This window comes from Apus apus, chromosome 3 (genome assembly GCF_020740795.1).
Source record: "Apus apus isolate bApuApu2 chromosome 3, bApuApu2.pri.cur, whole genome shotgun sequence".
Lineage (NCBI taxonomy): Eukaryota > Metazoa > Chordata > Aves > Apodiformes > Apodidae > Apus > Apus apus.
The window spans coordinates 77,177,919-77,250,007 of NC_067284.1; the positions used below are offsets into that span (position 1 = coordinate 77,177,919).

A 72,089-nucleotide genomic window follows, 5' to 3' on the forward strand; every position below is an offset into this window, starting at 1 on the left:
TGGAGAGAGGGCTTCAGTGTGTGCTGGATTTGGACAACCTTCCACAACTCCCATGTCACCTTTCACTCAGGACCAAGCCATCACATGCATCCTGATAAAAATCACATGTTTAGTTCTGCTGGTCCTGGGTTGAATGTCATGCCTGAACAAATGATTCCCCATCCATGTGCAAAACCACCTGTTCTTTGAACAAGAGATTAAGAGTAACATCAATGCAATCAGATCCCAAGATCAATGCAAACCCATCACCAAGGAAGTTTAATTTTTAATAATTCAAAATTACATCAGGAAAATGTAAGCAGGGAAAAAGATGAGCAAGTAAAGCCAAAACAGATTAAGGCAGAGAGCTCCAGCTGTCTCATCAGCTGCCTCTGACCACTGACAGCTCAATCTAAATCTTAACAGAGGGGCAAAGGGTGGATGATGGCAGATCACGCTGCCTCCCTTGGTACCTTGCATGACCACAGTGGCAGTTTTGCTAAAGCATGGGAGGAAAAGTTGACGCAGAATATTAGCTGTTACCCTCCCCTTTTCCTCTCAGTGACATGCTTTGTGGTGCAGCCGTGTTGTGTTCTTAGGCCTGATATATATAGCCCTCCTGCAGCCATCTTTCAAGAGGGTGCTGGGCCAGGGGAGGGAGATGGAGGCAGAACTGGCCAGTGAAGGGTTTTGCTGACAGTTCCCTTTGGGTATTCATCAGAGATCTCTTTTTCTTCCATTTACTTCTTATTTCATAGAGCCTTTGTACTCTCCTGGGTCAGTAGCACATGGAAGGAAGGACAGGAGGAGAGGCAGAGCTGTACAGGGGACTGTACTGACTCACTCAGAATTGCAGACTAGAGAAAAGATATGGACTCATCTTTGGTCTTTGCCTTTTTGATTGCACGTGTACCACAAGGGCTATGGCACTTCAAGCACACTGCTTGGTTTGCTGCCATCTCAGGGAGGACTACAGGGATGAGTCCGCTCAAGAGACAACATCTGGAACACTTTGTCCAAGGAGACTCATGGAGCTTCAGCTGAGCCCCAGCCTGTTTCATGCAGTGCAGCTAAAGCAGTCTCAGATGTCACAGAAGTTAAGAGATTTGCCAAAGGTCAGAGAATAACCATGGCAGAAACAGAACCAAATGTAAGACCTTCACTGCAGGGCCACCCATGTCATGGGAGAGACAATAGCTGGGCAATTATTTCTAGGAAGGAGATATCAAACCTGGATGCCTAAAGAGCCTTTGTGAGACATCCCCTTACAGAGTCTTTTGGCCAGCCCTGGGAAGCCAGGACAGGGCAGGACAAAAACACATCAGTTGTCTCATTTATCAAACTAGACAGTGACTACACAGGCCAAGTCTTGTCCTGACCTAGTCAGGTTGTTTCAGATGTTGCTTAGGGAAAATCAGTGTTTCAGCTACCAGGATTGAACATCTTGGCCCAACAGACTGACAGGGAAAGGATGCACTTCTGGGCAAACCTAATAACTGTGCTGTGGTGACAATTTCTTTAGATTGTCTTGTAGGTATAAGTTGCTCATGTTCAGAGAGCTGGGTATGGTACTTGTCCTTCTGAAATCCACTTCTCCCAAACCTCTAGTGCTAGCTCCCATCTACAAACCTCAGTGCAAAATTGCTCAACCACAGCAGCATGCTGACATGCACGATTTTGCTGGTGAGCAAACAGCATTTTTTCCCAATGCTTCCATACGGTTGTTCTGCCAGTGGGAGGTATGATTTCAGGGACATTAGCATGAATAAACAACATCCTATGACATCTACATTTATTGGTCCTGCTTCCCTCCCTCATCTCCAAATTTCTGACATGACCTTTGATAAGAGAGTGGCTTGCTGGAATGATGCTAGATTGCTAGGAGCTCTTGTGAGACAACCCCTTATCAAGGGCTGAGCACAGCCATGACCAGTGTGGAGTGCCAGTACAAATTTACCCAGGCTGCTATGTTGGCATCTATCCCTAATTCTCAGCTTCATGGACTTTTATCTTCCCCTGCAAAGAGAGGGCATCGCAAACTCTCCTCTCAGCTGCTATTAGCCTGTTTGACACCACAGAAATATGCCCAAGTGCAAACACGCTCACCTTCCCAAAAACCTTAGGGAAGATATGTTTAAAATATGTGTTTCCCAGGTGCAGCTCTGTTTACTCGATAGTGATTGTTCCAGGAGGTGTTTTTGGCCTCTCCTCTCCCATTCTTTGGTTCTCAACCTAACAAGGGCTGTATTCTTGTCACTGTGTTTTTTGGGCAATGACAGAGAAGCAGCAATAGCTTCCTGGTGCCAGCTGGCACCATGCCATGTGATTGTTGTCAAATGGGGATATAATATTGTGTTTCTCACCCAATTCAAACCTCTCCTGAGGTCCTCTTCTAATTTGCAGGGAGGAGGGGGAAGGTTCTGAGACTCACTGTGTGCCTCAGTCTGCCACTCCAGCTGGGTCTCTTTATCCTTCCAACCTTCCCTGTGGCAAAATAGGTGCCTCTGGAAAGGCTGCAGCTAACTTCACCCTGACGTGCTTTTTGGCTGCAGGGAGAAGGCCTCCAAAATGGTCTCTGAGCACCAGAAGGGCTTCTGGATTCCCAACCTTCTTCCCGCAGCTCTCCATGCCGCCCGGTGTCTGGACTGTGGATGGCTCTGAGTCTGCAAGAAGGCGCTGGAGCACCAGGACAGTGTGTATGAGAGGAGTGGCTTGGTCTCAAGTCTTCCTCTCTAATTTTCCTGCCTGTCTGGCCGTTAGGAAGTAGAAGGAAACTCAGTCATTAATAACCCTTGCAGTTTTTTGGCCTCTGCACTGAGCCTGTCCATGAGAGACCAATTATAATTGTGTTGCAGCCAGAAATCTCAGCTAAATGGCCAACGTCCTCAGATTCTCAGAAATTCTGTGGAAGAATTTCTTTGTGGAGAGAAAGAGGATGAGAAAAAAGAGGATTTTCTTGGACACATGGCAGTCTGTGAACAGGGCCAGGATTTTATACAAAGCAGCTCGCTGTGGTAGCTCCCTGTGCAGAGAGCCCACAGGAGCCCGCCTGCCACTTCAGACCTAACATGTCCATCTTTCCCTACAGGGGATGGATTTCAACCTCCAGCCATCTCCACATCACCCCACTGCTGCCCTGCTCCTTCAACCACACACCTCTTGGGAGCAGATTCTTTGGGAGAGGCTGGGCAGAGCCTAGACTGATGCCAAGACCCTGGAGCAGGGAGGCTCTTCATCTCCTTTCTCCCTGAGCCTTTGGGACCCCACGGGAGGATCCTGTCCTAAGGGCAAATCTACACGGCAAGTTTATGCCCATTTAACCCATAAAAGAAATCAATGCATTACATGAAGATATGGATGTTCTCAGCACACTGAGATCTAAAATCTACATTTCCAAAGCAAAAATGCTGACTAAATTCATTACAAATTATATTAAAATAATGGGGGAAAAAAACCAGTAAAATCTCTGCATCAAGGGATTTATCCCTGAGCACATGACAAGTTTGTAGAATACTGCAGGGAGGGAGTGTGTGCAAAAGGCTTTATGACAGCTGAAGGTTTAAAGTGTATAACTGCTCTCCAGGAGTTAATTCCAGGTACAAGAGAGGAGTCTGGCTTCATTCAGGTGCTGATGCAGAAGGGGAGCAGTCTCCTGCCACAGTGCATGTTGCACTTAGGTTTGCCATGGAGTGGCAGGTTAGGAGAAAATGTCCTGCGTATTTAGTGAATCAGGGAACAGGTCGGGATGTGTTCTGTTCTCTGCCAGGGCGCTGCAGTACTGCCAGTATTTCCTTACCCAGCAGTCACATACAAAATGTGGGAGTTTTGACAGGTGTTTTAGACTTTTTTTCCCCTACCCATTCAGTGAGGTATACACCACCAAAAGCTGGGAATGGCCAGCATGCACACATCCGGGCTAGTGCAGCCACCTGAATTTAGAATTGCAGTAATGATAGGAAAGGGCTGACCCTCATACCATAAACTCTCCTGGGAAAGTGTGTGGAGATGTGTCAGCCTTGGCCATTCTCTGAGGGAGCAGCAACTACCCCTTGTCAGTTTTGACAAGGTGCTTTTGACTCCTTGTCAGGAGATTAAGAATAGGAACCTAGTAAGTGGTCCCAAAATGTCAGTGTTATTCCAGGCACAGGAATAGTTGGAGAAGAAATGTTGCTTTCACTGCTGCTAAACATGCCTCCTGTGCTGGCTGTGTACCAGTCACAGTACTAAAAGGTAAAGACTGACCATTTGAAAGCTGGTGGGACCTGAAAAACTGAAGTGCGAAGTTTAAAATAACAGGCACATGGCTTCAAACATGCTCAAGACTCACTGAGAATCCTGCACCCTACAGGTCCCACTGAGACAAGATTTTGTGAGAATCTGGTCCTTTTGTCCATAGGTCATCACTAATAACATTTTCCGGATAGGTCAGTGTGTTGCTGAATTGTAAGGGTAGATCTCAGACAGACAAAGTCATCTTTGTAGTACTTTTACTCACATAACTTTGGTAGTGTTAAAAATGCTGTGTTGGTGGCTCTGGAGCAAGAAACTTCTTTGTCTACAAAAGCTGTTCAGGAAGCTGATGTTCCTTGCAGTCTGCTCCACCTGCTTGCCTCAGATTTAGTCCGTCACTGTCTGTAACTGAGAAACACCTTCTACTGCCTGTCTGCATTAATGCGGATTCCTGTTTGCTGAGAATGTGGAGGAGGACATCAAGAACTCCAGTCCGTTGGAGAAGAAAGCCTTCAGATCTCTTCATATCCTATTGGAACAGCTGGGACTAAAGAGAAAAAGCCAGATTCCTGGAGCAACCTCTTTTAATACAGGAACAAAGGGCCAGGACTGAGTGCTGAGAGACACTCTGTAAGGTTTAACAAGGCCATTTCTTCTAGCTCTGCTGGATTGCAGCTTTGCTTAGTGTGAGTAGATACTGGGATCCTTCCACACCTCTCTGCCTCAGGCATTTGTACCTAGATAAAAAAGATCTCCACAAGCTTTGTAGTCTTGGCCACAATCCATGCTGGTGCCCACTCCTTTGTGATGATGGTCTGGATTATTTGCAGTTGGCCAGAGTGGAGCTGCACTCTCCAAGCCCCACAGCAAAGCACCAAAATCACAGAGTCATGGCAACCCTGAGAACACAACTCAATCTCTAATCCCATTATAACAGCTCAATGTACTTTGCGCAAACTTTTAATAAGGTAACATGTACCTGAATAACTAGATTTCATCCTCATGATCATGATCCTGTTCTTGGTGATGACTGGAGAACTCTGATAACATAATCTGATTTGAATGGCCTGTGCAGGCACCACCTGGCAGTTATTGATATCAAGTTAGGAGGATGAAGATGAACGGTCCAGAGGAATATTCAATTACATAGTTTCCTTTCCAAAAGTAATAACCTAATGAGTAACAAAGTTGCTTTCTCTCTCTCTTTTTTGCTGTCACCATCTCTATTTCCAGAGATTTTTATTTAGTTACTTTCATTTTTCTATTCAGCACCAGTGTGGAGATGGATGGGCACTCCCTCTGTTTCTGGAAGCCACCACTGCTGAATCAGAATCAGCTGGCTGTGTTGGAATAACAGCAGGAACACTCGGAATGAAACTCGGCGCTGCAGAGCCTGGCTTCCCAAGATGCTGGGAGCGGGAGTGCTGAGAGACAAGCTCTCAACAGCCCACCTTGTGCATTTGCAAACTGCTCTCTATGCCCAGCAAGGAGCTTCAGTGCAGAGATAAGGGAAGAGCTTTTTCCTGATAAGCAAAATAGAGATCTTTCTCATTCCACCCTTTCTAACTAGATGGGATGTTTAGGAAATGCTGGAGTTCACTGAGATATCCAAGGTGGTAAACACGCATAAAGACGCTTTTCCTACAGATCCTGGGAACCACACTTGCTTTACTCATCATCTCTTTTTGAAAGCTCTAGAGTACTCCCTGATTTGTAAAGTTGATCTAAAGACTATGAAGAAATGTTGACAAATGGTCTCCCTTGTTCGTGCACTGACAGACTGTTCTCCATAGCCCAGATTTCTCTCTCATGGGCTCAGATGATGCCTTGGGGATTGTGCTGAATTTTTCCGACTTGAGTCCAAACATAACCTGAGTTTGACTGGGACTCCTCTCCCCATCCTGAAATTTCTCCTCTGCTCTCCTGAATTCTCTTTATCCATCAGCCCCCCAAGGAAGATGTTGTGGTACTTACAGTCCACCTCTGCTCTGGGGACAAGAGTATTTCCTTTCTCTCTGTCATCATGACTGCACCACTTTGGGAGATGAAAGTACTAGGTTCATTCAAAGTCCTTTATGCATTTTGTAGATATTTTCATAGCTTTCTATGATTTAAGGCAGAACATTTCCATCTTCTCGGATATATGAAAGAATTCACTAGCAAATGGTAACTCACTACCCAAAAACTTTCCCTGAACCTCAATCTCTTTTCCAGAAGCAGTTTATGCTGGCATGTGAGACATCTGGTGTTTCTTGCTCCTGTAAATGTTCCAGTGAAGTGGTTTTCAATAGCGTTAGACAAAGGGGATTTTAACACCAATGCCATTCTTCTTCTCCAGTCTCATCCCATTTCTATTTTTCCCTCTCACTGGCTTCTAAGCAAACTTTTTTGCATGTGCAGTTCCTAGGCAATTGTATTATGGAATGACTGTCTGGTCTCCATACCTGCCAGCAAGAGTAAACCAGCTCTCAGCAATAAAGATAAGACAAGTAAATTGAAAATTTGAGTGAACCTGATCCAAGAGCTCATGGAAATGAATGGAAGAGCTCCCAATGATTTCCATGGCCTTGTAGCAAGCTTCTGCTTGAACATATAGCAAAATTAAATGAAATCACTTTGAGGCCAGAGGAACTCACATACTTATATCAAAATGACATAATCAGGGAAGAACAGATGATGCTGAGAGTGAAAAGTGGCCAAAAAGAGAAGAAAAAAGTTGTCTTTAGTGGACAACAGTCTGAGAGCTGGGCTTATTTGAAACTATAGGGGCCAATAGATTACAGAACAGATTGGCGTAACTATCTATCTTTGGTCTTAACTGAAAAGGCATAATAGAGGGAAATATAAACAGCACAGCAATAATCTTTCTGGCTCCACCAAAATCTCACGTAAGGCAACATGTTTTGCTTCCTGGATCGTGACTATACTCAGCAGACATGGAGTTACTGTTAGACATTTTTTAGAAAAAAAGTACAGAAGTTCAAAATGTACATTTCTTTGCCAGGCACTGCACAAACATACATGAAGAGTGACAATCCTTAGACTTGGGAATCCATAAAGCAGTGGGTAGGAGACAGGAAGCACAATTCTTCTCATTGCTAGAGAAGTCCAGGCATGGAGGAGGATACACACATAGTCACAGGATTAATGGCAAAGCTCAGAGCCAGGTATGATGCTCTCCATTACTGTTGCTTAACCATAAGAACTTCTTTTCTCCTTGAAGTTTCCTGGTTGGACCTGACTCTTCAATAGGCACACCCTGAAAGTGATGATAGTTATTGTTTATACATATAATTTTCTACATCTAATTCTGATCCCAGTAAAATGCAGTGTAAGAGCTGAGTCATCATCTCAAGGGATACAAAAGACCAGTGCATCATTCTCACCATGTGCACAGATTTCTAGAGAAGACAGCACAGGTATGATGAAATCACTGCCAGAAGATGTAAGGAAAAATCCATTGAATCTCCAGTTCTGGCTCCAGGATTGCCTGCATACCAGCCTTTATGCAACTTTGACGTTGTGGAGAAATCCCATCAAGGCTATTTCTCATTATCTGTCTCCTCAGAAGGAGTGTGGTCACTAGGCACTGCCAACAAAGGTTTTAGCTTTGATCAGGCACTGAGGAAGGAGACTCTCTGGACTCAGTCACAGCGGGTCAGCCCACCTCACTGGCCACTTATGAAAACCATTTTCAAAATCACAGATGGAAAATGCATTGCAAGATCTGACTCTTGCAGCCACAAGGACCTCAGTGGCTGATCTCGTCACATCACTTGCAAAACCCAACATGCAGAGCTCAGCCTGGCCAGCTGGCAGTTCAGACACTTTGTTCTTACCCACTACTTACCAAATCCAGTACGTTCTGGTAAGCTAGACCACATACTTTAGCAGTCATCCCAGACTGGACGTAAAGAGTCCAAGTGATGACAAATTCACCACTTCCCTCAGGAAATGCTTTCAAGTTATTATTTTCCTCAAATCTTAAAAAAAAACCCCAACACCCTTTCATCTTACTTCCTGTTTGAATTCTTGTGCTAGACAGGATCTTAAAATTTGGATATCATTCCTGTAGCTAATTTCTGAACCTTTCCCAGTTATTCTGCTTCCCTTTTGAGTGTGGTCTTCCTGTATCAGTGATGTGCCAGTAGGAAAATAATGTTAGTTCTGCTACTCCATATCTCTCTCATTAGCTACCAGGAGGAATAAGTTAGGCTTTCTTGCTCTGCCTGGAGTCAGCTTCCAGTAAGTTATCTGTGTAACCCATCAGAGCTTCCCAGAGTCACTGCTTTCCAGAATCCAACCTCATAAATATATAAAGCTTGTCTGTATGGACTAGTCTCTGCTGTATTCTTCTTGCTGCCATTTAACATTTCCAGTTTTCTACCCAGCTATTCTCCAGCATATGGAGCATAGAAATATTTTCCCTAGCATTCTCCTGTATTCCAGAATTGGAAACAGCCTGTGTTCCAGTCCATTTTCTTCCCTTGCCTCACCACATTCAGCTGAGACTAGCCAATCAGATTTTAATATATTTTCTTCCTTTATTTTTTTTCTTCCCAGTCTGCATTGTGCTAGTATCCTGGTCAGTCTGCCAAGTTTGGGAAACCCTAATCTGCATTATTATTAATTTATTTTTATTCAAATAGCAAGTGAAGGCTCCAGAGGAGCTTTGCACTGTACCTAAGCATGCTATGAGGCTGACCACAGCACTGGGCAATTATAACCTGAGTAGAATCTAGGAAAAAGATAGGCAGAAGCTAGGAAAAAAGGATTTCACAATAGCTTTACTTTGCATATGGGGGCACACGGACAAGTTCAGAATAAGGATGTGTGTGACTCTGGCTTAGCTGTCAAAACCAAAACTTTCCCAGCAACTGAGTAGCAGTAAAACACCCTCACCTGACCTTTTGACCTCACTATTGCTTGACATTCAGGTTTGATTTACAAATATCTTGCCTTTCTTTTTCCTTTTACCTTCCCTTTGCCATCCTTGCTCTAATTCTCAGCCAGCTGGTCTCATATCAAGCGCACACTTACCTATGTTGCCTTAGCCATGATAACTTATTCCACAATAGTTCATGTCCTCCGGGAAGATGTAATTTTGGCCAAGGACTTCCTTCCACATTTTAAGATTATTTCCTGCCACTAAGACATGAAACTGCTCTTTTCTGCCTTTCTAGTTCCCTTCCAGAGCTTTGAAGCCTTCTTTCTCATGAGACACCTCCAAAGAGGCCTCCAGATTATGCAAAAAGGTGAATTCTTCATACCTTAAGAGCTTTGCATCAGGTGTCCTGCATACTGTCTTACTATTGTAGTGTGCATAAAAATCTGCTCCTATTAGGAAGCAGAGGCAGGATCCCAACCCGTGCCTATGCACCTGCTCCTTTAAGCAGTCCTGGGGCAAGCCAGCTCTTCCACAGCTGGCTAGCAGATGGGGAAAGGTGAGAACAGACAGGCTGCTGTTCATGGTTTCTGTGGCAGAGTAGTAGGATTGCTTTAAGCTCCTCTTAACACATTATGCAGAATCCTAAGTCTTTATGAACCGGGACTACAATCCTCTTATGCGTCTTTGCTGAAATTCCGTGAGTTGCAGGCACGCACGCACACACACCAGCACAGAGGAGCCTTCAGGAGCAGCTTACCCCTCGCAGGTGACAAATTACACCAGGCAAGTTTGTGCTGGGAAGCCCCATAGCCATCAGTCACCCACAGACAAGAGACTGTTTTTGGCTCCCCACAAGCTTAAGGCATGTTGTGATTGCCTTCTTTTTATTTACGAGTAGCGGAATTGCTTGTTAAGATTGGCTTGTCCTTTCTTGCTGGGGATTTTTGTGTGTCTGTTTGTTTTCTGTTTCCAGCATATTCGAGTGAAGTCTTTACCTCCCCTGACCTCCAGCAACATGGCAACTCGTGTTTGGGTTTGACAGTCTGTGAGAGATGTCTGCAGTGAGTGAAGATCACCTCCATGCAGGACACCAGGAAAATGTAGGGGGGCACAGCTAGGGTCTGCAGGACTGCCAGCACTGTGTGTGTATCTCCTTCTTTGCAGTACTTCAATATCATCTGTATTAACTGGTTATTTATTTAGGTTGGGATTTTCAAAATTCACTTGAGATTTTCAGTGCCCTCCCTTCTAGGGACTGGACTTTCAACACTGGTTGAAAAAAGCCCAACAGTTCAGACCTATTTGAAGTGTTTTACATTGAGGTCCCAAGACACGTGGCCAAAAAAAAAAAATATCTATGGATAGAAACATGGATTCTCTCCTTGTGAGCTGGCATTCTCTGCTGCCCTGAGACCTCAAGGGTTGGATTAAATGCAGTCCCAGGTCTGATGCTGGACTAGGCTGCACAAGCAAGGTAGGAGTTGACCATGATGAAGTGAAGAAAATGAACCTGGGACTCTTGCTGATTGCCAGCATTGGTAGCTTTTTAATTTGTTTCAGCTTTTCTGCTCTCTGGTAGGGTCTCCCTACCTGTTCTCCCATTGATACAAGCTCTGGCCAGTGCCTGCATCCAGACTACTGTGAGCAGCCTTGTGTAGCAACTGAAATTGCAAAAGAAGCTGGCTTGCAAGCCAGCTGGCTAGGGAAGGGTCAGATAAGTGGCATCTTAAGAGCCAAATGCAGTTCTGAGGGTTTCTAAGGTTGGCTTCCAAGGCTTCTCAGCGGCTGCCCATGGCGCCAGGCCTGCAGGCACATGTCCTGGTGCTCAGCAGTGTTGTCTGCTCAAGCTCTGCCAGCTGAGGGGACCCCAGGTCCCATGGGGACAGTGGTACTGCTGGTGCCTGAGGCCATGGGCAAGCAGTGCCTTTCTTTATGAAAAGGCTTCTCCCTCCAGGGTGATACCAGATACCGCTTGCTGGGACTGTGCAGAGGCTCAGTGGCAGTTACGAGCAAGTTGTTGTGTGGGATGCCATAACCTAAGGAATTGCAGCTCTGCTGGTGTTGAGGCACCCTTGGTACATCAAAGCTTTTTTTTCATCTTGCCACCCATAGGATATTTTGAGTCTCCCCAGACAACTTTGAGATTGTCTCAGTGTCTCTGGATTTTTGTCAACAATAAGTGTGCTTAAAAAAAAATTTAAAAATAAAACCACAGCTCTGTCAAAAGTGGTGCAGTGCACTCAGCATGGTGGTTACAGTAAACATCTCCAGGCAGGATTGTACAGAGCATTTTTTACGTTTGTGTCTCCTTGACACATTGTGTTTCTTCACTCTGCAGAAGGAGAAGGTTGGCCACCCCTCAGGCAGAGCACTCAGTTCCCCATCACCAGGCCTGTCCTCCTGTGCTGTTACCTGAGTCTCAAACCAGTTGTGGGCAAAGCAGGTTTTCATGGAGAGACCACAGACCTGCTGCTCTCCCCAGAGCTGCTGCTGATTTGCAGGTAGCTCCAAGGCCTGCAGAAATGCTCCACTGCACCCTTACCATTACCTTCAGCAGGGTTAAGTGGTACCCGAGCATAATTTTGTACGTGCCAAGAACTGCCAGGAGGTGGTGGCTGTGGAGTTGGGGTGTGTGAAGCCTCACCTTAATATCTCATTCACTTAACAACTTATGGTGTCCATGCTCCTTGCATTTATCTGTGGTGGGTTTCACAATCTTGTCTGAGCTGCCTTGTCTTTCTATTTGTGGCCTTGCCAGCTTTTGACGGTGGTGAGAGGCTGATTGCAGCACTGCCTGGCTGGAGGCCAGTGTATGCAGCATTTGTGCCTGTGGCTCTGCCTCACAGCATCCCTTTTCTGTCAGTCCACGTTGCCTCACATGCAGCTCTGCTGCTGCTCTATTCAGATCTAGAACATCTCCACCATTCTTCCAGCTCTGTGCCTCTCACAGCTTTGTCATCTGGCCTCCTGTCCAAGCTGCAGTGGATGTCTTAGCTGGTCCAGAGCTTTCCCAACCCTGATTCCACTAGTACATCCTTCAGCTGACCTGAGTCCTTTCTGGCTCTGGACTTAGGCTGCTGTGCAGAGGTGGTGTTTGTCACTGTTTTTTGGAATCCATCAGAGAATTGTATAGTGGCTAGATATCTACAGTGCCCAAAATCAGATCAATGCTCATGAGCACTTGAGGACAGTGCTTTTAGGAAAGAAGTGCTCCACTGAAAGAAATGTCTCCTAAAGCTGACCCTAAATGTAATGATAGAAGTGAGACTCTATACTGGTGGCAAGAAAGAGGAAGAAACTCTTGTGGTTCCTGTGGTACTGCATTATGATACGCCCTCCTCTTCCTCCAGGAGATGCAAACCTGAAGAACGGTGAAGAATGGTGAGGAATGACACCAACCTGCTGAGTTGGTGGCAGATGCCAGCTATCAGCTTGAGGTCCAAAGCCATGTTCCCTGTCTCAGATACATCATGCTCTACACAGGCATTGCAATCCTGGCATTGTACCAGCTCTAATTTTTACTTAAAGAACAAATCAATCGGAGCTAACTTACCCATTCCTGTTTGAAGCTGGGCCAAGTCACAACTGAGCACCATTTATGAAATAGTAACTAGAGCTCTGGAAACTTAGCTACTATATTTATTCAGCCCGAGGTGAAGTCTGTCACCAGATAATTGCAAAGGTGAATGAACTTATTCCAGTAAGGTCAGTTTCATAGTTTCATCCCTTGTAGACTCAGTTCATAGTTCCTGTTTGTTAACTGCAGCTGAGCTGTACACGAAGGCTTTGTGCTGGGGGAGCTCTTTGAGAGGTAGGATGGAATGGTGTCTGTCCCAGAAAATGTATGTTTGTCTCATGCAGGTTTGTAGCAGGGCTTTTTGCAAACCAGTTTCCGATATTCACTGTGCCTCTATTAGCAAACACTCAGATTAGGGTCCTTTCTAGTGGACATATGAGCCTGAAGCAAAGGAGAAAGAGGAGTCCTTTTGTGGGGGGAAAGACCATGAAAGCAAAGAAGTGTTGGCAGAGAGGAGGTGTGTCAAGGCTTGGCAATAAAGAGCTGCTGAGGCAGAGGGGCATGAAAGGGGCTGACACTCCAGAATAATGCAATAGAGCAAATACAAAGTCAAGATCAAGTACTCTGGAGGGACATCTCTGGCAAAGAGGGATTGTTGTGCTTTTGGCTGCACGCAGCTGTGGTCTGCACGCTGTCTGTCCCAAATCTACCAGCAGTTTCTCCTGAAATGGAAACATCTACAGAGAGGCTGCCAAAACCACTTTCCTGGACACTATGCAGAGATGCTGGTTGACCTCCTGTTAGAGAATTGGCATTTGGGAACAGAGCTGTTTCAGTCACATCTCTTTCATGCTTGCTGCTCTTGGAGTGGCCAAACTATTGTTTGCAGGGCCTGAATTGCAGAGCTGCATGTGTGAAACTGAAACACAGTTCCCATACCCAAAGAGCTGGGAAGGAATTCCTCATGCCCTCAAACTTTCTGGGCATAGGAGGTCATCACCAGGTATGTGTGAAAGGATGGTCCTACTCACAAGGGCACACCTGTCTGGCACACCTAACTGCAGCAGCACCAGGATGCTTTAAATTCATCTTGCCATACAGCATCAGATCTGTCACCTGCAGGATATTAATCCCTCCATGCCCTCCATGAATCCCTGTCATACCCTTTTCTGTAATAAGTACCCCACTCTTTCAAAGGTTTTATATTCTCATATATCACAGCTAGGTCAGAAAAGTAAATATTCACAGATCAGGTGAACAGATGCTGTCCATTCTGGTCATAGCAGACATCTGAATCAGCCTAATGGCTCCATAGCTCTGTTGTCCATTCTGAGTCCAAATGTGATTATTATCAGTTCTTCCAGAGAAGTCCTGCACGATACTCTGCAGTGGTTGGTTCTGGACTAAGCAAGCTTAAGGGCAAATTCCTTCTCAACCCCATGGCCTTGAAATCAGTTTATCAGAAGCAATAAGCCACATTTATCTTTTGGAAGCTTGACATGTTTTAAATAGTTATTATTCCAACATAACATTTGGAGACCATAATAAATACTACCTACTTCTTAAAAACATATCTTGCTTAGCAACATAGCACCCTGAGACAGTGAGTTCTAGGTAATCTGATGGCAGTAAGGTCACATGCAGTGTTCTGGGATGTCTTCTTGTTGGTGGGTTGTAGAACTGAGGCTTCAGGATATCTCTCTTTTGTAGCTTGTTCAACACTTCTATGACAGCTCCTTCCTTCTGTCTTCCCTTCAAGTCAAACATTATTCACCGCTCTGCCTGGAGGTTAGTCCTAGAAGTTCTCTGGGTGGGTGCATTACATCAGGGCTATATACGACGAGTGTGCCAGGGAAATTCATCCCCTCCTTTCTCCCACTTCTCTCAGCTCACCAGTCCCATCACTTTTCCACAGTTCAGCAGGATGACATAGTTCCCAGAAGGAATCATGGTGATGGAAGAGTTTCTAGAGGGATGCACATTAACTGTCTCAGCGGGGTTTGTGGTTTTTTGTTTGTTTGTTGTTGTTTTTTTTTGTTGTTGTTTTTTTTTTGTACAAAGAAGCTCCTGCAGAACTTGGAAGATGGCAAAGGGAGGAATTCTAAAGACAGACTCTCACTGAGAACCCAAAAGTAGCAACTGCACCACCCAGGCTGTCCTGGTGCAGGTCTTCACTCCATTCCCCAAGGGATGCCAAAATAATGCCAGTGTGCTTGAAGGCAATGTGCCACTTGAGGTCCACAGTGCTGATGAGCCTTGGCCCAACACTGATTCAGTGGGAGTCCAGTTTGATCTCATTCATCTCTCTGATGGTAGCTGTTGCCCTAAGCAGCAGGACTCCTGCATCCATGAAGGAGAACTGACACCACCACATGTTCTCCTGGACTCAAAGATCACTGCTGACTCTCAAGAAACCCCAGTGTGTGCTGCAATGGAAGTGGAAATGGTGCCTTTTCATTAGCACACAGGAGTACTGGCATGTGCCTTCTTCTGTGCCAGCAGGTATTAATGCCCATCACAGTGTGCCAACCAGCAGGCACTGTCTAATCCTGCTGTTGTGTAATGAATAAGATTATTGAATGAGGGAACTGAAGGTCAGGGAATGAGACTGAAATTGTCTGGTGCAGAGCTGCTGTGCTCTGCTGAGAACCCAAGGGACAGTCCCCTCTGGTGCCCTCATCATTATTCCTCCTGGGGGCCTGACCAGTGCTCTTCTCTAGATTTAGATGCCTATGTTCAAGGGGGAGGCTGTGAAGACATTAGTTGTAACAGAAAGGGTAAGACCAATTGCAGCTCCAGATGCTTCTTCCCACTTCTGCTATATCTGGATGAAGCTGGATGTCAGAGTCCCATCACTGTTAGGCCATTATTGAAAGCTAAGGCTGGTGCCTGACAAAACAGATGGAGGCTCTCCAGGGGATGAACCTTCCTCCCCTTTAGGCTGTTACAAGGCTTGAAGTGGGACTGCAAGATGAAAAGAGTGGGCAGCACCCAAGAAAGAAGGACTATCTCTGATACTGTAGTGCTGCAGCACTGCAGGCATGGAAAATGGAAGTGGCAGGTGGATGTCCAGATTACTCACAGGTGAAAGATACAGGAATTGAAGGGAAAGTGGAAATGCAGGAGGAGGGTTTGAAGGAGACAATAAGCCAAAGTGATTTCCTTGTTTCAGCTCTTCATTATGAGCAAAAACTTCCATCCCCAGGTCTCATCTCTCTTTCCCATTGTATGAGGAACTGAGGACTCTGAGAACACAGAAGGAAGGGTTTGCTGCATTACTCTGTAGGCCCTGATGGAAAAGTTGGATGCTAAAGTTTTTTGGACTCTGAAGAGAGCTGCCTTTGGGCAGCCTTCAGCTGGAAGGAGTGATCTGTGTCCTAAGGCATTCAGGGAGGGAGAAAACAGGGTTCTCAGGATTGAATGAGATTCACAGAGAGCTGCATATATAATTACTTTCTCCAAATGCAGAATAATTCCCTATCATCTGCTTTTTTTTTTTTTTTTTTTAAATTATTCAGAAATAATGAGAAGGAACCAAAAGCTTGAGGCTAATGCACAATAGCCTTGTTAATCATTTATTAGTGTTTGGTTGGTGCCTGTAATGTGTGCACGGAGATGGCTCTGATGAGCTCTGAACTTCTAGTTCCCATCTGGAACCTCTGTCTCTGCCCAGACTTTGTTCAGACTTTGTTTACATTCAATTGGCCATCTGGCCTGTCACCAGGAAATACATCAGCACAGGTATTGATCTGAGAAATTGATTTTGTGTCACTCTCTCATCTGGGAGTGTGTTCACATGAGAACAAGTCAGAAAATACCAATTTCAGAATGCCACTGTGGACTCCCACAAGGGTCTTCTGCCATGAGGATCTCTTCTGTAAAGAGTTCAAATACAACAGAATATTTGGTACATTGACCAGCCAGGACTGAGAGGATTGGAGTCCTGAGATGTACAAACTCATTTCATTGTGTTTTGGTGAAATGATACATTTCTGTTGAGGAGACATACCTGGAGAGCACCATGATGGTATCTTGTAAGAGCCAGCCCACTGGAGTCCTTGCACAACATTGCTCAGCTTAGTTTATGGAAGCAGAAGGGACTTGAGAGAAGCAGCCTGGTCCCTAGACAGGCTGGTCAGTTCCTTTGCTCATGTCTCCGGGTTTTCATGAGAAGGCTGGCATCAAACCTCTGCCCTGGAGGAGGTTGTCTCCAGATGTTGGCGATGCCCCTGCCACCACAACTCCCTTGGGAAGTCTGCCATCCTGCTAGCCCTGGGGAAGTGTTGTTTACAAGGAGGGAGCTGGAAGGAGGGAAGCAAGGATTGGAATTTATTTTCTGGAATCTGCAGGCAAAGATCCTGAGCTGATTTTAGTTCATAAGGGCAATGCTGATGTGTGGTGCTTGCCCCAGTACGGCAGAAGGAGCGAGAGGCTCTCTCTGATGTGAACAGGTGGGATCATCAGCTGATCTGGGAGTGGCACTCACCTGCGTATGGCCCTGAACACCCACAGTCTACCTTCTCTCAGAGCCACTGTTTCATATGGCTTTGTCCACTTAGCAGCATCTGGGGGCTGTTCAGGCTGTAAGGTGGATCCCCATGGTATATGAAGGTCAGCATCTCGAAACATTCCCCTGGCCTTTCATGGAGGAGAACATAAACCAAGAGTTGTACAAACGTGATACAGGAAGAAAAGACTTCTCAGTTTTAAATGATCACTGAGAAGAAAAGCATTTGCTGGGACTCTTTATCCTAAGATTTAAAGGAACTCTTTCACCTTCCATGTCCACCATTCCTGAAAAGAAGGCATGTCTGATGGACAAAAAGAAGCACAGTCCTGTAGCCATTCCTGTTACCATTCAATCAGTGACACAATCCCTAGTCCAATGCCATAACTCATTCTATTCTAGGCCCTAACAGAGGTGTTTTGAATGTCTTGCTGCTGGGCCACAGAGCATGACCTTTCTTCAGTTTAGATTTCCTTTAAGAAAAGAATGTACTAGAGGGATTACAAAGAGAGACAAGGGATGAGGCAAAAATAATGGGAGAAGTATTTCCAGAAAGAATAAAAACAAACTGTGACATTAGAGAGATATTTATTTATGGGCTTACAAAAAGAATGAGTGGAAATCTGTTAACAGACCAATTTTCTGCCTCTATTGTCTTCCGCTGTAGCCATCCTAAATTTTGCTAGTCCCTTTTCTCCACTGGATATGAACTGGAGGACTTACTAACAAATGAAACCAAACTATTCCATCTTCCTCACCTCAAGTTTGGCTCCAAACCCCAGAGTTTGGCAGCTGGAATGCATTTTCAATAGCTCTGAGGACATCTGACGTTATTAATCCAGACACACTGAACTTCTGAAAAGGGCTGCTCCACACATATTTTGGAGCTTACATTTAGGCACCAACATGAGAAAGGCTGGGCTGCACTAAGCAGCTCTCCTGCTGCTGCACTATAAGGGAGGCAATCAGATCTCAGCTACTCTAAAGCAGTAGCTTTAGCCCTAATATTCACAGTCAGCACCTGCATTTGGCAACAGTTTTGTCTTCAGGCATTTTTTTGTACTACAGCCTTCATTTAAGTCTCTTGGACTTGCACTCCTGCCCTGAGCTCTCCATCAGCCATGTTGATATGCAAAGGAGAGTGGAAAGAGCTGATCTCATTGTTCTATTGGGTGTCATTTAGCTCTTTGGCTGCACCTCTCTTTCTTTCTCAGCTTTTCACACAAATGGCTTGCACACTCCAAGGGATAGCAGTACCTCAGTCCCTGCCAGCTGTGTGAAAGCAGGCATAGGCCTTGAGAGAGATGTTAACAAAGGCTCCTTGCTGACAACCCTGTTGGCATCTTTTTTCCTGCTGCTTACCTGGGGGTCATCCCTTTTCTCTGCCACATCCATCCCAGTGGCAGCAGGCAGGGGCTGCAGCCATGAAAGTGCAAGCCAAGCTAATTATTTTGAGCGAAACCACCAAAATCCAGGTGCAGGGAGGGAGAAAAATTCCCATTTACCGAGAGTCTCATTCCCAGGACTCATATGTGAATAATAAGACTAGACAAATTAGATTCTAATTTATATCAGGCATATTCAATGGGCCTTGCAGCTGATGGATGCTTTTCCACTGAATTCATTGCATCTGGATTAGGACCCATGGACAGAGGGTGCAAACAGAAACCAAAGCTGTGAAGTCTGACAGAGAAGCCCCCTGGGGAAGGAGCAGTCTTGCAGCACCACATGCAAGGAGAAGGCACTCCTTCAAGAGAAAGGGAGTAAGAGAGATGCTGGAGCTGATCCTCTGTCCTCCACAGTGGCATGGGGAGAGAGAACATGAGATTTGGGTGTTTGGGGGCAATTCCCACTAAGCAGGAGACGGCTCTGCAATGAGTTTCATTTCTCCCAGCCTCTGAACAAGTTCACAAAAAGAAATTTGTAGGCTTGAGGGGCTGAGTGGCAATGGTTCTGTAGCCAGCAGAGAGCAGGCAGGCAGGAGCCTGAGAGGTGACCAGCTCAGCTGGGGCCCGTGCCAGGGGTCAGAGGGGCTGGCATGAGCTGGCTGTCGCATGGGCGAAGCAGCACGTATGCACCGCCGCGCTCAGCCTTGTGCCTCCTGTTGCACAGCAACGCTGGGACACACGCCGGGGTCCCAGCCAGCTGCCAGGCCGGCCCTGCCAGCACCTGGTCCTCAGCACCCCTCCGAAAGCTGGAGGGCAGCAAGCATCCCTGATGTCAGGGAAAGACTCAGCTGATGGTGCTCGGCGTGAGGCTCAGGGAGCGCACAGCAAATGCTCCAAGTTCTTGGCAGGCCAAAACAGGGGCTGATGGGTTTATTTATTTATTTTTGGTGAGGAGGAGGAGGAGGGGTATGGGAGAGAGAAGGTTATGATTTAAATATCTATCCTGTTGCCAACCAAAAATGTCAGCAGGGTGTTAAATTACTATTGACTTTGCAGGCCAGCATTTGGCCCCCCTCGCCCCTCTAACCCAGCTCTCCCTGCAGTGTCTCTCACTCAGCCATCAGGGCTACTATAAAGGGAAAGCAAGCCTCACTGGCTGACACTGGAGACGTTTTATTTCCCCTTTCTCCAGCTGAACCAGCTGGCCTCCAAGAGCAGAGGAGGCCGGGGCGCCATGCTCCCCCCAGCCCTCCCTCCTGCCAGACCTGCTGGCCGCCTGAATGCTCCTTTTGATTCAAAGTTAATAGCCTGCCCTTTGCAAAGCCAGCTTCCTTCCCAGCAGGCCCGGCCGCGGGTACTCCAGGTGGTGGAGGGTGCCAAGAGGGGCTAAGGGGAGCATAGATGGGCTCTGGCTTTCCTCTGGCTTTAGCTTGGTTTTGGACACTTTTCTCTTCCATGCCCCCTTAGCATTTGGCCAATGCCAGATGCTTTTGCTTTCAGACTATTTCATGACTTTCAAGGGGCTCAAGGCTTTTAATCTCCTCCTCCCTCCCTTCACAGACATGCTGGTTGAGGTGTCTGCTCAGCTGGGCTCTTCACAGGGTGAAACGAGATGAAAAATTCCCTACCACTGCCCGGTGTTGCCTTTCATGGAGCTCTCTCCAGCGGGGCTCTTTCCAACAGTTGCAGGGCATACAGGGGCCACCTAAGGTAGGATGTGGGCTCAGATGTCACCCTTGAGTGATCTTGAGCTACCAGCATACAGAGATGAAGTACCCAGCTGGGATCATGTTGCCAAGGGGCTTAGCTGCAAGGAGGGGAAGGTTGTGTCGAAGGGGTCTCTTGGGACTAGCACATGGAGGGAAGTGGAAAAGGTGTGGTGAAGGGACCCTAAAAAAAAATGGAACAAAGGAGAGCAGAAGCCTATACAGAGGTAGCTCACTTCCACACACCCAGGGGAGGCCAGCTGAGATCAAGAGACCCAGGTCTTGTGCTGTAGTCAAGCCAGCTCTGGAGAACACACTGGGCAGCACTTAATCCTCTGAATAGGCTCATTTGTCCTGCAGGACTTGAAAGCAAAGCTCTGTGTACTCTGTGTTAGAAGTCAAAGGGGGCACACTGGGAAAAGGATGGGCTCTCTGCAAAATCAGGGGCTATATATTAGCAAGGTTTATGCCAAAGGAAAAAAAAAAGCAGCATGACCTTGCAATAACTTGGCTTTCTAAGCCTGCAGGCCCTGTTCAATTTGGCTTCTCATTAATAATATCAACTACTTTGCTAATGTCTCTTAAATGAGGCAACCTGCATGAGTATGAGCTATATAGCAAGACCTCATGAGTGTGGGATTAGCAGGCACCATGGACTAAAGCAGGGAGGGTGTTCAGGACTTGGCACTGACTGGGACCTGAGGTGGTGGTGGAGACTCCCAGGAATCTGCCCATTAGACTATGTGGAGTAAATAAAGAGTTGCAATTTGTTCGGTGCCTCCTCCAATCAGTCCATCAGGAAGTTCCAGTTGTTCCAGCCCCAAATCACCACTTTGTTGAGTCGAGACACCGGCAACAGCAGATTATCATCAAACTTTCATCACCTGCGGCTGAGCATGAGCGTGAGAAATTTCAGCCCGGGGGGAAAAAAACAACTCTAAATGGTTTCAGAAGGTTGCAGAAGCCAGTGAAAAGAACTGCCTAAAATAAAAGTGCCACCTCAACTATTGAAGCAGCCAACGTGTAAGTACACTCTGGCAAGAAGGAGAGGAACTGCATGGTCTGATGTGGTCAGTGCAGGATTCCAAAAAGGCATCTGACTAAGTACACCATCAAATGGAGACTTACCCTTGTTCCAGCAGGATATTGAATCCAGGCACTATGATTCAATAAGCCATAGGGTTACCTATTGATTTTAAGGACCCCTTTTTGTCAGCAGCTCTTCTCCTTACAGTTTGCAGCCACGAGAGTGAAGCAGGCTGGATTATGGGTTGTCTCTCCTGTGAGGTGGTAGTGATGAATTTGTGCCTTCCTTGTACTATCATTGGTACTTTCCTGCCTCCCTCCCTGGATGGAGGGATAACACAGGGGTCTGATCAACACTGCTATAAGACAAAGTGGTCCCAGGTATACAGGACTGTATAGGTCTATATAGGCATCCCAGTGAGGGTCTTGCCATGCCTGTACTTCACCAGCTCCAGCTCAACCTTTCATGCTGCACATCCAGAACATATTGCACATCAGTGCATGTTGCAAAAGGCCAATTAGTGGCAGGTCCTTCTACTCTGTCTCTAGGACTGCTCACTCCCAGCTTCCTACAGCCTTATTGCACAAGTAAAGATATGGTGGCCAGGGCAGGAGCTGTGCTGGTTTTAAGCTCTAAGCTGGTATGTCTGCTTGTTACTTTCTGGTATTCCAGACACCCTGCTGCCTCTTTCTGTTTTGTTTTCCCATGAATGGAAAACAGCTTCTCTTCCCTTCGTCAAATCATCTCCTTCCAATTCCTCTAAATGGCTTGCACCTTTTGCGTCTCCTTTCATCACCATCCTCCTCTGTGGCATGATTGGCTCCCTCCTTCATGCCTGATCCTGCCTTGCCTGGTGGTATCTGCATAATCTGCATGGAAAGTTCCTTGGGGAAGGAGACTGGTCTTGCTTGCTGTTTGTCCAGTGTCAAGTATACCTCTCGTGCTATATAAATAGCAGGCATCTGTCAAATGCAGATGAGAGCACACCTGCTCTTAAAGCCTCTAGTTACTGCTGCTTCCATGACAGCATTCTCAGCTTCCCACAGAGGAGTCGTCCTGGGATGTGTGAGGAGGTGTGGTGAAGGGATAGCTGTCTGTGGTACAACCATTGCTTTGGGGAAACTACCCTGCAGGGAATGAGCTGTAAAGCTTAGTCCTGGTAGCAGGGAAAAAGTTGAATACCCCTTTGCTGCCTCGCCATGTAACCAGTCCAAGACTTTTCATGGTTTCTCTTTCTTTGCTGCATCAGACTAAGGGAAAATGCTAGCTTTGATGAGTTGCATAGTCCTCACTGAATTATAATAACTACTAGAAACACCAGCAAGGATGATTTTAGAAAGGACAGGAGCAGATATATTTGCATATTAGATCCTCGGCAATTTTAGATGGCACTGAAAGGGGCCTTCAGCCATAAAGGGCCATATCACAGAGAAAAGAGACTAGTTCTGCTTACAACAGGTGCCTGTGCCCTGTGAACCTGTGCTTTGGCGAGGCTGTCAGGTTTAAAGGGAACTTGGGAGAAGGCTGTGGGCCCCTGTTTTTGTAGAGCTGTCACAGCATCCCTGTGCAGGGGTACTTGCTTTCTGAGACATGGTGGGAAGAAATAGTGTGACTCTCCCAGTGCTCCCAGTCTGCAGGGGCACATGCCTCCCTCCCAGATCCTGCCCAGACGCTGAGCCACAGCACTGCACACTAAGGGCCAAGAGTGGTCCTTTCCAGCTTCCAGTGTCTGCCTTAAAGACAAGCCAAGGCAAGCCACGTACGACTTCAGGATGCTGCACGTTGAAAGGCTAGTGCAGGGAGGCTGGGTGTTCACCTCTGTGCAGAGCAACGACAAACCCCAAACTCCAGACATCTTTCTCTGCCAAGAATCACATTTTTTTTACACAATTCCATGCAGGGGGGTGGCTACTCTGAGAGCTAACCCAGAGTCAGCTGCAGGACCAGATAAGAAGCCATTTGCTACCATGGCAGGAAATCTGTGTGCAGCGTGAGCCCGTGTCTAATGACAACAGGATGGCAGGCTGGCACAGTAACATGACTGATCCAGTTGTGTGAGAGGCTCCTGCTGAGCGAGGTACTTGAGAAGTGCCAGGAATATCATGGACTGATGTTTTGGAAATGGTTTTTCTCAGCGGAGACCTCATTATGTAGCTGCAAGAAACGCCTCATTTAGCATCATGCTATGAAAGCCAGGAGGGTTTTATATGAACCACAAGCAGGACTGTGGCAAAGCTTCACAGGACACTTGGGTCAGAACGGATCTTGTCTTAACTTCGTTGTTGTTCTGGGGCCCAATACTACAAGAGTAACCCAGACTGCCAGTGTTTCCAAAATATGCAAAGAAAGCTTTCCTGAGCTTCAGATTGCTCTCAGTACTGTCAACCCAACATGTTCCTTTTGCTAATGTGTGTCTGCTCAACAGCCAAAAGAAAAGCAAAATACATTTGAGGGGAGGGAGTGGAGAGAAATGTTATGAAATAAAAGATCAGAGGATCAAGAGCACTTTTGAGGCTCAAACATGCCACACACAAGCTCTGGGCCTGTGGTCAGCCGGAAAACATCAGTTTAAAATTCCACAATAGCCCTGGTATTTAATCCTTCTAATGCAAATTCCCCCCACCCCAGTCCTAGATCGGCACTACTACTGTGGTGGCACAACCCGAGCCTTTAAGCCCTTTTGAAGTATGCAAGAGTCCCTGTTTCTCAGCAGGAGGGCTGGGAAGCTATGTCAACAATGTAAAAAATGTTCCTGTGATTACTGTACCTTTCTGAGCAGAAACCAGGAGAGAAAGCAATTAATGCCTCCTAATCTGGCTCATAAATAAAATTTGTTCTCCATGGAAGCGTCATCTCTGTAGCCCCTAATTAGGGAGGTTCTTTGTCACCTCCAAGCCTGGAATAATGGGAGGAAGGACACCTGTTATCTCCTCTGCACAAGACGAGGGTTAGATGTACACTTCTGCAAGCGAAGCCACATGTCTGAATGCAGTTGCAAGCAGTACTGTATGCGTCTGTGATACACTCCATAATTCCGTTCCCAAGGCAGCCAGATATTGCAGGTCCTGGCCACTGGGGTCTTGGCCAACTCCTGTGCCCAGCAGCTCCAATCCAAGACTAATCCAAAGGGTGAGGCAAGGGGAAGGAGCCAGAAGGCACAGGTGTTGACATATGATGGTGATGAGAACTGTAGACCACTCCAAGTCAGACAGAGGGAGAGGCGCAGTGTGTATTGGCAGATAGTCCAGCCTTATCAACGGTTGAAGTGCATGCCAAGTATTTCCACCAGCCTCCCCTGTATAAGCAGGGTGACTTCCTATCAGCATCAGGAGTGAGACCTTGGAGAGCTGGGAGCACTGCTTACAGACCAGTTCTTAGAGGACGTCCAAGTGTGCCTGCATTGTATGGTCACTCCAGGTCTCTGGCATGTGGGTGCTTTGTCCTTGGGTATCCTGGGGATCTTCCCTGTGGGTTGTGAGAGGAGTCATTTGCTCTTGGGTGAGACACCTCCACTAGTGACCAGAGTGAGCTGGAGCAGAGCTCAGACTTTGTCTCATAGGCCTGCATGAGAAGTGTATGTGTAAAAACATTCATTTGCACAGGGAGGGAATCATGTGTGGGTGAATGGGCTGAGAGAACACATGCACCTTATGGGAGAGGCAAGGGGAATACAGAGATCGTTGTGTCTTCTGAAAGCATGAAAGGGCTGGACATATAGCTGATGGGATCATGGCAGAGGATAGATAAATACCTTAAGAATCAACAAGTAGGGGGATGATGGGATGAACCTGGGACAGCAGAAAGGAAGATGATGGTGGTGGCAGGTGTATGAGGGAGGAACAGCTGAGTGCAGCCCGGGGAAGATTATCTTGCCTTTACAAGGCCTGTTCATATAGGGGGCCTGGGGTTAGAAAGGGCCAAATGAAAGGACATGGAAGCTGGAGAGGAGCCAGTCATGGTTACTGTGGTGCAAGTAGAGGTCCAAGAATCTGCGGGACAGGTCTCACAGCTCCAAGCTACAGAATCTGGGAAACAAAGAAGCTTACCTCCACACCTTTTTCCTCAAAAATAACAATAAAATGAGCAACTGAGGTGTAACCCAAGTCCTAGCCCCATTTCTGAGACCTGAGCTCACACGTTGCTCCCCAGTTCCAGCACCTGCATACGTGTGGAAGTTAGCCCAGGTGGGGGAGGAGCACTTGACGCAATGCTTTCTTAGCACCAAAAGGGTATCACCAAGAAATTCCCACAGGTGTACACTGCCCTCCTGAGCTCAATGCACCTTGCAGGGTGAAGCATGGCTTTTCCAGGAGCTCCTGTCTTCAGGGACCTGGTCCGTTCTTGCCCTTTACGCCAAGTTGTGCTGAGGAGCTGTGGGACCCACCTGTGGCCAAGCACACCCACTGCCAGGCCCGAGTGCCTCAGCAGCACTTTAGATGAGCCTGCAGGAAGCATTATACCTGCTTAAATTCAGTAACATAAAAATCCTACCTCTAAGTGACAGAGGGGAAAAAATGTTTCAGCTCACACTCCAACCTGTGAGGTGCTGAGTTGCCGACGGGCTTGTTCTCCTTGCATAGAGTCAGGGTTGATACAGAAATCTGTGATTCAGGAATCTGTGATATAGCATTTCTGCCCCCCTGTTGACTGTGCAAGACTGCGATGAAGCCAGGCTTGGCACTACCATCCCCATCAGCAATTCTGCTAAGAGGAATTTGAGATTTTATGGTCAGTGATAAGATTAAACTCTTTGTTGCAGCTGGCCAAGGCAGACTCGGCTGCAGGCTGTGTAAAAGTACTGCTGCCCAGGCAGAGCAAAGGTAGTTTGGTTGCTCTCCTTGGGAATTCCCACACTTGCAAATGTTTGGATTTCACCTCAGCTGCAGTCTTAACTCCACACTTGCTGGTGTGTGAAAGGTTTAGACCTGTGGATAAAAGGGACAAGAGTCTCTCAGGGAAGGTTTCTCCTAATCTTCTTGCTGAGCTCTGCTGAAAGTCTGAGTACCCCTGTGCATCTCCTGCAGGACAGGTCCCGAGGGACAATGTTAGGTGCAGCTCCTCTTCTTCCTCTGGAGATGGTTCTCCTCAAATGGGCCTCAGCAAAGGCAAGAGTGGGAAGATGGTTAGTACCCCATAATCTGCAGCCCTCTTCCTTACACAGCCAGGGGAAGGTCTCAATGCCCTCCAGTCCAGAAGTCTTCTGGGGCTAAATGGCAGTCTCCTGCTCTTCCCTCTATTACATGCCTGTAAAGCTGATTGGTGTCCCCACCTCCAGAGCTGCAGAAAACCTTATTCCTCAGCAAATTCAAACAGGAGCTTCAGCTCCTACCTTGAAACCTCAGTCCCATGTTGAGTCAGCAGCCAGCAGGGGCCTGAGGACTTGGTGCTCCTTCCTTTTCCTTGCCAGCCCTCCAAGGCACCCTACAGAGGGAAAATGGCTTTGCTCACCTCTGGCTCCTCTTCCCAACTGGAGGGCCATGCTCCCACCCCAGGGCCTGGCACTGGGAAGACTCAGCACAGTGCAAGTGAGGGAAGGTCAAGAGAATTGCTGGTAGCTCTTCTCAGCTGTTGGTTTCCTCTGCTGGTAGGTAAAGGTTTTGCTGGGTCCAAACTATGGGGCTGTTCCCCATAACCCATCCTAATATAAACTTCAGAAAAAGTACTGTTTATCAGATTTACTATAGCTCTGGGCACCAGCTCTCAGGTGTGCCGGATAAACTGTATTTTCTTCTATCCTAAACCCTGTTTTTTCTTCTCCCTCTGATTTGCTATGAAGTTCAAATGCTAGGGCAAGGATTGGCCTCTGGCAGATGCACCTTGAGAGGGCTAATTCACATTTGGTGGAAAATATCTTCTCTTGAGCTCACAGCCCACCCATGGAGCAGCTATCCTTTTGCTTGAAAATTTAGGAGGAGGTAGCATTGTAACTTTGGGTTGTGAGATACCCAGTTCTGGACACAGGTCACGGTCTGGTTTAAGAGGGACAGAGAGAAATGAGAAATGCTGTGTCAAGCTAGCACAACTCTCTGAGAGCTAGACTTTTGTCTTGTACAAGAGCACTGGGCATGTAGGAGCTGAACTGAGCTAGCTGAGGTCCCCTGTGCTCTTTGCACTTGTGCCAGGGAGGTAGGGTATCCAGGGACAGGTGGGTAGCACTGCTTCCATTTTAAGATAATTATTTGTAATGAGCCCAGCCTGCTGCTGCTTTCTCTCTCCTAGATACCATCCTGGTCCTGCAACTCATCTGTAGGACATCTGCTTCTGCTGCAGCACCTTGTGAAATGAGGCAGTGCTGTTAAGACACCAAGATCTAGGCAGTTGTCTTTGCCCTTGCAGATCAAGGCTCAAGTGACTTGGCCCAGGTGTCACTGGGAGGCAGTAGGGTAATGAGGTGACAGCAGAGGCTTGTCTGTGCCTGGGGCAGGGGCTGTAATCCTTGGGCTTCCCTCCCTGCCTACAATGGGCTGCGGGGTGAATGGAGAACCAGTGCCCTGCGACCTGCTGGGAGAGACACAGAGCAGTCCTCATGGAGAGCCCTTTGGAGAGGCAGCAGCAGCAGGTGCAATAAATTAAAGGAAGAAATTAAATTAAATACTGGCAGAGCAAGTTGTAAGAACAGGATCTGTTCTACGTCAAATAAACAGGGTAGGTGTTGGAAGACCTTGCTCCCAGCCTCCTGGGGTCTAGTCCCACTTATGTAGGTGACAACAGGGATACAATCCCACAGTGTTTGAATTTCACGTAATTTTAAATGGATGTTCTTGGAAACATGGTGCAAAACAGCTCAATGGCTGTCACCAGCATTTTCCCACACAGGTCCAGGCTACAAAGCAGTTACCATCCTGCTATGGGAGTGCTCTCAGCCCAAGCTGGGTATTCAGGCATTTCACAGAGTGCTTCATATCACTCCAAGTACTGGCCCTGACATAGAGATCTGCAGCTCCTGGAGATGGGGTCACACTACATTCTGCAGGGCTTCAGCGATGTCATATTTCAGCAGGGCTGCCACCAGCAGAGGTCCTGAAATACCAGTTTTAATTAAAAGCTGTGTTTTCTATTATGCTGCACAGCTCATACATGCTGACTACTGCTCTTTCACCTCACCAGGGCTAAGTCCATACTCTTAAAAGTATGTCCTGTGTCAGTCAGAAAGAGCCTGTGGGAGCTACGGCACTTACAAGCCATAGCTGGGTTCAGTCAGAGTAACGTGTAGGAAACAAATGGAAGAGGAAAGAGGGACAGTGGGGGTCGGGTGGAGGTTCTGGGTTGAAATGAAGACAAGGAGGAGATTTTGGAGGCAAGCGAGTGAAAGGAAAACAAAACAAAAAAGGAGATAGGCATCTATCTGTGGTGAAGAAGCAGCAGATGCCTTTCTTGGCATCAGTATATTTTAGGTACTGAGTTATGTCCAGAGTTCTCCTCCTGGCTCTTGTGAGCATCAGTCCGTGTAGAAATGCCCAAGGGGGAGAAAGAAAGAACAGTTATGTTTGCTGTGGGGGAAATAAACAGTTGTATAAAAACTTTATAGACCTATCTGAAAGGTTTCTAAGACTACTGATTGGAAGTGACCTTCTAATCTTAGACCTTCTCCTGCCTGATACAGCAACTCATACCAGCCCTTCTGACTAGGAGAAATTCCCAGTTTTTTTCTAAACATGTTGCAAACACTGCTCTCCATCTGGAGCCCTCTCTTTCCAATGCAAGGCTGTCCCTCCTTAGCAGCCTGTGTAGAACCATCTTATTTCCTCCAGGGGCCCCCCAACTCCCTCCAGTGCCTTGGCATGGTGGTCACTTGGGTTGCCACAGGCAGGCACATTGCAGCAGCGAGCAGGGCTCTCTGGAGCATGGCCCAAGTCCAGCTCGAGCTGAAGGCTGGTGACTGAGGTGTGAGAGTCCCTTTCTTGCTCTGCCAAATCCAGTCTCCTGGCCACACGGGTCTGGTCCCCCACTACCTCTCTGGAAAGGCATGCAAGGCTACTAAAAGAGTACCTCCAAGAGGCCCTCGCAGCTGTGGTGGTTGCAAGTGGCACGTTCCCTCTGGCTCTCTCGATGTTCACCACTCTGGACTGCCAGCATCCCAGCAAGATCAACTGGTCGTTCCCCATCCTGAGGTCGGCAAACGTGGGCTGGAAGAGGTTTGAGCCATCCCTATAATACGCAGATGCCCTGCAGGAGGGGTGGCTGTGGCCCTGGGTAGGAGGTGTAATGCAGGGGGGAAGGCCATAGGCTCAGGACAGCAGCTTGCCCTCCCGCTGACCAGGGAAAGGGAAGGTAGGGCTGTGCCGCCTTATCTCCCATCACCTGTAGATGGCTCTTTGATACTCTGGTAAGGCTGGAGCAAAGCTGCCTCAGTCCAGCACTCCTAAAAAGCTGCCAGTGATACGGCTGCAGTGGCCTCCAAGGAGGATAGGAGAGGAAAATGAACCCCCCTATAACCTCCAAAACTATGTTTGGATCATATGGAAGCAGAAAGGAAAGGTTAAATCCTCTGCCTGCCCTTTCCTCTGACTTCCCATACCTAAAACAAGTAGTTGCTCAGCTTTCCTGGGATGACGTCACGGGAGCAGAGCTGTTGGCAATGACCTCACGCTCTTGCCCTCCTGCCTGACAGGGGCATGGGGCTGCCGGGACACATGACTGCAGGACTTCGGTAATATAAGATGGGAGCTATTTGCTCTGGCTATATTAAGAACATTTCACAGACCCTGGCCTCTTGGTTTAGTTCACTCCCTGGGATCTGGTGTCAGCAGTTTTGAATACACTCCTCTTTCCAATAGCAGTGGAAATGTGTAGGCTCTCTTTGAGACTGACCCGGCACCCACAGGAGTGCCCGGTGTGCCAGAACATGCTAAACATAGAACTACTAATTTTGGAGAGGTTAGGTGGTCAGATAAGGAGAGATGAGGGCAGGAGGAGAGGGAGAGAGTTAGCGGAGCTAGTAACGGTAGGCAGGGAATGAGTGGGAAGGGATGGTTAAAGGGTTTCACTAGTGGGCTCTGAAAAGGAGCAGAGCTATTCAACATCAGTAGCTGTCTGCAGAAACTCACTTCTCCTGCAGAGTTCCCAACACAGCTGCATAAGCCAGCTTCCAGTGCATGCAGGGTACATTTACCTCCCATATCGAATAACCAAGCAGGATCATGTGGTTTAGGTAAATGACCCACCCAGTGCAGTGGACTAAGTGATCTTGGCCACTGAGACAAAAGATGTGCACTCACTTTGCAAGTGACTGGGAAAAATTTTAGGACATTTGCACTCAACACATACTTGTACCTGTGTTTTTGCTGGAGTTCATATGGCATCCCACAGCTCTGCTGGAGCAGTGTCCCTCAGCTGCAAAAGGATAAACTAACCTTTTTTAGCTTAACCTACTGCTAAAACTGGTTTGCACTAAAAGTTTTGCACTGAAGAAGATGAGGGAGAGCTTACACAGACCAACCATCAGCCCAGCAGGCAGTGACTGGTAGCTGGACTGGGTAATATCTTTGCCGGCCACAAAAGGACCACAAAAGAATGTTTGCCTCTGCCCTGAAGAAATCAATCACTGAAATAGCCTAAATCAGCTCTGGAGACTCAGATATATGGTCTGTCACTGGAGATTGCCATGTGTCAGCTGGGCCAGAGGAATGGATTCTGTGCGTGAGCACCTCACAAATATGAGGTGTAGGGTGCAGGTTTCACCTCTGCCACTTTAATGCATTTAACTGTTGAGGAGCCTGGGCATGGCAAGGTACTGTGGCTCAGCTGATGTCTTGGAGCTCATGAAGCCATTACAGTCAGTTGTACTTCTGAGCCTCACAAGTACAGCAAAAGAACTAGCGAGGAAATGGGAAAAGCAAATTACCTGTTTTGAATCCCAAGCAAACTGATTCAGTGACTGGGGAGTCAATGTTTCTGCTGATAGAAATAGATGTGAGGCCATCTAAGGCATGGAGGCTATTTCCACTCAGGTCAGCTAATTCACAGCTTTGCCTGCAGTTAGTTCCCTGAGCTTCCTCCTGGGACAAGAGTGATTTCCTGCAAGTATCTGCTGGGAGAGGAGAGGTTTATAAGCCACCTGGCTTCTAACTGGCTCAAGTACCAACTGAGTTCATGTTCTGGGCATGTCAGGGAGCTGCTTTCTTCAAACAAAGAGCGGGGGAGAGGGAAGCCCTCCTGAAGAGCTTCCACTATGCGAAGGGTTCCCGAATAGCCTCCCACTTTCACATGATTCCGGCACTGGGCATGAAGACAAGTAAGCCCTGACAGAGCTCTTCTACAGGGTCAGGCGCATGTGTTAGAGACAAAAATAAGTATTGGCTTCATTTCTATGTTCTCTTATCACTAAAACCCTGTCTCTAGCCTGGCATTGGCCACTGAACAGCTTTTTAGGCCAAGACTCTGGACTTAAGAAATGATGCTTAAGAGCTGAGCAATGAGGTTACTGTGACTCACTAAGCAACCACAGATGGGATAAAACCTTGTGACCCCCTCTGAAATGCTTCCTAAGAGTTACTTTACTCACACCTGCTTGCTCTCCACCTCCTGCCACAACTCTCCCTAGCTCAGTGGGTTACTGGGTGGAGAAATGCGCTGCCATGTACTGGTGACTAGGACATGGTGGCTGCTAGCAGAAAACATACCATTTCTGCAGCATTAATCTGCAATTACTGTGACACTGGCAGCCTGTATTCGTGTAGCTGCATGTCATGTCACTTTGCAGCTAACTGATGAGTTAATGTAAAAGAAGTAATGAGAAGAACAATCTGCCTGTGTACTCAACCCCCCTGCTAACCACATCATCATATGGTGTTGTTGCACTACACCCAAATTGTATTATTCCTAGGTTCCTTCTGAGAAGAACCCTACTTTCTTGTGAAACAGAGCAGGAAAGGCCATTATGTGAACCATCCCCTGTTAATCAGGAGCTGAGTATCAAAGTCCCCTTTTTGTGCTTTTTCTAAAGAGGCTCTTCAATAATTGGGTACATTTTAAAAGTAATTTTGGAATGTTCTGTATCAAAGAGCTATTTTTTATGTGGCTGAGAAGGCAAAGCTCCAGTGATTTGGCTCTGCAATCAGCTGACTCTTCCCATGTATAGTGATTGTCTTACTAATTGTAAAGGTTTCTATCCGAGCATCCAGAACAGAATGTTACTTTTGATTCCTTTTCCTCAGACTGTGACTCACTTATGGATCCTTATCACCCCATTCCACTCACCAGGCCTACAGAAGTAAAGGTTAGAAGCATGACAACTTGAACAGCTCAGCCCCCAATTTAGAGACGATGCATTTATTTCTGATGTAGCACTGGATGTTCCCCAGATGACTCCTCTATGTAAAGCTCCATTAACAGAGGTCTTAACACTAGATAGACTTTTCAAGTGTGTCCTTCCAAAGCTCTTCTGTACTCTCCCAGTACTGGAGAAAGGCCTGGACCTGGGATTAGGAAGGTCACCAAGCCTTTTTATGGTAGCCTTAGCTAGGTAATTTATTAAAGCAAAATTAATTAAAAACTCAGGTTTATCTTCTAGCTCCAGGGAGGGCACGGTGCAAGCTTAGTGCCTTCAGAGAGACAGCTGAACTCCAAAAGTCAGTTAGGCTGATTTTTTTTTTTTTTTTATTCACATGGATGCTTCTATCAAAGAACCTCCTGTCCAAAGGGAAGCCATCATCTCTCATTTCCAACTGCACAGATTTTGCAACCTGAGATTTAAAGGAGACTCTCAGACCCTAGGACACCTGCTTCTAATAACATGTTTCCATAAGTCTCTCTCCTTAAGTTAGATCCCTGTGCTCCCTATGACTTGTTGGTAAATATGCCCCATTGTAAAATTTTCCTTTCCTCTGCTACATGAAAAGCACATGACCATTTTATGCTGAGTCTCCCCTGTCGCTAGCAGCACTGGTGAAGTTCAGGTGAACAACAGCACCAAACAGACAAATTTGTCTCAGCATTCTGGCTGGCAGAAGTTAGCTGCGAGATGACCAGGCACATTTTTCGGCACTTAGGTTCAGCTGCATCTCAGTACTCAGGTGTCTGTACTCAGGGGTGTGCAAAAGCTCACATATCTGGAAGCCTTACATATTTTTTTTTTTGGTGTAAACAAGTTTTTGGCACATGGGGAGGCCCGTGCCTAGGAGTTTGTACATGTGGCAGCAGAACCTTGCGTGTGCTCCTCTCAGCTAATGACAAAGAATCAACTTTGATTAAAGCTCTTCTTAACATTTGAGAGCACATTTTCCTAGATATATTAAACTGTGGTCAAACAGCATCCACATGCTTTGCAATGGACTCATTAGAAACAAGACAGAAATGATGAAAGTTTTGAGCTTAGAGCGAGGGTGTGTCAGGCCTTTGAATCTGGGTGTGTAAACAAGGGCACAACAGATTTTGCGAGTATAAACTCTGCAGACCTATAAGACTAAACTCCTGTGACATATTTATGTTTCCTCATACACAAATCACATCGACTCTCACACTCCCCTATCACGTGGAGTCACTGGACTTCAAACGGAGCGGAGGAGGCAGCTGGATTCACTAAACAACATCTTGGGCACTATGAACGTGTGCCAGATAATAAGGGGAGAATCACAATTAAAATGTCAAACTGTATCACATTTCCATAACAAAGTCAGAGAGGATTTCCCTCTCTGTGCCTTTCCTTTCTGTTTAACTTGTTTAGGGAGCTGAGGCTGCTCTTTCCATGTCATGGTTTTCAGCCTCTGCAAGACATATGAGATATATTATTCTTGCAATATTTGCTTCCTTCATGAGATAATTTGTTGAACACTTGAGTAAAACTGTGTAACAGAAGGAGCCAAAGTTGTCTCAGAGGAAACTATTTAAAACCTCCTGCTCAGCGTGATGCCTGCTTACAGAGCTGTGCTCTTTGCTTTCCTCTAATAATACCTGCACCTTGTTTTCCTCTGGATCTTGGAGGGCATTCTGAATGGGCAACACTCTTGCAAAGTAAATAAAAAGCTGGTTTGTGTATAAAGAAAATATGGAAAATTATAATATTAGATCTAGTGTTTCATAGGCTTATTCTCAAGCTTATTGAAAGGGTTTTGTTTGACCTTTAAATCCAGGCTCCAGGCAAAAGCTTGAAGCTATGCTGAGGTTGTCCAAGACTCGGATAAAAATGGAAACTATGAGGAGCTTCAGGTGTTTGGCAATGATAAGAACCACTTTAGACCTAAAAATGAGTATCTCTATCAAGTGTCCATCTCCTGCCCACCTGGAAATCATGTAGTGACTTGCCAAAGACGGAAGAACTAGATCTTAAAACAGGAAAGAAAAATTTCAACATAGACCAAATATCATCTGCTTAGGGAAAAAAAATGCTTCCCAGGCAGATTTTACTGTAAATACTTACTTGAGCATCCATTTATACAACGTCTCGAGGCCCTTAGTGCAAAGAGAATAATCAGCTATTGTTTAGTGGTTGCTGTTACATTTGACATGCAACTGGAAACCAAGATGGAGGTTGCTTTCTGTAGCAGCTGGCTTTTGTCCCCCTGAAGAATATCTCAAGCTCTAAGCCAGCCCTTCCTGACCTCCATAAACACATCTCTTGCTTTTATATACTGTAATACAGGAGTCCTCATTTTGTTTTGCCTGGCTCAAGCTGCTCTGGCCTTGCACAGGCGCATCCAGCAGCTGGATGTATGTTTGAACCCTGGGATCCCTACAGCAGCACCATCTGTGAAGGAAAGGGTGTGGAAACAGATGCTACCAGATAATGCCCCTCTACTCTGCCTTGGTGAGACCTCACCTAGAATACTGCATCCAGCTCTGGTGCCCCCAGCACAAGAAAGATGTGGACCTGTTGGAACGTGTCCGGAGAAGGGCCACGAAAATGATCCAAAGGCTGGAGCACCTCTCTGATGAGGACAGGCTAAGGGAGTTGGGGTTGTTCAGCCTGAAGAAGAGAAGGCTCCGGGGGGACCTCATAGTGGCCTTCCAGTACCTGAAGGGGGCCTACAGGAAAGCTGGGGAGGGACTTTTTAAAGGGGCTTGCAGTGAGAGGACGAGGGGTAATGGTTTTAAGCTGAAAGAAGAGAGATTTATGTTAGAGATCAGGCATAAATTCTTCAGTGTAAGGGTGGTGAGACACTGGAACAGGCTGCCCAGAGATGTTTTGGGGGCTCCATCACTGGAGATGTTCAGGGGCAGGTTGGATAGGGCTCTGAGCAGCATGTGCTAGTGGAAGGTGTCCCTGCCCATGCAGGGGAGTTGGAACTCGGTGATCTTTAAGGTCCCTTCCAACTCCAAAAATTCAGTGACTTTGTGATTCTGTAATGTATGAAGCCACCAAAGCTGCCTCCCAGCTAGGAAGCCCCAGTCACATAGCAGCATGTATTCCCAAGTATCCTGAAGGTCAAGGACCAGTTGAACAGAGTCACTGAAGAGGTTTTAGTGCAGTGTTTCTTTCTCATGAAGCAAAACTGGAAGGAGTCTCCAGACCTTGTGGCAGAGGACTCTGGAAGCCCTTCATTTTGGGTTGTACAAGCACCTGCTCACTCCTCCTTGTGTGGCTTCTTGGAAATCCTTCCCACACCTGCCACTGAGGGAACAAAACACCACAAAAGGAGAATGGCCTGTTGAAGAAGAGGAGCAAGATCTCTCCATGTCACATGCATGGGTATCCTGTTGCAGAGAGACTTGTGTGGCATCTTGTGAGCTCAGCTATTCAGCCAAAAGGGAGAGGAAATGGTTAAAATGGGTGTGAGCATCTCTGTTCTGCTTCCATCCCAGTGCTGCACTGGGATTTACTTCAGAGAGCAACAGGCTGCTTCATTCCCACCGTCACTGTCAATGGTTTCCTCTCCATCTTCCCAACACACACCACCTCACCATCCTGCCCCATCTGCTCTGGTATTTTGCTTCTCTCTAAAGCAATGCAGGATCACCCACAACATTTTTATGGGGTTTCTCCACAGAGTTCAGCCAAGAGTTCACAGGTACCTTTTTTGCAAGGGCCATTTCTTTATGAAAGGTGTGAATTCACTATGTCTCTCAAAGAGACCCACAGCTACCTGTAAATAGTTTGTGACTGTAACATGACAGCTTGCAATTCCACCAGCTGCCTCCTCCAGCACTTTAGTGTCACATTTGTGGAGGAAGAGGTGATGGAGCCCTTTCCCCCCATCAGTGCATATTCCCAGTGTCATGTTTGAGCAGACATCAATGACTGCACAGCTGTAGCAGCCCAGGAGTCTGCTGATGTGACCGGACATGCTTCTTCAGCAGACCCAGAAGCCCATGCCAAACTTTTCCTTTCCTCCCTTGCCTAGCTGTGAGGTCCCCAGCCCTTCCAGATGTAACTACACCTTCCTCCTTTCAAAGCAGGGTCACACTGAAATCTCCTGTCTCACTTTTGCCAGTAGCTGCATTCCCCTGCAGCACTCTCAGCCAGGACATCTGCTCTATTGTGTCCTGCAGTATCTCATGAGTCATCTGCATCCTCCTGCATAATTGCAGGCACAAAAATGCTGGGTTGCAAAGTGGCTGATTTGGGCCCATAAGCATCACTGAGATATGCGTCACACCCTCCCACAAGAAGTCCCTGCAACATTTAGCAAAAAAACCCATAACCCTGCCCATGCCTGGCCGTTGCTTGGGCAAGCAGTGTCTGCTGGGGTTGCTGCTCCTCTTGCTAACCTTGGCCATTTAATCATTCTCTTGTGTACTGTTAGTTGCTTCCATTTTTCGGTTGCCTCCAGTCAAGTACTGTCACCATTTTTAAGCAGACATCTTCTTTCCAAAATGTGGAAAAGAAGGTGGAGGAAAGGAATCCAGCACCAGGCAACCCCATACCAAGCACCAGTGACCCCCTCCCTACTCTATCCAGCAGCAGGTTTATTTCCAGCTCTAGCAAAAATTTTAGTGTGATGCACAGTGGAAACATGTCCCACAGGTTTCTCTGCAGGGGGTTAGGAACAGGAAAGGCCAAGGGCTGCATTTGTGGACTTTATTTTCTAATTCACTTTTCTCTACATCCTTTGTTTCATCCCTGCCCTCAGAACAGACAGGCAATTCCCACTGCACATCTTCCCACAGCAGTGCCCCACCTGTTTGTTCCTTCCTGCTGATAAAGAAAGAGCCCCCATCTCAGGTCTTCATGCCTGGGGTCTCCCCCATTTTGTCATAATATGTCAACATGGAGCCCAGAGCCTTGCTCGTTGGGTGGCCAGTGAAACCACTGTGGGTTTTTTATCATTTTGTTAGGATGCCAGACAGGGATAAAGGGCCACAACTGCTGGCTTATCTTAACTATCCTCCATATGGGTGATCCCACAGAACCACCACATGGCAGCCAGGAACAGCAGCCAAAGCCACCATTTTAACTTTTGCTATATGCTGGCTATTTGAGTATGGTGAGAAGGCTGTTTGGGTTTTTTATTGTTTGTTTGGTTGGGTTTTGTTGTTGTTGTTGTTGTTTTGTTGTTGTTGTTGTTTTCCATAGCCAGTCATGTGTATATTGACTTTCTTTTTGAAAAAGTGTGAAACAAAGAGAGCAGCTAATGCTGGAAAGTGTTTTTTGCCCCAGGAGTCCCCTTTGGCCATGCGAGGGTTTGTGTTCTGAGGGACTCCAGCTGTTTGTCCCTGCTGCTGCCCCAGGCATTCTACAGGCAAAGTGGGAGGGTAATGCAATTCCCAGCCTGGCAGCCCAAACTGTTAATTTGCAGATAGAGCCAAGGCACACAGATTTCTCTGTGACCCTCCCTCCCAAGTGTCTTTGCTGAAACTGGCACCAAGCAAGGTCTTTTCCAAGTCACACAGAGAGCCAGCAGCAGAGGTGGTGGCTCTACCCTGACCTCCTGCATCCTGCTGCAGCTGTAGGAAGGGTGCTGGTCTCTCCACATGCTAATAGGGTTCCCAAGTCAAGCTTCCCTCTGGTCCTTAATGCACTTATCCTCCTGCAGGTGGAGCTTTTTCCAGTCGGTGCACCTAGGCTGGCTCTGCCCGAACCCAGTGTTCAAGGTCACGCAGGGAGCCTGGGGGAGAGGAAGGAACCAGACCCTGGCAGCCCCAGTGCCAGGTTAGTGCTGCTGCCACTGCACGGCTGAAATATTTCCCACCATCTGTGCTGCCTTCTTAGAAACAGGGATTCACTCCTGGCCTCTCTCTGGCTGCCAGGGTCTGCCAGGCGCTGATTATTTTTTTTCCTGAATCCCTTTAGGACTGTGCTCCAGTATCCCAGGAGACCTCAGTGTGGTTCTGGACAGAGGCTGTATTTGCTTGTTTGTGCCTCGAAGAGAGGGACAGGGGCACTCTGCTGCAGGTGAAGCTCCAGACCTTCTCCTGGTCATCACTCCTCTGGGATGAGCCCTTGGTAGCAGGGACCAAGAGCAGCGTCACCGCTCAGGCTTTCCTAATCTGGGTTTTTCCCAAAAAGACCCTTATGCACTGCCAAATCATCCCTCAGCATCAGCCCCAGTTACCAGACAGAGGTAGGGTGATGCCTGCCAAGGTCACTGGTGCTCTCCAAACCTGGCAGACCTTCACCTTCCTGCCTGGCATGGCTGGGCTGGCAGGAACAGCATCTCCACATGCTGCAGACCCATGGCTGCATGTGTCTCCTAAGTGGGTTAGGCCGGGCCTGCCCAAACCACCTCATGTGACTGGATGCACCTAAACTCCAAACCTGAAATCTCCACCCTGGAGTTTAGTGCAGGTACTCAAAATGCCTCCTTTTAGGGGAAAGAAAAAAAAAAAAGAAAAAAGAAGAAGAAACAGAGACAAGCAGAGAGAAAGAATATCCCTGTTGTTTACTTCATTCTTCAGCAGGTAACCTTGTGATTCTGTTCTATTTTGGTGCTGACATTCCTGGGAGCTTACCGTAACGAGAAGCAAACACCACAAACTAAAATAACAGCTTGAACCTAAGAACAAGCCCTGGATTCCCACCTAGAGGTTGACTCATCTCTGAGGGCTGTTGGGTCCATGATTCCGTGTGACCAGTGGGGAATTAGTGGGGCACTTGTGAGGAAATAAAGGATGAGCACGGTTCAAAAGACTACAGTTCCCAGGCACTGGTCCCTCTCTGCCTGATGCTCGGTCTCTTGCCAAGCAAGGCCCAGGGCTGCCTTCAGGAGCATGGTCTTGCCCCACAGGTTTTAAACCTTTCTTACTCTTGTGTCCTGTGCCTTGCATTGCCTTTGGTCACATGCTGCAGCCATGACTTCAGTGGCACTGTCAGTGCTGTGCAGTGGCAGGGTAAGAACATGCTGAGTGTTGTGCAGATACTACACAAACACACAGAGAAATGACAGGCAAGTGAGCAGGTGACACAGAGATATAACGCACCAGTGGACCAGGAGACCTTGTATTCCACCTAATGTGAACAGCAGTTGTCATCCAGTCACCTCTGTGCCTGCTCCGGGCCCCCAGTAGTGTGTGCTAATAGACTTCGATGTCTGTGCAGATCTATGGGGCAAAGTGCTTCAGTAGGGTCAGCTGGCTGGAGTGCTGCTCAAAAGCTGGATGGAAACCTGTGTGCAGTTTCTTAGGCTGAGTTGCGCTGATGTCTGGATATCGCTTTGGAAGAGGGCAGCCACTGCACAAGTTTTTCTGTTATAAAACCAGCCCATTTTATCTTTTCAAAGCCCCACCACACTTTTCTGGAAAGGAAGATGCATTTCTCCCCTTGTAAAACTTCATGACGTTGGACAGGGTACAAAACAGAGGCAGACTTCCTCTTTAATGGCCATCCTGGAGAGGGCTGTGCAGCATCCAGCCTATCATCCAGCGGAGCCTCCAGTGGATCCCGTTATGTAAGGCAACCCGAGCTGCTGCAGGACTCTGTCTGAATTCACCTGATTAAAGTATTAGCCTCGTGTCCTGGCAAACATCTCACAAGGCTGCCTTGCGAGCTTGATAAATTTAATGCCAGGTTTCGGGTAACAGAGCAACAGGAAAGGGTAGTCCAGCTTGGAGCATTTGTGTCTAAACCGGAAGAGCTCTAAGCCTGTGGGAGAGCAGAAGCCACATGATGCTGTTGCCTGTCCCACAACCCCGCTGCAGCCACCTGTCCCTGGGGGCTGCTGGGACTCCATTTCCTGCACACCATCTTCTTTCTCCCTGATGTGATGCTCCCTGTCAGCACAATGTCTCTTTTCTCTGCTGGGGACAGAGGTACGGGGCTGCGTGACAGGAGGTCTCCAGGCTCAGCGCATGCCTTCTCCTGGGGTTGTGTTCCTCTGAGTGCAGTGGGCATTAGAAAATATCTCAAACTAGAAAGTGGCTTTTGGATGCGCGGAGCACCCAGCAAGCTCTGTCCTACGGCAGTGTCATGGTTTGGGACAACGTGACAACAAAGGGACAGCCTCATGGCCACTCACTCAATTCCTCCCCCCTACACAGACACTGGGATGAGGAGGACAAAGCCCAACCAGAAGCTCCTGGGTTGAGACAAAGGACAAGGAGGGTTCTTCACCGATTAAGGTCCCAGGCAAAACAGACTCAACTTGGAGAAAAAATAATAATTTCATTTCACACCAATCAAGCACACACAGGACACAGACAACACACAGAGCAGTCCTTGCATATGTTACCCCACCCCTCCCTTCTTCCTGGGCCCAAATCACTTTGTTCCCAGTTTCTCTCCCTCCTTCCCCCAGTGGCACAGGGGGACAGGGGATGGGGTTTAGAGTCAGTTCACAGGCTGGTGGTTCCTGCTGCTCCTTCCCCCTCAGGAAGAAGGATTCCTTACAGTCCTTTACTGCTTCCCCACGGGGTCCCTCCCATGGGAGAGAGTCCTCCATGAACCTCTCCTTCATGAGTCCTTCCCATGAGGTCCGGAGCTGCTCCAGCCTGGGCTTCCCACAGAGTCAGGGGCTGCTTCGGGAACAAACGCCCCTGGTGCCGGGGTCTTCCAAAGCTGCGTAATCAGAGTCCACTGGCCACAAAATCCACTGGCCACAAAATCCAAGTCCACTGGCCAAGTTCACCCCTCCTGGCACCTTCAGGGAATGTCCCAGAACATTCCTCCATGAGTGCAGGGGGACAGCTGCCATCTCGCTGTGGGTTGCAGGGAAACTTCTGCTCGGGCACCTTCTTCCCTTTCTATCTCACCACAGCTCTTCCTCTCCAGCACAGCTCTTCTCCCCCTCTGCTCGGGTGTTCTCTCAGTTCTTTCGTATGCTAATAGCCGAGGTGCATCTATTGTCCCTCTAATGGCTCCTTGGCTGGGTTTGGAGCAGGGGGAGCTTCTCAGCTTCTTACCTGAGCCACTCCTGTGGCCCTTCCCCTGCTACCAAAAAAACCCACCAAACTAAACCAGAACAGGCTGTTTAACCTTTAGGAACGGTGGCCACTCTCAACACTCTGCCCCAAAAACTGTCTTCTCCTTGGGCAGTGGTGCCAATTAACCCAGGGAACTTCTTGATACAAGACACATCTCTGCTGACCTTGTTCTCCACCTCTCTGTGGATGCAACCATGTGTTTCTGCCTTGATACCTCACGAGTACTTTGGAAAAGCACCAGGAGAATCTATGGGAGCACAGCACTCATGCTGGCCTTCCCATTGAGGAAGGGAGCAGGCAGTGGCACACAAAACTGAGAGGAGTGTCCCAAGGAAAAGCGTTTTTCAACTCAAAGGCTCCCTCTCTGAAGCCTGCTCCTGAGTACAATCCTGGGAAGTGGCCAAGAGGAACTGAGCAGCCTTCATGTGATGTCCCAGCTGCCCCTGCTACTCTACTACATCAGCCAGCACTTTTGGTGAGAGTGTTAGGTCTAGAAAAGGCCATAAGCCAGCAAATCAGAATTGCTAGAAAGTGGGGGAACATCAGTCCTGGATAGACTTTGCGAAGATCACTTTGACCTCTGTGTGTGACTGAGGATGGGATTCGTGTCTGTAACGTTGAGCTAATGCAAGATAAACTGTAGAAAGAAGCAACAACTGGTATTGGTCTCCTGTGACTGTGAGAAGGCTACAGTATGGCAGGATATATCCTGGTACATTTTCTACCTAAGAGATACCTGGAGATTTGCCTGCAATGAGCTTTGTATTAATTTCACTTGCTTTAAGTGTGCTCTGTGGGGGCAGAACTGCTGTTTTGTAAAAGGTTTTCTGGCCCCCAAGCAGCCCAGTGGCTGAGCACACAAGGCAATCAATGTTACAAGCACTGCTTATGCTACAGCCTGGTGCACTGCCAGGATCCCACACAGATCAACCTGACCCAGCCAGAGAAATCATTGAGAAATAAGGGAGAGAGGGAGAGCAAGCTAGAAGAAATACCCAGATCTCCCAGAAGCACAATGTTAAACCCTCCCACCTGATCTGCAAAGCAAAAGCCAGCCCAGACCAAATATAAACCAAGGCTGCACAGCCAAAACAACCAGACTGCAGAAGGTCAGACAATCTGAAATGTGCATATCGCAGCAGGCAGACGTGCCTGCAGTCAGCTCGTGGAGGGGAAGAGGAAGGATACCTCCCTGCACAGACTCACTGAGGATCTTCTCAAACTCTGGTCCTTTTGGAAGTCACAGGATTTCCAAAGGCTCCTGGAGGCTTTTCTGGAGGAGTCGCAGAGTCTAAGTAGCTGGCATCTCTGTGCCTGGCAACAGCCAGCCAGGAGGTATCACTAGCTCAGTTCCTCCCTACTCACTCTTGGACATCACGGCAATTTGTAGGACCAGTGAGAGGAGTAAGGGAAGGGCATGTTTGTGAATGCCAGCAGACTTAAAACATGAGGCAGGAGGACTAAAGCACTACAGAACTTGAAAGTTTATGTTGAGTGCTTACTCAAATAACATGTCTGATCCCTTTTAATCTTACTAAGCTAATAGTAAATCCTGGCCTAGCAAATGCCCCAGCACTGCCAAAAGTGTTTTCTTTTATTAAAGTATTGTTGTTTACTAGGTTTTCCCCCGAAAGTCCTAGGACAAAGGTGTCCCATTCCCACCATGGCAGGAGGAAAGGTAAATGTATTTCTAGTAGAGAAGTTGAACAGTCCTCCCCAGAGAAGAGTGGCTGGACTTGCCACAGGTTTCTGTTCTGCAAAAACAGAATTGCTTATCATAGGGCTGATGAAAGGGTTGAAGGTGTTAGCATCTTTAGAAGTGTCTGCATGGGTAGTAAGCTGAAATGTTTAGAAGTCACTGCTGGCCCCAGGTTCAGCTCAGACTGCAGTAGTACTGCCCTTCTGTGTGGCCCCACATCAATGCTACTGAGTACACAGAGACCACCCTCACACCAAGTCTCCATCATAGTCCCTTGATGCTCCTCCCCTGTAAACTGCCGTGGAGTATAGTTATTTCAGGCCAGCTGGTGACATGGTCTTTCAAATGCCCTTCAAGCTGTAAGGAGTCTGCCTTTCTCCAACCCCATTTCTAGTGATCTGTGTCCCACATGAAGCATTTTTATCTGTGTATGTTAATGTTACCCTTGAAACCATGACACCGTCGTATCCAGGTGCTCCATCAGTTCTGTGCTCCCTCCCTTTGTTGTGGGTGGGAGTTCACAAGCATTGCAGCAGCTAGAAATTGCTCTCTTTTCAGGCACAGTTTTATCTTCCTTATGTTTTTGGATTCCAGTATCATCCTGAAAGACTTCAGCTGCCTGTCCAGAAGGGAGGATTAAGGCTGGGGCTCATAATTTGAACACCATTCTTTGCCAACCCAGCTGAATTTCTCAGCTGTTCTTCTCCACATAATGCACAGCCCTTTAATTTCATGCAGAGATGTTCAGCCTATGGTGTTTACAGTCATATGTTATCCTTACCATGACAACACTGAAGGAAGTGTCCCTCATATAGTGATAACCCCTGCATATCTTCTTCAAAACACTGAGGTTTTCCACCTTGTGTTCCTGGATAAATTCCTGCCCAGAGTTTTTGTACTTACACTGTATCACAGTACAAACACATAGGACCATAGTAGCTGGATTTTAAAAAACCGCCCCTCAGATCCAAGACACGCAGCCTGTGTTCTTCCCGTCTTGGCAGAGACGTGATGGCTGCCCAGGAGAAAGCAGGCAGGCTCATTAAAGAGTTTTGCAGCTTTTTGCAGGGAGTATTACACAGCTGTCCTATAGGACATGGACATAGTAGCTTCTTCCCACCTCCCCAGATCCCTCTCTTTCTGCGTTCACACAAGCCCTGATACAAGATGGATGGTTTTCTTCTCACACCATTTCCTTTATGGTCGGCTTTTGGTCAGTCTATATCCACCAGCCGCTTGAATCCATCACCGTATAGACTCTATAGCTCTTAAAGCAACTGGGAAAGTAGCTGCCAACATGGCTAATTGGAGGCTGCGTTCACATGGGATGGAGGGCTATGGAGGTGTATTCCTATGGGACAGTGCACTGAGGTACCAGGGGTTTCAGATGTGTTCTGGGATGTCAGTGTGCTGAGCTCCTGCAGGACACAGACTACACCCCCGCCCGGTGTTTGGGTGATCAGCTCACAATGATTTGGCTTGTCGACTTCCACAGTATTCCTCATTTGCGGGTGCTGAAATCAGGTGCTTGCTCAAGGATTTAAAGAGGCATGGAGGTGGGGGGCCGGGGGGGGGGTGTGGGGGGGCGGTCTGTGTGTGATGTGTGAAAGGGAGAAGGCTGCCCTAGCTCAAATGGCAACTGATGAACAATGAAACCTCAAGGCAAATACCATTTCTGGTTTGGGGATGAGTGGGTTATAACTTGCTTTTTCAAAGATAAAAAAAACCTCAGAGTGGAAATGAAACATGATCTTGAACATTCCCCAGGTGATGATCCAAGGGGAAGTGAATAGAAACATAAGAGATGATAAAAAGCGAGTTTACCCACATTTGAACAGTGTGCAGCAGGTAGGGCCCTGCACTTTTTTTGTGAATGCGTTACTGGAGTAACAATAATGTGAAAGAAGGAAGGAAAAATAGGTGTGTCACAATATAAAGAAAAGGTGTGAGTCGTGGCACTTCACTGGCAGCAGTGCCTTAGCCAGCGGGAACTCTTCCAAAGCGATGGCTTAACTCCATGCTTTTACTTGATGCTCTGCAAATATTTGCCTTTGAAAATGACAATATTTGTGGGTATTTGCAATTTTCTTTGACAGCTGCTACTACCAGTAGATTTCCATAGCAAAACAAACTAGGGAAATGTAATTTCCTGAGGAAATTTCCATTAAAATGTAGCAGGTAAAACCTGGCTAACATTACCAGAAATGTTACCTTTTATATCATAAAAATGGCTTGCTTCAGTGAAATTCATTTCCACTGGGGCAGACTGACTTTAAATTATGGCAAGGAAAAAAAAAAAAGCAAACCAACAAACAAAAACAAAAGAGAGATTTTGCCTTATGAAAATACTGTGCAAAAATACAATTGTCTTCATTTATATCCCAGAAGGGGAGAAATGAGAATGGGCTTCCCTCCCCAAACAACCGCATATACCCCAGGAGTGGGGAGGCAAACCTGTCAGGAAGAGAGTCGTGATCCATGCTCTTTCTATTTTTTGAAAGGATAAAGTGGAAGCTGGGACACTGGTAGCTTTTGCTAGTTCAAAAGTGCCAAGAACTTTCCAGGAGCCTTACAACTACAGCCAACTTACAACTGGCAACTACAGCCAAAACGTTCAAAATGACATTTGGAGACCATTAGAGTAATAGGAAGGAGAAAGACCAGAGTGAATGATGATCTAGCTAATGGGCTCCATGTACTGAATAAATAGAAGAACAAATAGACACAGAACAAAACCTTGTGTGTCTCTCACATATTACAGCTGAAAAAGATCATTCGGTACTAATCCAAGTCATTACAATAAGGATAGGGAGAAATCTGTAGCCCTTTGTGATATATTAAGCTGACAGATTTGAAGAGGAGAGGCGGGCAGACATGGCTGAGTTGCAAACGTACGTGTCTCCAGGCCTCACAAAAGCATCGCCCTAGGCTTTTCTGGCTTTGCACTGCAGTCTCCTCTCACCAGGGGATGTACTTTGGGAAGGAAAGAGCAGGAGATTGTCTCCTGAACTAGGGCTGTTTGTCCGTTTCTAATGCCCTAAATTCCCAACAGTTCTAATCCCTGCCACCTCTAATTCTCCTCACCTGAAAAATACACTCAGCAACATCTCAAAATTACACATCTACAGCATGGTTGAGTTGGGTAGGCACTTCTAGATTGTCTAGTCCAACCCACTTGCTCACAGCAGGGTCAGACAGAGCAGGTTGTTCAGGGCCATGTCTCATTGTTTTTTAAACATCTCCCCGTAATGGATCGAAACTCCATAGCCTCTCTCTGCAACCTGTCTCTACCTCTCTCTTACTGGCCAAACATTTTCAGCCTCAGGCTTGCAAGCCCAATGAAATAAGTCTGCTCCGATGCCAAACATCTTGCTGATGTTACAGCAAGGGAAGACCAATAACCTGCATGCTAATGTATGCTAAGACCTCAGTCTATGTGAAGTGCAGAGAGACGTGCAGAGCAGCACGCAATGTGGGAGTTGTGCCCATGCCTGCCCTGATGGGGAAAAAGCCCAGTACTTCCAAAGGGTTAGTACCCTCAAGGTCACCACAGCAGGGGCTGACGTAAGGCCGTAACCTTGGCAGGGTGGGAGAGGGGGAGAGCAGCGTTTCCACTGTGCGGAATAAATAATACCCAAGGCTTCCCTGATAAGAGGGGCTGTATCAATAGACAACTTTATTCAGAAGGTTAATGAATTGATCTGATCATTCCTGAGATCATCTATTAGTTCGGTGCTTGCTCATGAAAGAGAACTGCCCCGGAGCGCACGCTGCACATCAGTGAATCAAATGTGCAAAGAAAGACACACGCCTGAAGAGAAAAGAAGCCTGAAGCAAAGCCTGACACTGAACAGCTGGACAGCAGCATATAATAATGGAAAGCACGTTGTGAATGCCGCATTATCCAAATAAAACAGCATAGAGGAGATTTAGAGAGATGAGAGGGACATGTGGCGAGGATGTAAGAGCTACCATCTTATTCTTTCTTGAAATAGGCCATAAATTTTCTGTGGGACCTTTTGTGACAGCAAAGTGCTCTGAGCCTGATTTTTATCCGAAATGAAGTGTCTCAGACACAATAAGAGAGCGGGAGCTCAGTACCAGCCTGGAGGAAAAAATGCCTACAGTTGGAGCCCTCCCTGCACCTCCTGCTGCTGTGGGGTTTTCCCCAGAAATCACCCCTAAGCCCTGCTCCTGCAAGTGCCAAGGGGAAGCACCTCCCAGTGCATGGCCACCGGCACTCCCCGGTTCGGCTCAGCTTCCAGGTGCCTGCCTTGCAAAATCCCCCTTCACACTTGGCACTAATTGGTACCCTTGTTAGGAGGCTTATCAAAGAACAGGAGAGCCGGACAGGGTCATAATGGCTGAATTATCTCCTTGTTCCTGGAAATGACCCTGCTGAGTGGAGGCTGAGGCAACTTGACAGGTCGCTGTAGTGGAAGCTAACGCTGCCTCTCCTTGTGTTGTAGCACTCCTGGAGATAAAGAGGACTTAAGGCTCCAGGGCTGTCTGTTCAGTACAATGTGCTGCCAGCACTTACATTTGCTGTAGAGAAAACTATAATCATGCAACCTTGTCCCTGTTAAAAAAGGACCTTTGCTGGGATCTGCTAGCAGAGTTAGGAGTTGGCTCTACAGCTGCAGAGTGCTTTAAAAAATGGAACTAACCCATCAGGATTAAATCACACCCACAGCGTTCAAAGGGAAATGCTGGCTATACAGATGTGGTATGTATAGGCATGTGTCACTCCCCAACAGCAGCAGACTCTGGATATATCTTGAATTACAGTGCAAAACCCACTCTGGCCAGGTGATATAGTTACCTTCTCCACTGTGAGTGTAATATGGGAAAGAGAGTGGACCTGCTGCTGTGATGAATTATAAGGAAGCACTTTGCCTGTGGCTTGGCAAGAATGGTTATTTTATAGTTATTTACTGTTATTATTGATGTGTGCATGAGAGTTAAGACAGCAGTTTGCCTGAGTTACACTGGGATCCAAGAGGTTAGCTAGTGCATATTCACATCTGCCTTTTCTTTGGCCTAGGCATAGTTTCTGCTGACTTCACAGACACAGAAAAATGTTCTTTCCTTCTGTACACCTGAAAACTTCAGGAATACTTCTTAAGGCAGCGTGGTAGAGGGTTTAGTGGGCTCGGTGCACATTTTTTAAGTTGCTCTGGCAGCCCATCCTTTGCTTTGGAAGCAGTGATGATGGATCTTAGAGCTAGATTAACAACAGCCACATCTCTGTTGATGAGCCCTGCATTTAAATGTGAATGGCTGCTATATTTGCTCATGTTTAAGCTCCTCATATGTAGCTATAGTACGTGCTTGTACTAAGTTGAAAGGTTCAGCTCTTCTTTCAGCTACCAAGATCCATGCTCCTGTTGGACTCCAGATTGGACCAAGAGTGTGGGTTCATTCAGTCCTCCTCTCCTGACTCTCAGCCTGAAAGCCCCATTGCCTGGTGTGAAAGCCTCATTGTCCAAATCATTTATAAAATAGAATGGGCATGGAGAATCCATCCGACGGTATTCTGCTCAGCAGCAGCAGATCTGACAAAACCCCTTGGCAGTGTCAGCTGGGGCTAGATAAAAGCACCTGGTAAGCTCATCAGCCATAGGGTTGTAAGGTCAAGGAGGAGATAATCCCTCTGAGCCATGTCAATGGAACAAGCTTATTTGCAGACTCTCCCATTCAGTGGTGGGGTCAGAGCTCCATCAGTACTGTCAAGGAAGAGTATTCCCACTCATCCTCACTTTCCACTGCCTCTTTCCATCAGCTTTTGGCTCACCCATGGAAAGCCCACCAAAACCAGCTGTGTCCTATTCTCAAAGCTTTTATCATCTTCACTGAAGATTTCACATTAGAGTGTGCCACATGAAAGCAGGAATTTCACCAACTCCCTTTGGAGTCACATAGAACAGTGTGTCCCACCACATTTTCCTGCCTTCAGGGCCTGTCTTCCTCTGAGGGCAGGTCTGAGATTTGCCAGCTTGTGAAATATAATCAGGACATTTCTATGCTGTCCCTGTCATGCAGCCTTGAGTTCAGGGACGCATTGCATTCTGTGCTCAGTTTGCCCTGCTTTGATGTCCCACATTGGGGGCGTTGATTAGAACAGTGAAAGTAATTGAAGCTGCCCCTTGGTTTAGAGTGTTATTTATCCCTTTAACCAGTTTAATGCTTTGCTTTCAGAGTCCTTCTTCCTCCTCTGCTAAGTGCAGCCCTGCTCTGGAAAGTAAAACTGGCTTATGGTTGCAAAGATTGTATCTGCTAGCGAAAAGGTATAATAAAAAACTCAGGATGGCATAGTCCAGCAGCTTCACTGAGGGGTGCAGCTCCCTTACATGTCTGATCAAAAGAACTGGGGAGTAAACTTAACAAATGATGCTCAGAGGTGGCTCTTAAGGGATCTTATGTCACTGTGGAGAGAGCAGAAAGTGGTTATGGCATTGGTATTCTCCTATTGCAGTTCAGCAGAGCAAAAGGAAAGAGGTGCTGCCCCTCCTGTAAATCCTCATTTTTCAATTCAGTTCCACAACATCTCCGTCTTTCCGGCTGTACTGACTGTGAAATCAGGCAGGCAAAATCCTGCTCCAAAAGGCCACACATTATTTTCTCCAACATACTTGAAATTCTGCTTCATGCCTACTGTGCAGACATTGGCAACATCTTTTCTTGCAAAGCCAGAATGTGCTGTTTTGGGGGCTTCTTGTATTGTTTCTGATTGGGAGTCAGGTAGATATGGGAGACAACACATTTGTTTCATCTCTGGAGTTGCATGAAGAAATGTTTTTTAGCTTGGCAGCCTCAGTGGAAAATAATTTTGATTCACAGAAAAACAAATTAAATTTTTTGGGGTTTAACACACAGGCAGAGGAGGGGGATCAGTCTTATTGTTTTCAGTTGACACAAAATGTTCCATGTGATCCAAAATGAAATGCTTAGCTAAAGGCACATGTGAACAAGGCAAAAAGGGGGTGGGTTATGCAACTGCAGATGGAAGAAACAATTATTGCCATCACAGCCTTTTATGTGTTATGAAGGGGTCAATAAGAGATATGCATCTCCAAAGGCTCTGGAGTCTAGTGCAAGGCTGGGTTAGGTTGAAGTCCCTGCCTAGAGTCAAGCATGGGGCTCTGACACTCCCTTGCTCAGGAGTGCCAGTCTCTAAGGGGTTCTGAGGCAGGCTGCTGTCCATCTCTCCTCCACGTTTCCTGCTGAAGATACTTTTGCTTAAATACTTGTTGGGCCAGAAGATATCCCTCTCCATCCTGCTGAATTACATTACTGGCCCAGGAGATGGGATGAACACATTCCCTTGCTTGTGTGAGGCACTATGAGCTTTATGTTGGAAGAACCCAACGTACAGGGGAGACTGAGAGCCACTCTAACAACCTGGGTGGAGGGCAAGGGGGTCCTCTGTGTCCTGCTGCTCACGGCCATGCTCCAGGCAGCCAAGAGGCAGGGCTGCATCTTCCCTTGCTGGAGGGGAGTTTAACTTGGCTATCCTACACTCTTGAGACTAGACACAGGGGCACAAGCTGAAGAACACTACATCCTCTTGCAGATTTGTGAAACTAGTCCCATTATTTTTTTTCTTCCCAGCTTTCATTCACAAAACGCAGTACTAATAATGTGTGAATAGTGTCAGGACAACTAAGACCACATTTTCAGAGAATGCATTATTCTCTAGAAAAATAATAATTGTTCAGGTCTATTCATGAACACACATTTGCAGAATTAATTCCATATATCTGGGAAGAAATCAGTTCAGTCTCTCTTTTGAAACAGAGCAATTGTTGGTTATAAAAACTGACCAGGAAAATAGGATGAAACGCAATAGGAAGTGTTTAGAACTTAATGAAGAAAATATTACTCGCATTGATGCCAGCATAATTGATATTAAGTACAACACAACTTCTTTCATAGAGCTTCTTCCTGACCCTATTGTATTTGCCAGTGGTTTTGCTTATGCAAAAAGGATGTGCTGCCTGTTATAGAGCTGTCTTTGCCTGTGTTATATTGGTAGGGGAATACATTCATCTTGTGCTGTGGGATCCATGATGTGCTCCATGGGGCTAAGTGTGGGACACATGCTTGGTAAAGGACAGGATCTGTCCTCAAAGAGCTCCCGAGCGAAGTTAGAACCAGCTGTAGCAGATGGCAGAGACAAATAGGCAGTTCATGATGGGATGCAGGGCAGCAGCTAAGTGCAGGGACCTCAGATGACCTCCTGTATGAAAGGTTTGGATGTGTCTGCACCACAAATCACCTTGCTACTAAGAGAACTGAGCTGTGGTAATAGAATATGTCTAGCCAAAGAGACACAAAAATGCAGGAGGTGTGAAGGGAAGAAGAGCTTTGATATAAGGAGAATACATTGTCAGGGCAATTAAACTTGGATGAGAGTATGAGGAGAGGAAGCAGGAGTACACAGAAAGGCAGATGACTCTAACCAACACTACTGCTTCCCTTTCCCATAAAACAAGATCAAGAGACTCTTTATTATGAGAAGATAGTCTTGAAAGATTAAAGGAAGTACTTTTTCTGGCAATGCATAATGTAGTTTTAGAGGACTCTGTTGCAGAATGCTATTGAGGCAAAGAGATTAGGTTGAGTGTGACATAGACACAGGATTAAATTTATCCTTGCTGTAACTAAGAGAATGGTCCATGTCTTAGTAAAGCACAAATAATAGAATCTGCAGTGACAATACATAACACTAGCAATACAGATGGCTTCAAAGCCCAGGCTCTCCAGGAAGAAATCATAAGCACTGTCAACGTCCATCTTCAGGACATGAGATAATCAGCCATGAAAGGGGCAAAGTTATCCCTCCTGACACGCTATTTAGATGAATTAGGAAGGGGTTTCCACCTTCCCTTCAAACAGCTACTATTGTTAGCTGCAATTGAGTACTGGACCTATTGCTACTTTTTCCTAATGCAGCAGACCTTTTTCTGCCTCTTGCTCCCCAACAAGCTGATGCCAGGAACTTCCTGCACAGCTTCTCCTAAATGTACGTCTGATAACATTTTGTCAGAAGTGTTGTGTTTCTCTGTTTTCTTTCCATTGGTGTCTGGGCGGTGGGGTGCGCTTTGTAGACCACTACTGTTACAGGAGAGGATTTCTCAGAGCTGAAGGCACACCGAAGAAGTATAGTTTCTTCTGAGCTACAAGTTGCTAGCAGCCAAACAAAACTTTGCAAAATTAAACAGTACAGAGTGTGTGCTGCACTTCAAGAAGCTGGTCTTGTTTTGACAAGAAACTAAAGCAAATGCTAACGGAGGGCAAAACAGAGAGAACAAAAAGCCACCCCTGTCCAGTCAGAAATCAAGTCAGCCTGCTGGACAGGTCATCTCTATGTGCAAGACATCCCTTTCATACTAGGTTCTTGAGGAGGTGACATTGCTCTCTGAACCCACTGGCAGGTGAATTCCTCTGCTTAGTCCACGAGTGTTGATCATGCAAATCAGAGATGCACCTCACTGAATGGAAGGTAGTACTCTATCTTCACATGTGGTTGTCTGCTCTGATTTTGTCCACCTTCCTTGGCATTTCCTTCTCACTACCCTGGTCTCTTGCAGCTCATGAAATGATTGATATCCAAATGCAATGCATCATAAAATATTTGTCTGTGTCCAGAAACTGACCTGTTGTGTTCCTCTCCCTTACTGTGCAGCAATTGGCTGCTCTTATTATTTCATTGTTAGAGTTCATCCACACACTTGCACCTGACAGTATTTTTACAGCTCTCCCTACTTACAGCTGTTGTTCTGAGTGTAATGCTAAAGCCTCAGACAGCTCAAGTAGGAAAAGGGCTGGAGAGGCCGTCCTTGGTTGGCAATTCCAATCCCCTGCTATTACAGGTGATAGTGTCCTGTCACATCCTTCATAAACACAGCAAGGTCCATCATCAAGAAGCTTTGGAGGTAAACATTTTGGCTGCTTGTCTTCTTCTTCACCTCTTCTCCCCCCTCGGGAGTTTTGATTATTTGTACATCTCCCATTGCACATTCCTTTGTTTTCACAAGGGCAGATGAAGAGATGGCTTCTTAAAACCCCTCCTTTTTTAAGTTTGACACATAGTTAATTCTTCATTGTTGGTGATTAATCCCCTGGCAAAGCATTCAGAGCAGGACAGTATACAGAGTTATATGGAGCAATCAAAGCTGATGTTGATTTAGTCCCAATACCAAATCAATGCCAAGGCACGTGACTTCTGATCTGCTTGCTAATATGTCAACAAAGACTACAGGATGAAATACATCCTGGCATTTGAACAGAATTTAAAAACTGCCTCAGCATTGTGGCATCTCACTACAGAGAGCTGAATTTCACCTGCAGAGAGCACATGCTGATGTGTGCAACACAGCCTTAGGCTTTTAAAGACCATTTCCAAGCACTGCAGAGCCAGTTAGAGAAATGTATGCTGCATGTGCTAATGCACCATAAATCAGTGTTCACTAATATTCCATGGCTTTTAATGTCAGGGAAAGTTTCTAGAAAGCAGATAAGACAGAAGAATTTATCTACAATCAAGGAAGGTGTGAGACACAGACTGGGAAACAGCTCCAGGAGTTCAGAACTTGCCTGGCTTGTTTTTGCTTTTAGGTTTTGGAAATAGCCTGACCTTAGGCCACAGTAACCTGAGATTCTTATAGCCTTCTAGGGAATGACGCCCATGGAAAATCCACACGGGCTTAGCATTTCAAATTTGCTCAGGTTACTGGATGGTTTCTAATTGACCAACAGAAAATTAATCAATAAAGAGAGTGCAACCAACTGCAAATACCTGTCACCAATATTATGTGTCTGAGAGGTACAAATCACATGCTGTCATTTTCCAGCTGGGTGTTAAGTCAATATCTAAACCAGATGCACTGGTGGCCTATGATATTTTTGTAACAAGCTACCCAAATAGATTAGTGCTCTTGGTCTCATAGTAAAAAAGGCACATGGGAACTCATCATGAAAACACTCCTCGTTGTAGAGGCATGGGGAACATGAGCATTCACAATCAGCCATTCATTACAGAGGCTTTTGAAACTGTGAATAACTTCTGCCCACTAGAAGAAACAAGAGGCACAATATCTGCTTCCACACAGGTGACAGGAGGAGAAGGGATCTGCTGTTCCACTTTTGGGGTGGAACACACTTGCTTCTGTTTTGTGGTTCATCACTGCAGACAAGTTCAGAACGTAACTGGGTGTGTACATGTTAACTGCAAAGAAGAATAAATTCAGCCAGAGGAATGACCATTAAATAAAAACTGAGTAAAGCTAGTCAAAAGTTTTAATTAAATGATGACAAAAACAACAACAACTAATACTGACACTGGCAAATTTTTGTGGGCAGAACTAACATTTCCAGAAGAAATCCATGTTAGATTATGTCCAACAAAATGTTTTTTTTTGTTTCCAGTTGTCAAAACCCAAAGGCAATTGCATCTTTAGGAGCTGGACACTAAAAATTACAACCCATACCTGGAAAAAATTGTTTTGCAATCAAAGTAGTTTTTCTTCAGGGTCTCCAGCAGAAAGATTCAGCATAAACTTTACCAGACTAAACTTGCGGAAGCAATGACCAGCTGAAGTTGCAATTCGTGTGGCTGTTCTCAGGGTCCGAGAGCTCTTGAGACAGCTGTAGCTGGGTGGGCACTACAGGGTTATGATGTCTGAGACAATTCGCAGTCAATGCAGAATCCCTTGCAGAGGATCTCAGGGTTACAGCACAAAAGGCATACTTATTCTCCTATTAGAGGAAGTTTATATAACTAAGTCAACATAAAAATACAAGCACAGAATGACTAGAAAGCCTCAAAGGATCAAGGATAAAATGAACCAACAAAGCTACCCTACCACTCCATAACAGGACGTACACAGAGAGTAGTGACTTACTGCATTCCTCAGGAGACAAGAACCCCATATATATGTATGTCAGTGCCACCATCAGTGTGAGAGAGCTGACTTCTGTACACCCTCCTTTTCTACAGTTCGCAGCATGCCTCTCCAGGTTGTCCACACTGAGATGCACACCTGGGACTTGCTACCTGTTGTGCAGCTGTGCCTGCCTGCTGGGCAGTGGGGTAGGATGGAAGATCCCTTTAAGCACTGTCTGAGTCTCACAAATTCCAGTTGGGATTTCAAAGAAAGGAGATGCTCTTCACCTCACAAATGTTGCTTGTTTCTGTGCCAGAGGTTGACGAATGCATGTGCCTTTCCTCCAAGCCTAACTGAATGTCCGTGTCATTCCTGCATCTTGGGATCAATGCTAAGTCTGGAACAAGCTAGATTTACTTCTCGTCTAGTTACTGCATGGGAACTTGCTAAGTAAGAAAGAGTTTCACATGTGGAAGTAGCCTTTAAAATCTGTGCTGGTCATAGCCAAAGTGAATGTCAGCCACTATAATTTTTGAGGAGTTAAAACCAGCATCAACTATTGACAGCTGTAGACCCTCTCTTTTACCCTGCTTTCCTTCCCCTGTGCTCTTCTCCCGCATAATAGAAGAACAGGACTGTAGATTTATGATCCATCAATGGTTTTACTGTAGGTCTCTGCACCCATGCATGAGCACTATCTGTATCACTTCTGGGATTTTTGTGCTGCAACCTTTAGCATTTCAACCAGTACACGGCTTTTTCTTTTGTTTGTTTGTTTTTTTGAACTGTGAACTCTCTCATTCAGGGATTGTCTACTTCTCTCTGTGTGTTTATACAGTACTAAAGACAATGAGGCTATCTTGATTTAGCATTAGGCACCACCATAACAAATCTAATGACAATAGTAGGGACAACCTGCTCCCACCTGTGCTTCAACAGGAAGCTTTGTGAAGTACCAGGCCACTGCTGGCAATCCTTCTATAATGTGAAACAACACCCTTCTCCAACATCAAAAGTCAGAACATCTTTATCTGAAAAAATTCATTGGCATGATAACATCTGCACACCATGTTCTGCTCACAGAGAAAAATGTGTTTATGAATGCCAGTGAGGAACTCGCTCACAGGTGTGAATATGAATAGGCTGGGCCACGCAGGTAACTGTTCTCTGATGTTGTCAGATCTGGTAACCTTGGGTACTGATGATAGCAATCAAGCCTGTATTACACACATAATCCTGGGTACCAAGGTCATCCACGTTAACTTGCACCAGCACAACCAAGCATGGATTTTCAATGATTGTGAGGTCATTTGCCACAGTTAGAGAGACCCAGTCATAAGAAGATGCAAGACTACAGGACTCCTAGAGGGCTGGGACCACCATGAGAGGCTCTAGGGATGCTTGCTGCAGAAAAACTTCATGAATGTGAGGTTATCACTTTGCTACATTTTACAACTTTCCTTTAGAACAAAGCTATCAGTTACAAAGGGCACTTTCAATAGATGGTGAAGGATCTCAGGTACTTCTGCTTTGGGTAAGCAGACGACACATCAGTCAATGGTCCCTCATCGTCACTGATACCTCTCATTCCCCTAAGCATCCAGTCTCTCCCCAGATGACACAGTGGCTGGATTTAGATGGTGAGTATACATCTTATCTGTCATAAGTCCTATAAATAGTTGCCATATCCATGTACAGTATATACCCAAACTGTTTACAGCATGATCCGAAGCCCCTTGAAGCCCATGGAAAGGATGCCATTTACCTTACAGGGCTTTATATCAGGTTATTATAAACTCCTCACCCCCAGGCTATGTGACTATGCTCTTCCAGGCCTTTCACAATATGCATGGCAAACCATGGTCTGTAATATGCTTCTATTTGGACCTGCTGCATTCTCTGGCTATGGGTAAATTATCTCCAAGGGAGAGAGGAGAAGAAAAACAGAGCAGGGACAAGAGTTAGAAGGAGTCCATCTTCTGCTTTGGTATATTTTCCTGAGTATGATAAGGGAAAGATTAGAGAGAAATAAAAACAAAGGAGGGCAAGGTGAGAGCAGGTTAGATTTCTGGTGGGAGGCACCAGTCTGTTGTCTGCATTGGGATGCCTTGGGGTGAGTCTGTTTTCTTTGCTTAGTATTTGTTACCATGCCTCCTATTTCAAAATGAGAACAGCAGGTCCTGAGAGGGCGTCTACTCAGTCCTTCTGCACGGCACATGTACCAGCAGAATGAGACTGTGTAAACTTCTTTCAGTGAAACTCTTGCAAGCAGATAACGTTGTGCTTTCTATAGCATCAGGGAGGAGGGACAGGAAAAATAGCTCAGAGGACTGGGTGATGGGCTGTTTTGTCACTCCTCTTCCAGCCCTGGCTTACTGATATACCCTGATATAACCAGCCAGTGAAGTCAACATCAACAGAAGGTGGGCAGTGCCTGAGGACCCTACTAACCCAGTAAGATCCTTGTGCTCGGTGCTTTAAAAACCAAAATGGAAGGATGGTTCCAGCTCCAGGCAAATTACAACCCAAATATTACCAAAAGGCAGGAGTTTGGGGAGAATATGTTAAAAATGGGACTGTTTTTGGCCAGCACACCAGACAACAGCTCTCATCTTTATCCAGCATCCTGCAGGCAAAGAGGGGTCAGTCCGATTGATCTGGGGAAGTAAATAAGAAACATTTTCCCTGCGCATCTTACTATACAACAATGAAAAAGCAGAGATGGGCATGCTGCAAAAATCTCCATACCTCTGTAACTCAGTGTTTTGAGGCAAATAGGGACACATTGCACAACCCAACCTCAGCAGGTGGGAAGGAGGCAGCCTGATGACGAGGGAACCGATATCAGCACCATGGGCCACACCTTAGCATGTCACTCTGGACATGCGGAAGGGCCCTGCGGGGTCTTGTTGGTGGGACCAAGAAACTGGAGAGACCCTCAGTGTCACACTCATCCCTCTCAATGTGCAGGGAGAGGAGCCTGAGGCTTGTACGCAGAGCCCCACCTCCTTCCTGTGGACAGCAAATGCTGCAAGGTGGAGGTACTTTCACAGGAGTAAGTGGGCTCAGCTCCAGCATGTTCAGCCCCGAGTCCACATGCTCACTAGAGCTGGAAACTGCCTGGATTCTGCAATTACTTCTTGCTTGGCTTCTAAACCGTGTGCTTGTGGAGAGGGAGGAAGGAAGAAGGAAAGAGCAGTGAGGAAGGTGGCGAGTGCTGAGGATAGTGAGAGGGGAGAAGTGGAACCGAGGCGGGAGCATCAGAAATTTTCACTGCAAATGGTAGCACGGGACAGCTGACAAAACCCAAGATGAACAGGAGAGAGCTGGAACCAGCTGCAGGTGGGGCAAGGGCATGCAACCAGGTGAACAGCCTGCTTCTCGAGGCAGGAGTGAAAGCTGGCAGCAAGCAAAAATCCTGAAAGAAAGTACCAGAGGTCAAGACAAGAAGCCAGAAAGGAGTGGATGGAAAGGATGCAGGTGGTGCTGGATATTGCCGAGAATGTTGTAGGAACCACTTCCCCTAGTCCTGGCAAACCTGTGCTCTTTGAATTGGTTTGTGTCCTGAAACAGGAGGGTTAACTCAATTTTCTGTTGCAATCCTGGCTAGTCTAACTGAAGGTATTATTATACATACAAGTATCTAATAAAGGATATGGTGTGGAGCAGTGAGAGTGGAGGGTGAACAATGTTATTAATGTTTTCATTGAGGACTGAGCACTGGGTTTAGGTCTTTTTGTGCTCATCTGTTCTGCAAATGAGACAAGATGGACAACAGAAGAGCGAACAAATAAAAATGCATGATTCTGTTGGATACTGTGCCTCAGCAATTAGGAGAAGGCAGGTAGGTTAACATGTCCCTGGCTGCCAGCATCCCCATTTACCCCTGCCAGGAAGAGGAGACATTAGTCTCTTTACCAGAACCTTGACTCAACAGTCAGGTTTTTTTGTGCCAAAAAGTAGCTGCAGATACCTAGCTTCTATGAGTGGGATTTTTCAGGAAATGAGAGACAGCCCAAATGCCTCAGATAAAACCAAGTCAAGCCTTAGGTCATGTATTCAGTAGTCACTCTGGAGAACATAGGCTTTGGTTTCTGCACACTTATGAGGTCAGAGTCTTTGCTGCCCTCTCTGAACCCCTGGAACCAAAAGGGAGAGTGGGATGACTTATTACCACAGGATACTTCGTTTATTGCGGAAGTTACGAGTTCAGCAGCCAAACAAAAAAGAAGATTGTCGCCAAAAGTTTTGGTTCAATTAGAAACAAGTCTCTTCTTAGGTTCTTTGTTTTGTTGCTAAAACATTTTCAAAAATTTACTCCAGTCATCGTAAAGTTTTAAATCAACTGTAAGTACAGCATGGTGATGAGGAAGTGTCATCTTCAGTAGACATCTTGGCCACCTCCCAGATCTGGGCTCACAACCTCATACACTCACTCCAGAGGTGAGTGGCTCTCTAGGACTTCTGCTGATGGGGCTCAATTTTGCAAAAATAATGAGCTCCTCCCTGGTGCACAGCTTACACCTCAGGCAATTCCCTTCTCCCCCCTGTTCCGGCATGTTCTAGCCATTGAGCCAGAAAAGTAAGCCCTCCTCCTTATTAGTAGAAGAGCTTCAACTACTCCAACGAGAGGTAAAGCAGAAATGCTATCTTGGACACCTCCTTAGCTTTGTGGCTACTTGACAAGGGGGAGAGCCCAGTTCTCTGTTACCTGATCCTCTAGGACAGCTCATTTCCTGAGCAATGAGCTATTCACAGTAAGGATTTCACCACTCCAGAGGCTGGTGGAGGATGATTTGTGTCCTCCATCCCACTGTCTGCCTTTAGGCTTTCATTGTGTTATTCTTGCACGCACAGTACAGGGTTTCTTTGGTCTTACTTATGCAGTCTTCAAGGAGTCTTCTTGAAACCCAAGTCCCCGAGGAAGAGTTAATTATAAGGTTTAGAGGCCTCTTTTCTTTTGAACTTGAACTCCTTCTGCCCACATTGCTTTGCTCTGAACCAACATTAGGTTGGTCAGTGTAAAGGCAGGGACCACAGCCAGGGTAGTCATTGAATCCAGCCTCAACTGTATGGCAACAGATCCCTGCCAAACACTCATGAAAGGAAGTTGACTCCAATGATGCCATTGTGAGTTTTGTTCATGAAATCATCAGACCTAGTTGCACCCTCAAGCTTTGCTCTGTCTCATGAGTGAGTCTCATCCTAGCAATAAACAGCTCTGCCTTTGGTGGCTGTGCATGACTTGGCTGACATGCTAATACACACATTAAGAAAACCCCTGGGTATGGCTGATCTGGTAACAAGTATCTATGTCTAGTGTGTGCACTGCCCAAGGCAGCAGATGTGTGCTTAGCATAGCAATGGAGGGAAGATGGAAAACAAAAAAATTCAGCTGCTAAAGTGTCTAAAGGAACTAGTTTTAGAAATTACCTAACTGTATAAACCTGTCAAAGCAGTCCAGTCACCTGTTGGTTTAGTAAACTGGATAGAGGTGTAGATAAGTGGATAGAGTTGTAGAGTAGATAAAGGTGGTTTATTTTTAGTGACCCATGCTTTAGACTGCTGTTACTTTTACTAAACATACTGTAAGCAACTTGAAGCTCAGCCTTGGAAAATGTAAGTAACTAGTAAATTTCAACACAGTAGAACACAGCCACATGTTTGGGGGTTCCTCTTTGGGGCTCCTTTGGAATTGCTATGTCTCCTCTCTCTTGGAAAATGCATCAGGATTTTCTAAGGGTACCAAACATTTGGGTAAATACTCATCTCTTGCTTTCAGATAATAAAATAGTCTGTTTCCAGGGTGAGCTACCTCTAGAATTCTAGATGCCACCCATTTTCCAAGGAACACAATCGAAAAGGACATACTCATGCCCTTAGCTTGTACAAAAGGTCTTTACACTGACCCTGGGATGCAGGTCCCTTAACACCAACTGAAGTTTGCTCCAGGAACACTGGTTCTCCTCTGCCTCAAAACTTCCAGGGTAAAGATTCCCACTCCTTCCCTGTAGACTTCCTTGCTTACTGATGGTGAATTTGATTGTGCTACTACAAGTGCAGAAGTTGGCTGCTTGATGTTACACATCACCTTGACAGGTTTCATTTGAGGTGCTCACTCATGGCAAGCTTTACTCTGCTTAATTATTACACCTTTTCATAAAGAAATGGAAAAGAATAGCAGGCCAATTATTGTTGCTCAGAAGAGTCGGGAAACTGATAGCGAGACGGAGAATCTCTCACCACTGATTTACCAGATCACATGGGAGTTAGGTGGGGTTTCATGATCACCCTGAGCCAGTCTAGGTCCAGCTTTTGCCAAAATGTGTAGTTTTGTTGTCCTGTTCCTGTCCATCCCTTCCCTTGTGCCAGATGTAGGCCTCATGCCTCTGGGAAATTAAGCACATCAGGCTGATCCAGCCAAATGCTCCACCCAGCAGAAAACAAGAAAAAAGGGAAAAGTTCCCTCATCTGTATGAATCCCTTGATCTGTCTGACTGCTCAACTGCATGATCACCAAGGTGCACAGGCAATGGGGGTGGGAACACATGATGTAGGGCTGAGTCACCCCTTTCAGATGTAGCGCAGAATGAGATTGCCTTAAGCCAATGATGAAAGCACATAGAAAACACAAATATTTTTTTCATCTAGGAATTAAAAGTCTATCCATTTGTCATCATTAAGGTGTCTGATGCTTTTATAATAATTACTACAAAACTAAAGGACTGGGCTCATTTCTGCTCACTTACCCAGCTAGTTTAAATGAGTTTCTCAGATCCCTCTAATCAATGGAGAGAGAAAATTTCAGAGGAGGATGCATCTCTTACAAAGATTGGTGTTTAAGGGAACTGAGATCTTCTGAAGATCAAAGAATCATAGACTGGTTTTGGGTTGGAAGGGACCTTTAGAGATCACCTAGTTCAACTCCCCTGCCATAGGCAGGGACATCTTTTACTAGATCAGGTTGTTCAAAGCTCCTTTCCATCTGATCATGAGAACTTTCAGTGTTGGGGCATCCATAACTTCTCTGGGCATCATGTTCCTGTATTTCACCACCCTCATCACAGTTTCTTCCTTATATCCAACTAAATCTACCCTTTTTTTAGTTTAAAACTTTGCCCTGTCATTACAGGACCTGGTAAAAAACTTTCTCCATCTTTCTTATAAGCTTCCTTTAAGTATTAAAAGGCCACAATAAGGTCTCCCCAGGTCTCCCTTCTTTTCTCCAGGCTGAACAATGCCAACTCTCTCAACCTGTCTTTATAGGAGAGGTGTTCCAGTCCTTTGATCATTTTCGTGGCCCTCTGCTGGACCTGCTCTAACAGGTCAGATGCTCTTGACTACAGAGTAAATTCCATCTACATCTCCAGGATGTTTGCATTTCACATCTCATCTTGCTCTTGCCTGGAGTCTGGCTCAGGAATCTTTACTCTTGGGGGTTCAGGCTGAAGAGTGCAAGTACCCTCCATGTTGAAATATTCCTGGTGAATGGTTGTTCCCCTTCATCTCTCTTCCCCTCCTGTGCTGGCACTCCACCTGCATGAGCCTACTATTTCTTCAGTGAGCTTCTGCTTAGACTTGTAGGGCCAGCAGCAGGTTCACAGAGGTAGGGTTTGTGACACCTTTAGCAAATGCCCCAACAAGAATAAGACATCATTAACACCAGCCCTATTGTGCCTTTCTTTCTATCTGCAGCACAGTAAGCAGAGAAAGTGCTGGGCACGAGGCACCCCAGCTTTCTGAGCTGTGCCTGGAGAAATCAGGCAGAAGTGCACCCTGCCAGAGAGCAATTGATTTCTGTGGCTAAAGAGAGGAGACATTATTTTATTAGTAATCTTTTACAGCCATTTTCCCTCCGGAAGTCCTTTTCTGCTTTCTTAGGGCAAGGTCTAAGAGTGTATAACTTAAAAGATCTGGTATGGAGATTTTGATCATAACGACTTAATTAAATGAGGTGTTTGGGGAGTTTAATATTACATTGTTGCTGATGGCTGGCTGATTGTTTTACTTGCCTTTGATCAACTGTGTGAGTGGAGGGTCATCCCAATCATTGCGGGCCTACAGTATCCGTCATCACCCCTCAGTCCTATTTGTCTTGCGTGTGTATGCAGAAGGCCTGCTTTTGATGAACTGTGAAAAGAAAGATGAACTGTTGTAATGAAAACATTCCCTCCCCAAGATCCTCTTCAGACAACATTCAATTGGTTTGACCTTGTCCCCTCTCGCAGAGGACGGTAATGATTCCTGCAGATGGCTGGGTCATTCCTTGGACACTTGGGAGCGAGGGAGCTGGATTCTCCATCTGTGTTAGCTCTCTGGCTATGCAGGCTGCAGCCGGGAAATGCAAGAGCAGCATGGGTAGGCATACCTGAGATAGCTGTCATCCAGCCAGTTGAAGTCCTCATGGATGTCCTGAGCTACCTATTTACACTCAGGGGACTTTACCTAGGCTTGTTTTGCTTATAGCACACACATGCATTAGCTAGCCAGAGAAAGATGGATCTCTGGAGCTGCAGTCTCCTCTCTGGCTGAAACAAAGGCCTCATGGCCTGTGGGAAGCCTTCAGGATGTCAGACTGTCTTACCTTGCCCATCTGCTTTGTAAGCAGATGAAAGCTAGCAAATATTAGTAAACAGTCGGTTAGCTGAGCTAGTGGTCTCTTGCCTTAACTCCCTCTTGCTCCCAAAGAGGCAGATATCTCTGATTATGTCACATTTAGAAAAGTGACATAAGAGCTAGTGACAAACACAGCCCCCATGTTCATGCCCATGGTTTTAGGGAGATTAAATCCCTGGATCAGCCTTGGGGAGATGTCCCTGTCCTTCTATCAGCTGAAAGGTGACTGTGTTGGAAATGGTTGTCCATTCTTCAGGGGAGGAGAATAGAAAGACTTCCCAGTACTTTTTTAAGTGGAAAGAAACAGCTCTGCATATTATAAGGATTAAAAAAAATATAAAAGCTAAACTGGTGACTGCATACTTGGAGGCATCAAAGGGCACACAAACCCTTTGGTAAACACTTAGTAATGGCCTGTCCTGGCCTGAAGAGTTTGAGCAAGGAAGAGAAAGGATAAATGGGCAAAAGAGACCACACAAGAGCGATGGGACTTGTCACATGCCACATATCCAGACCACAAAAACAGAGCCCAAACAATCCCAGTTGGTGTCCTATTTGTGAAGCCACTGAGTCTAGTCTGGTGGCCCTTGAAATACTTGTCTTTAGCTGAGGTCACTTCCACCTGAGTAGTCTGAGAATGTCAGAACATGTAAAGCTCTTGCAGCTTCGCAAGCTCGTCCCCAGATCCTCCAAAAGGACTGTCAAATATGCTTTAAGGCAGTTTATCTTTTTTTTCCAGAAACCCAGTTATCCTGTCCTGTGGCTGCTCCAGCAAGAGCTGCAGCTACTTTAGTGACATAAGTCTTGCTTGTAGAAATATGCACAAATGAAATGTATGTCTACTAGCCTAATCCTGCTTGTTTCCTTGTACTTCCTCCATTTCAGGAGTTTCATGAAAATGCAGTCATCATGTGCATTGCAGTTATAAGGCACCCTGACACTTGGGCGCAGGCCAAATACTGACCGTTCTTGCTTTGTCATGCTTCAGTGGAGCAAAAATGCCGTCCTTTCTCCAGGAAATAGCACAGCTACCAGCATCTTGGTACCTATAATAAGAAACCTTTTGCCAGATGCTGCTATGTGCAGCTTTTAGTGGTAGGGGTGGGCTTTTCTGCCTACCTTGGCAGCACAGGATCATGTAGGCATGACTCATTTAATCAGTTGAATCGTTTTTCCTTCCATTTCAGGTGCCCTAGATATTATTGCCTGGGCTGTCTTCACTTTCTCTTGACCTCTGCCACAGGCATATGACAATTTAATCACCTGGAAGACCGCAGCCCTGTCACAGAATCCTAGAAGGCTTGGGTTGGAAGGGACTTTAAAGATCATCTAGATCCAACCCCCCTGCCATGGGCAGGGACACCTTCCACCAGACCAGGTTGCTCCAAGACCCGTCCAACCTGTCCTTGAACACTTCCAGTGTTTCGGGACCCAAAACTCCTCTGGGCAACCTGTTCCTGTGTCTCACCACCCTCACACTAAAGAATTTCTTCCTAATGTCTAATCTACCCTTTGCCAGTTTAAAGCCATTACCCCTCATCCTATCACTATATGTCCTTGTAAAAAATCCCTCCACAGCTTTCTTGTAGTCCCCCTTCAGGTACTGGAAGACTGTTATGAGGTCTCCCCAGAGCCTTCCCTTCTCAAGGCTCAATATGCCCAGCTCTTTCAGCCTCACAGCAGAGGTCTTGCAGCTCTCTGATCATCTTCATGGCCCTCCTCTGGACTCACTCCCAGAGCTCCATGTCCTTGTGTTAGGGGCTGCAGAACTGGACACAGTATTCCAGGTGGGGTCTCATGAGAGCAGAGTAGAAGGGGAGAATCACTTCTCTTGACTTGCTTGCCATGGTTCTTTGAATGCAGGCCAGGACACGGTTGGCTTTCTGAGCTGCAAGTGGACAGGTCATTTACCTAAAGTCAAGGACTCTATTCTGGTGTATTCCAGTTTGACTGGGCCCAATGGGATATGAGAGCAGCCAGTGTGCTTCACACTTGTAGGAGCCCCACAGCTTGCTCCACAGGGCGCTAAGCCTGCAGTGTCCCATCACTGTCCCGGGTGAACTGTGCTTCCCGCTGTGGTTTGCAGATTGAGCGACATTCTTTCAGGCAGAACTCCTCAACAGCCTGGAAAGGTGTTTTGCCTCAGCAAGAGCTGCAGTCCTATGTGTGCAGCTGGCAGGAGTGACAGTCAGGGAAAGATCAGCCTTGGGATTCCCCTGCAGGATTTTCTCCAGACAAAGAACCTTACACAAACATTGTTGTATAAGAGAAGAAGAGGTCCCTCCAACCAGCGTCTGACGCAGTGGGATGAGGCTAAACCCCAAGCCGGATTTGGGAGGCAGCTGCATGGGTAGCAGCAGTTTGCAGTGCGTGTGGCAACAGGCACTGAGAGATTACTTGCTCCAGTAACTTGGGCTGGGTGTTCAGGACCCAAAGTAAACATGCGAGCCACTGTGCTGTACAAAGACTTAATACCCTATATTCATAAAACACCTTTCATTCAGCGGCATTTTAAAGCATTAGTACATCCTGCATGCACGGAGCAGAGGGCGAAGCTGAACTCATTAACCTTTGCCCCAAGCCTCGGTGGGAAGAACAACCAGGCGTTTATGCAGTGCCTGAGCCCCAGGCGCACCAGATGTACCCTGCACCAGCCCTGGCCCTGAGCCACCTCTGCAGTTCCCGGACATCTGGGATCCAGGTGATCCCTGCTCCTGGAGACAAGGTGAGCACACGCTACCTGAGCTGGAATCGCATCGGTTGTATTTGTGAGAGAGCACAAAGGGGTTAGGTGTCTGGGTCACGCTGGGAGGAATACCCCCAAATAGCAACACAACAGGATGTTTTGCCACCCCCTCAAGGATCCCCCAGAAACACAATCACAAAAGAAAACTAAGCACTGAATGTGAGCAACAAAATTATTTTACTTAATTCATCGGACAGCACATGAAGGTTGCAATCCCACTGTCCAGGCTAAACACTTCCCTGTCTCTCCAAGTATTTCTAAAGCATCTGATGGCATTGTTAGCCGAGCCCCGGCCTGGTGCCAGCACCAGACTAGTCAGCAGAAAAACTTTCTCTTCCCTTGATGTGTGTCAGCAGATACGTTCAGCAGCCACATGCATATCCCAAGTACTGGGCTACTGACTAAGAGCACCAAGCACAGGTCCTCCCAGCAGAGGAAGCCCTCCAGACACCTGGGGAGGGAAGTGGAGGGAGAAAAAATTCTCCAGGAGTTGCCATCTTGGAAGGGTTGTTCTCCCAGACCTGTGTGTTTGTAGATGTGCAAAAGGAAGGGTACAAGGACTGATGCACATAATTTGAAAATGATGCATATTTGATTTCCTAATTTTCAAGAGGCCCACTATATAAACCCAAAAAACCCTCCCTCTGCAACGGAAAATTTCTCCTTGGAGGAAAGTTACCTTTAGGTGCAATGACAGAACCAGCGGTTTGCGTCATTTACATTTAGCTGGCTAACATTTCTCAGATAATTAGAGAAAGACATAGCTGTTCCTCTGAAAGTGGTTTTGAAAGTCTTTACATTTTTTGCCCCATAGCTTTCATGTTTTGTATTTATTCTAGCATTTTTAATTGCCATTTGCCTTGATCAGCATAGCCATATGATGAGTTTTGGAAAGGTAGCAATAAGAAAGAAACTTTTGCTTGGAAGAAAATGTTTAATTTTAAATTAAGAATTTCATATTCCTATTTTTTTTCAAGAAGAGAAAGATGGATTTAAAAAATCAATGCAACTACCAAATCCATGGAAAAACAAACACCTTTGAAAGTGACAGAAATTCAAATGCATTGCTGATCTTCAAAACTTCACAGATGGAAGAAAAAATATCCACTCATTTCTAGGTTTTGGTGAAATTGGAAATTACATTACTCTGCACTCCCAGATGAATGTCAAATCTTGCACCTCATCAGCATTTGTCATTATTCCTACTTAAAAATGGCTCTGTCACAGATGAAGTGGAAAGTCTAAGGAACTCGCTGCCCCTTGGCTGGTGCGCGTCTCAAAGCTAAATTCCAGAAGAGTCACAAAAGAGGACAAAAGGACACAGAAGAGCAGCAGAAAGGAGCAGAACTCACTAACAGGGGAGAGCTGCTCTCTGTAGGGATGTCTGAAATGCCTTTTAATTCTAAACTAGGCCGTGGCGCTTGTGCCAACTTAGCTGCATTGGAGATTTCCATGGGGAGCTGCAGCAGGGGTGGCTGCAGCCCCGGGAGCCCCAGGCCACTGCTGCCATCCAGCCTCCCCCTTCTCCATTGCTGACCCATGGCCAGGCACTGCTCCAGGAGAATGCCAGTTGCATAATGCTCCCTCATTAAAAATGGACAGGATTACAGAAAAGGAAGGGCTAAAAATACAAGCCCAGTGAACTTGCTGAAAAGGCAGCTTCTTTGCCGGGTCTTAAACCCCTGCTCACCTCGCAGTGTTTAAATCTGTGAGAGTGTGCATGCTGCTGTTTTACACAGGTCTAATATATGCATGGCAGCGTGCCCTTGGCTTTTTCTTTTTATTTAATCTTTGTCTTGACGGTGTTGGAACTTGCTTCCCTGTGAAACTGGAGAAGGAGGGATTGTTGTGTGCGTCAGGTTTTGCTTTTGTTTTCTCTCTCTCCCTTTTATTGAGTTACATAAAGAAACTCAACAACTCCTGGCTTCTCCAAAGTGCTCAGGTGTCCCTTTGATACCGTCTGCTGGGACATCGAAGTGCAACAACCACCATGTTGGCCACTACTGGAAGGATGGTTTCGGATGTTGCCAAGGGCTGCTGGTTTAGCAGAGATCCTTATTTTTCACATCACCTGAGAAACCAGCCCTTCATACTTCTTTGTTTGCATCTGTAACCTCCTTAAAGGGGACTCTCTGTGACTTCTTTTGTGATTTTCTTCTGGATGATTTCAGGATGGACAACTCACCTAAATTCCTTCTCCCATCAAACAACAATCCATAACACTAGATAGTGGCCTGGTCACAACACACCCACCAGAGAAACAAGAATCAGCTTTGTGACTTTCTGCTTTGATAACAGAAATCATACAAACTTGAGCTGAAAGAAATTGTGAAAGGTCATCTTGCCCTTCCACCAGCCTCTAGATACAATCAGCCATGCTGAAGGTGCTGGAGTTAAGATATTTATCTCAGTCCCTGCTAAAACCCTCCCACAGCAGCAATTTCACACAGCAAATCACCTCAGTGGTGCACAAGTCTCACAACTGGAAAATGTCTCTTACTGTCTCACCTGAATTCCCTCTGTTGCACTTTAAGCCCGTTACTTCCTTTCCTGTCCCCAGCAGACATGAAGAACAGCTTATCCTTCCTCCTAGCAGCAGCCTTTCACATACTTGAAGGGTGTTATCACATCTACCCATCTTCAATACCCTAGACTAAACAAACGCAGCTCTTTCAGTCTTTCCTCATAGCTCAAGATTTCTATCCCTCTGATCACTCTTGCTCTTGCCTGCTGGACTCTCTCCAGTTGGTCAACATCCTCTTGAAGTCTGATGCTCATAAATGGATGCTGATTGATTCAACAGGTTACTCCAGGCCAAAGGACAGAGGGCAGTAGTTTCAGAGCTGAAGGATCCTCACCACAAATTACCTATTGACTCCAGCTGTGGCACCACTGTAAAACTTGGCTCTGGGTCAGACTGGCAGCCTTCCAGAGGAAGGTTCATAGCAGGTTCATAGATGGAGATCAGCACCTTGGGTTCATCCTGGAACCTAATAGACAGATGTAGCAAAGGAAAAAACAAACAAACAAACAAATAATTAACAAAACAAAAAACAACGAACAAAAAATGCCACTAGAACTGGCATAGTGGACTCACTGTATGAGACACTTTTTGATAAATGTGCTGTTAGATTTGCTTCTGCTTTAGTTTCTGGATAGATTTATGGTGAGGTGCTCTGAAGACCATGCAAAGAAAAAAGATCCTCTAACAGTCTGTTAGCAAAGTATTCAGGGACAAGTGGTATTGCCCTGCTGCCACAGAAACTTCTTCCTTTTTACATCCCAAGACTTATTCTTCAGGTGAGGGAATACGCCACTATGTCTATGCATTTCCAAAACACTCATAGCAAACCCCAGCTTAGTCTGTACATTCAGCACAGTCCAAAGCCTGAAGGGAGGTGAGTTCCCTTTTGAAATCATGACATATTGCCCTAGGGCAGGGAGGATGGGCCTGGTCACTGGAACACACTGGCACAGCTCTTCTGATCCTGGTCCTGCCATTAGCTCTGTGGCCAGCACTGGGATCTTTGCAGCGTGCTTCTTTGCATGGTGCAGATGTGCCCTAAGGAGCTGGTTGGGTTTGTGGGAAAGGTTCTCACTCCTAGAGTCAGTTTTCAAGGCATCAGTATTTCTGTCTGGTTTTATTGCCACATTGCAGACTTTTCTCCCTGGAAATTGCTCTTTCCAAACTCCAACCTTAACATCCCTCAAAGAGCTTGCCCTTCATGAGCCCAAAATCCTTAGCTTCTGTCAACTGAAGACAATGCAAGGACATGTTTAAACAGCCACACTGCTACACCTCAGGCAAGGCTAAATTTCATTCTGTTCTGGGGAATTGCTTAAATACATATTGGCTGGGATTTGCACCACTGTTTTTTAGTTAATATTTGCAAAATTTAATCACAACTGCCCAGATTCTGCATGGGCTTAATCCCATAGAATTGTTCCTTAGTCTGCAGCAAGCGCCTCAGGTTTCAATTACACCATTCATGGTTATGGGCACTTTTGAATAAGAAGGGATCAAAACCCGATTCTGGAAATCTGGGTGCAGGATGCTTTCATCTAAACCAAGGCTGCATTTCAGCTGCCCAGTCCACAGCATATTATAAAAAGGGAATATTAAAATGCACGCTGTACTGGACCATTGTAGCAAAAGGCTGCAAGGATCAGACTTGCTTGAAAGAGAAGAGTGTGGACTGGCTCTTTGCAAAGCATCTCCCTGAAAAGCTCCCTCTTTAAATGAAACAGAGATCAAACCAGGAAAACAAGCAATACCTACCCCAGGAGGCAAGCTTGGCTCCAGAGTGCCAGATAATAATAAAAGATGTGTTTGTAATCCACAGCAGAGGTACAATGACATTTTCTTTGACATCAAATGCTAAAGAGGGAATGAATAGTTCTGTAAAGTGCTTTTTCAAAAGCAAGCTGAAAGATCTTTCACCAGGGAGAGGATGGTCTCTGGGGATGGTTGTTCCTATCTTTTCGTTTCACCTCAGCATGAAGAATCCGGCAAAAAGGAGAAGTGTTTATGTACCTAATGCCGCATAATTTCAGGAAGAAAAGAGATTCAATTATGGCTAAAGTGAGTCAATAAAAAAAGACATTCAGTAAGGGGGAGAAACTAATAGGAAAAAGCTTGGAATCAGGTGGTAACTATACCTCTTTCCACCGAGTGTTTTTAATTAAGCCTGAAAACTGTTTTCAAAAGTAAGGATGAAGAGTGGCAATCCCACCTCTGCCTAGATTGCAGCCATAGTGGGGATTCCAAGGGCACTCCTGGCAGAAACTGCACAGGGTGTCCAGGGAAACTCAGGATCCACGCGTGTCTAGTGGGAAGAAATTGATTTCAGCAGAACAGAATTGCCTCAGTTATAATTTGACCAGGTCACTCTGTGTCACTTCTCCACAAATAACAAATGGTGTCCAGAATGATCTTCCCTGGAACTAAATATTCTGGGCTCAGTCCCATGCCAAACAGAAGATTAGAGGTCAGGCTTAAATTTACAGCAGGACATTTTAATTCTCTGTTTTAATGCCACCTTTAAAAAAGTGCAGTGGGTTTTATTCTCCAATTATTTCCTAAGGCCGCATATTGGCTCAGCAATCCTGGGTTTCACTGAAACACCTGCTCTTTGCAGGCTCCGCTGACTGAAGGACAAGGTAATTAGGTAATTTACCCAAAGGTCACATGGTGAGTAAAGTAGGATTAGCACTCAAGTTCCTCCTGGCAACTAGTCCTGTGCTGTGACAATTAGAAAAGGTTAACCATCCTCTTTTAGCTTTTGTTTTCCATCTTCCAGAATGGGGCAGCACGTACGCAGGGCTGGGCCATGTTATATTGCTTCAGCACTATTTTGGAAAAAAAACAACCCAACAAAAAAACAAACAAAGAACTCACCCCAAAAAAGGGCTTTGAAAAGTCGTCACATCTGGTGGGATGTGGTGCTCAAGAGGGAATGGAGGAAAACAGTGGATTAAGCTAAGCACACTGCATACAAATTCTGGAAAATGCCCCACTCCCTCCTTAATCCCCAAGCACAGACCTTGCATGTCTGCTGCTCTGCAACGCTTTGCCCTGCTGCTGCCCACCTCTGCTTGGAAATTGCCCAGGCTTCTCTTGCCCACCTGCCCTGCAAGCATATGTAAGCTGGAAAATACCAGCTAAG

At 46.3% G+C, this 72,089-nt stretch overlaps 1 long non-coding RNA gene across 1 annotated transcript; it reads left to right on the forward strand.

The window, feature by feature from the left end:
- The first annotated feature begins 12,860 nt into the window (after window positions 1-12,860).
- On the forward strand, window positions 12,861-39,244 carry LOC127383190 (uncharacterized). Its single transcript, XR_007889124.1, has 3 exons — window positions 12,861-12,908; window positions 38,153-38,268; window positions 38,410-39,244. It is a non-coding gene; the product is annotated as an uncharacterized LOC127383190 (long non-coding RNA).
- Window positions 39,245-72,089: the final 32,845 nt, after the last annotated feature.